The following is a 72,089-nucleotide window of genomic DNA, read 5'->3' as shown; positions in this document are numbered from 1 at the left end:
TGAGAGGATAACCCAAGATTCCATGTGACGCCAAACGGGGAAATCCCTTAGGCTCCCTCCCAAGAACGCACTGGTAGATATTCAAAGCCTCGCCCTTTGCACTCGAATGAAGTGTCTACATTCTCCAGCAACAGCCGACCACTCTCAAAGGTCCGCCTTTGAACGACTCGGTCACAAAGCAAAAAAGATGGTCGATAGCACAGGATTCCATTGGCCTTTCACAAGATAAGCGATCCCGTCGACCACATTCACAAGTGCTAGGCCTTCAGTCTCACCCTCATAGGAGCAAAACATGAATGGTTCAAAGGTTAAAGATGAGAACGATACTATCGTTCAAGAAACTGTAGAAACAGTTCATGACCCTATTTCTCACATCTTGATAAAAAAGAAAACAAAGTCTACCTCATCTCAATCCGACAAGAGAGCAAAGAATCTCTAAGGAGACGCCTTGCCCAACTCAAACAAAGTTTTCAAAGCCAAATCGACCATCACAGAAAGTCTCTTCACCGGTCTCTCCCTGAAATCAATCATGACGGTTCCCCCAAAAACTTTGTGGGTAGGACACATAGCTAAACGGCTCGGGGGGTAGGACACATGGACATTGATGACGTCTACATCAACGACAAAAAAGAACAGTATCAGGTTTCTCAAATGAGAACCAGGTGCGAGCCAAAGGGCCAAAACCCACAGAAGAAGAAGTCATAGAAAGGAAACACATAAAAAGATCAGTGTTGACTTCTTCCACACTCGCCTAGTCTTTTGCGCAACAAAATCCGAAAAGGACTGGGGGATGCACAACATACGCAAGAAATGCTTGAAAGGCGCACACAACCAAACAAAAATGGAAGCATGGATTCAAGAAGTCCATAGCATAAATTTCGGACGCATCACACATAATTTTCTGAAACCTGAAAAATAAGGGACCATCAAAACAAACAGCTAATGCCATGAACGATGCCTCTAGCACAAATCCCTTTCACCATTTGGCATTCAAGTGCCTAAATGAGAGAAGGTCGAGACAGACTAAATTGACTCAAAGAGAGAGAGAGAGAGAGAGAGAGAGAGAGAGAGAGAGAGAGAGAGAGAGAGAGAAAGAGAGATGGCAAAAGGTTAAATAAAAAAATGTCTCGTCAAGATGGATATTGACATCACTCTAATTCCAATATAATCGCAATAAGAGGTAGCTTTAAGGAAATCCACACTTTATGCTCCAATCAAGACAAATCCAACAGCCAAAAATCTATGAAATCACAGTTACGGCACAATCAAGTGAAGGTTTCCTAACGAACCAACAAGTCAAAAACAAACCTGTCGAAAAAGACAAAGTCAAAGACTATATATGAAAGTAGCCTAACTCGTAAACATGACCAAAAGACTAAATCTCGGCGCTCAATAAGACCAAAAGGTCATAGGGTGACAAAATCCTACAGGTAGGGGCGAAAAATTCCACCGTCCAAGAGATGCATCAAAGCCGTCCATGAGGCGCACTTAAAAGCCGCCCATGAGGCACACCAAAGACACCCTAGGAGACGCATTAAAAGCCGTCCACGAGGTGCACCAAAGACGTCCCTTGAGACTCATTAAAAAGCCGTCAACCAGGCGCAACAACGTCGTCCAAGAGACGCATAAAATTCGTCCCATGAGATGCACCAAAGTCGTCCAAGAGATGTGTTACAGACGTCCCACGAGACGTATCCAAAAGTCGTCCAAGAGACGCATTAAAGACGTCCCTCAAGGCACTCAAAAGATGTCATGCAAGACGCACCTAAAGAGCCCCATAAAATGCTCCAAAGTTATCCTCGAGATGCACGTAAAGACTTCTCTCTTGAAACACCCTAAAACATCTTGCAAAGCACAACAAGGCCGTCCATAAGACGCAGCTAAGCTACCCCGAAGCACAAAAGAGCCATTTTGCAGAGTGCAACAAAACCATATGCGAGGCATAACAATGTCATACATGCGAGACATGCGAAGACTATTGCCAAAGATGAACCTAAATCGATAAATGCCAAGGCTCAAAAGGTAGAGTCTTTGAGAGAATAAACCCTAAAGGCATCAACCTCAATAAATGAAGGACTCCATAGCCGAGATGTACGTTACCTATGAAATGCTCAACCATGACCACAAAGAAGTCATGATCACTCGACTCAAATAGGGCATGGTCAACACACAAATACCACGCACTACTGACTCCCACCAAAAGATGTTTACGGCTCAACATAATAGCCAGAAGAAGCATCATTGACTCCCACAAGTCACCAACGCACGACAAGAACCTTGCTCTCATAATGGCATCTACAAATCCAAATTACTCGGGGGGTAGATTTCCGAAGAAGGACAATAATCAAAGGTACTTGCCATATGATCTCAAAACCTTCATGCGAGAATCATGTATCCGTAGAAAGGCACCAAGTTCTGACACTTGAGGATAAAAGTCCAAAGAAGCTTTGAGACTAAGTCAAAGCAAAGACATACAAGACGAGTCTATCAATCGATCGATGGTTAGTCTGCGGTCTCGAAAAGTGATATTACTCTACCAAGAAGACAACCAGGCAAAGTATTTCTAACCAACATGTGTCTAGTTCAATGGCGACTATTTCATAATTCTTAGTTTCTTGCACGATAAGTCACATAAAAAATGGGGGGTTAATGTTATAGGTGAAAATCCGCCCCTCAAAATAGAACGATGGAAACGGTCAAATCGAGAAAATAACAATACTAATGTTGAGCGTCGGAGTGCGTGTCGGGGGAAAACCCGCCGCGTCCCTTCTAGTTCACCTGTTTTTTCTTTCACATGATTTAAGCAGGAGCAACTCCCGACTACCTTCAAAGACCGGTGATGCAAGGAAGAATGATAATAGCCTACATGCGACCCTGAGTTGAACCGCGAACTGTTTTTTTATGTTAGTCTAAAACCGAACATATACAAGTACCCACAAAAAAAATAATTGTTGATGTAAATTTTTGGATCGATCAACAATCACAAATAATAATATGCTAATATTTTGTGTTTATTTTGTAAAGGTCTCAGAAGACGTCATATTAGAAACAATATATGAAAGAAAAACTATAATAAGAGGAAAATAATGATAAACTTTATTAATCGTGAAATTGAATTACAAGAGGGCAAAGTGACGAGCTCAAGAAGGCGAACTCAACATTGAAAGCGATGTAAGTAGTGTTAAAAATAATTATTGAGAGATCAAATTGTAATATTTCGTGTGTGAAAATCAGCATCTGATCTTCTACTTATAGACGCGGCGGAGCTTCTTCGTCGAAGACACGTGCTCCTTGATCCGTTTTCCTCGTCGGGGTTGAAGTAGTCTCAGATCCGGTCTTCGCGGTGTGGTTTCCTCTTTGACTGACTGATTCTTGTGGCCGGATGGACGTGGTCGAACTGGAAAGTGTGATTGGGCTTGGGCCGATCTGCCGAGATCAAAATAGGCACAGAATCAATCCTGCGAATCAATCTACATAACGGATATTGGGCTTCGGTCGGGCTAAAGCCCAACCGAGATTAATGTTTTAAATGATTGATTTTTTACCCCTACAACTAGTCCCCAAATATTTTAAAAATATTTCAAATATTTTGAAAATATTTACCGCGAGGAATTCGAACCACCTCGAATTTAAGGGGAAAATCAAATATTTTATGACACGTGGCATCGTGCGAAAGCGCGTTCTCTCTGCACGTGGCATGATATGATTGCACTTTGTAAGTCAAAATCGAAGAGTCGGGGCGTCTGTTGATATCTTTGCAGATATCAAGAAATTCTTTTCGATTTGATTTGATTTATTTTCCGAAATCATTAGATTTTTTCGGGATTTTGGTTAATAATAAAATTTATAAATAAGCGTGCCGAAGAGTAACTTCTTCTCATTTATATTCTTGTCACTTGTGGTAAAAGGTAATTCTTTCTTCTGAACTTCTCTCTTTGTTTCGAACTTGAGTTCTCTCTAGGCTTTTTTGAATTTGTTTAGACTTCGTCTATTTCTTGCTCTTAGTTCGACTAGCAAACTCAAACGAATTCATACATTTAAACATTTCGTCCTCAAAAACTTAGCTTTTAGATGTCGACCTCAGGACTTCGTCTGTCAGGGTCTCAGCACTTAAGAAATGAGGATATCCTGTTACCCTCTGCCGTGACCTCGACCGACCTTAGGAGAATCCGGGAAAAATACCAAATTCCCCCATAAATTAAAATCCTTCTTCCCCCTCGTGGAGCCACTGCCGACACCGTCGTGGAAGGCTTCTGTTGTATATACAAAATTTGGCTGGAGAAATGCGGTCGAAGATTTCCTATTCACCCTCTCCTGTTCGTCTTCGTCCAGACTCTAGGGTTAACCCTACCCCAGATGTGTCCGAATTTCGTCAGGATGGTGATGGGTCTAATAGTTGTGGCCCATGAGGAAAGAGTCGAACTCACACTGATGGATTTAGTCAGTCTTTGTGTTGTCAAGGCAAACTAGAAACACGATCCAAAGTGTTTTTATCTTTCGAGGGCTGCAGGCAAGGGAGTGATCTCGGGCTTGCCTTTGAAAGACAAATTTTGGGGGAGGCGATATTTTTACTTTGCCGTAAACGAGCATTCCCTCGGGGATCGAGATCGTTCTTTTTCATCAAAGTGGGCGAGCTCGCCGAGTATGCATGAAAATCTATTTTATTATGTTATTTATTTTTTATGGGTAAGCGAAGTGGACTAATGTTTACCTATTCTATTTTTCAGAAAAGATCAGGGCGCCCTGTCAAGGAGTAGAGTTCCCCGAGAAGCTTTCGATATTGTAGGAGGGTGAAGTGGAGTGGACGAACTTCACACCTTATAGGTTCATTTCGGCCAGACTTTAACCACATCCGCCGACTACACTAGGAGGAGATTTTGAAGAAGGTTAGTTCGACAAATGTCGACTTCGTCATCTCTTTCTCCTTTTTTTTGTACTCTTACTTGTATAAGGTTTTAACTGGTATATAAAAAACATATATTTATATATATATATATATATATATATATATATATATATATATATTAGACATAGGGGATAACATGAATACCCCTATCAGTGCTCGCGAGGCGAGAAAGAACAAAAAAGGGATCGCCGCCTCGACTTCGACCCCAGCCCCATCGATACCCGCCACCGATCCCGTGGTAAAAGTGACCCTGGTTTGTTTGACATTTGAAATCCCGGTCGTTCCGGTGTCCTCTGATGAGGTACCTGAAATGACCGAGGTTGCTCAGACGGGTGTCAACAAAACCGAAGCCCCCGAGGCCGAAGAAGGCAATGCTCAGGAAGGTCCCGAGGTCGTGGCGACGCCAAAGAAAAGGAAGACGCCGGCGAATCGAAATGCCAAGGAAGGGGAGAAGAGGAAGAAGAAAAAGAAGAGGGACCAGGTCCCCGATCTCACGAGGGAAAACGAGGAGGAGCCCGCGACTGAGGCGCCCGTGGCTGCAGTATCCCGGGTCGACAAAGGCAAGGATGTTGCCGAAGGCAGCAAGTCCCAGTCGAAGTCGAAGAGTAACGGGCGAGCTGAAGTCACCCCGGCTTCTTCCCGCAAGAATAAGCATGTCGTCAAGTTCCATTACGCACAAGATCATATGTTGTGCAATGACATCTACTCCTCAGCGAGGTTTCTGCGCCAACTTACCTGGTCCGAGATGGCGCTTCAAAAGGTTCCCGAGCTCGCCGAATCGGACTGGTACCGAATGATGGTTTTGACCATCACAGGCGTAACTGCTATCCGTATTCGCTTTTTTTTTTACATAGTCGATCTATTGTACTTGTAAGAATTTAGGGTCTTGTGATTGAGTTTGAGCTAACGATTATATTATTTTATTTTATTTTCTCTTTCTTTTTAGCTGTCGGCCCAACTGAACAGAGGCGTTTTTTGCTATGAGAAGCGCCTTCGTGAGGTTAAGGTCGAACAGGAGAAGCTGGCCGAGGTCCAAAAAGGGACGGAGTCTCTTCAGACCGAGCTCTAGGGCATGAATGAGAAGATCACCACCCTTCAAGATGATCTCTTGGCCAAGGACGCCTTGTTGGAAAAGGCGAAGCAGAGGGGCGACGATCTTTTTACCAAGGCCCATTGCCTCTCGGTGGATCTCGATGACAAGAAGGCTAAGATCCAAAAATGGGGTGCTTATGCGGACGGGCTAAGGAGGGAAAAGGAGAAGTTGGCAGTCGATCTGAAAGACGCTCTGGAAGAGCTTGCTCAGACGAATAGGGTGGCGAAGGCAGACCGAGATCGGGCAGTGCACGCGGCGATGAATGCGCCTTCGCTTAAGTATCGGGAACAGATACTTAAGTATCGTACGTAGAAAGAGAATATGGACGAGGCTATCCTCATTCTGAAAAAGCTCGAACAATGTCGGGGGAACAAAGAACTGATATCGGAGGCCTTGAAAGGCGAGATCTCAGACTGGGCGGGCGAGATGAAGGATATTGAGGATGACATCGCCCAGTATGAGGCCGATTATGCGGCCCTCCCGTTCCTGAGGTCGAGGACATCCCTTTCACCCCGTACGCGGACCGATCTCCTACTGACACCTCTGCGACCGAAGTTAAGACCGCAGCCATCAACGAGCATGGTTCGATGCTTGATCAAACTGACGAGGTTCTCAACTCCATCCCGGAGGGAAACGAAGAGATGGCGGTGTTTACGCCTACTCCAGAGCAGCGATGTACCGAGGTCGAACGCCGAGATCAAGCCTGTGCCCTTCTCCAGTCGACGTCAAGAGATCCATTTTTTGTTTTCTTTTAATTTTCAGTATAAGTTTATTTTTGGGGCCCGTGTGTTTTGGGCGAAGTTTTTATTCCTTTTGAGACAATGATAGGGGGTTTTGGTACCCCTATTCTATTTGGATTATTTTTTATTATTTTATGCAAATGCAATTTTAATTCTTAAAAATTTGCCAAGTCTTTTAGCTCGCCAAATTCTCTTATGAATGCATGAATGTTTTATATTATGTCATTCAGTTCATCCGTCCGATCTGAGAGTGGTCACCGTGCTATTTAGGTCGCTCTCGAGATAACTGGGACTTGCAAAATCAGTCAAGTCTTTTAGATCGCCCGTACTCGATCCAAAATGTTTCCCTTAAAGATTTTAAAGAATTCGCTAAGTCTTTTAGATCGTCGGAAATCTAAAACTTTTCCCTTAGGTTGTAATGGCTTTATGTTCAAATATGTCTAGTCATTCGGATCGTCACTGAAACATTTCCCTTTAGATTTTAAGCCGAAGTAAACAAATGAATTTAATCAAGATTCTATTAAGTCGTTTAGATCGTCAGAGATCTAAAAAGTTTCCCTTGAGACTCTTGGACGAGGTCGGCCTCTCAGAGTGCGACCTCTTATTTAGATGACATTGTGTGAGATTTCGGATCTCGACAGAGACGTCGTGTGGTATTTGCATTGCCAGCCTCATCGGGGGTCGGGATTATTGGCCGAGATGCGAGCTCCGTAGCTCAAAGGCATTTTTTTATTTCCTCTTCTTTCCCCCTTTCTTTTTTGGCAAAAAGGAGGGTTAGGGGTTCTAAGAGGTTGGGGGACTACGCCTTCCTAAAGGGGAGATTGCCTACGTACCCTTATGCAGGGATCAAGTCTGTCACTTCAATCCTTACCGTGTTAGTAGTAGTATTTTTTAAGATTCGAGATGTTCCATGATCTCAAAACGGGGACTCCACTGAGCGTTTCAAGTTCATACACCCCGGGTGTCCTACCTTGGTGACCTTGTAGGGGCCTTCCCACTTCGCACCAAGTTTTCCCACGTTTGCCTCGACAGTATTTAGGAAGACTTTTCGGAGGACCAAGTCTCCCACGTCAAATCTTCTCGTGTTAACGTCTTTATTGTAGAATCTAGCAATGGATTGCCTATAGTGGGACAGCCGTACCAGGGCTGAATCTCGCTTCTCTTCTACAAGATCCAAGGCTTCGTATAGTGATTCATCATTTTTTTTATTCAACCTCTGACGCATACTTCATCCTAAGGGTTTGCACTTGGTGTTCCATTAGGATGACTGATTCGACTCCATGGACCAGGGAAAATGGAGTTTCCCCTGTCGGCCTTCGCGGACTAGTTCGGTAGGCCACGAACATCCCAGGTAGCTCTTCTGCCCACCGTCCTTTTTTAGCGTCGAGAATTTTTCTTATGGAATCTACTATGGTCTTATTTGTAGCTTCCGCGTGTCCATTTCCTTGAGGGTATCGTGGTGTTGACATCCTCACCTCAATGTTGTTGCGGAAGCAAAAATTCGTGAATTTTTTTTATATGAACTGTGACCCGTTGTCCGTTATGATCTCGTGGGGAGTGCCATGCCGACAGATTATGTTTTTCCAAATGAATGATGTGACGTCGACATCTTTAATCAAGACAAAGGCGCCTGCTTCGACCCATTTCGAAAAATAATATGTTAAGATCAATAAAAATCTTAGTCCGCCAGGGGCGGCCGGCATTGGTCTCACGATGTCCATAGACCATTTCATGAAAAGGTATGGAGCCGAGATAGAGGACAACTCTTCTGCGAGTCTTTTTATGCTAGGTGCGTGGCGTTGGCATTGGTTGCAGCGGCGCGAATGCACCTCACAATCTGCCAACATGGTCGGCCAAAAATAGCCTTGCCTCTTTATTTTGATGGCGAGTGCTCGTCCGCCTACGAGATTTCCGCATTCCCCTTCGTGTACGTCTTCTAGGATTTGCTTAGATTCCTCCATTCCGACGCACTTGAGGTATGGTCATGCGAAGCTTCTCTTAAACAAGCTTCCGTCTATGATATAAAATCTCGCGCTTCTCAGCATGAGTTTATGTTTTGCCATTTTTCGGACGGGACCGTTCCGGTCGTGATGTAATGTAGTATTTCATCTCTCCAATCCCCACCTTCTATTGCTATGACTGCGGCAACGGTCATGGTTATAGAAGGTTGTTTGATTATTTCGACTGGTATAATCTTTTTGAGGTCCGGATCCAAGGTAGTTGCCAAGGCAGCCAACGCATCTGCCGAAGTATTCTCGCCTCGAGGGACTCATGTTAGGGAGAATTCCTTAAAATGTTTTGCAAGATCTTTTATGATTGTTCTATGGTCTTGCCGTGAGGGGACGTCAGGTGTATTCCTACCCATGCCCTTTGCTTTGACGATGCCCCGTCCACTTTGAGTGTCCAGGTGTCCTCGACTTCGTTCGCGGCGGGATCTTCTCTCGGGAGTTCGACGATGAAGTCTGCCAAAACTTGCGATTTTACGGATGTCTTCATTCGATACTCAATATCGTATTCGCTTAGTTCTACGACCTACTTAGTCAACCTTCCCGATTGGTTGGGGCTGTGTAGAAAACTTCTCAGCGGATACGTCGTCATTACTATTATGGCGTGAGATTGGAAATATGGCCGAAGTTTCCGCACGGCGGAAATGACGGCCAGAGCCAACTTTTCCATAACAGGGTATCGGGTTTCAGCGTCGACTCGTGACTTGCTCGTATAAAATATTGGTCGTTGGTCCCCTTGTTCTTCTCTGATTAGTACTCCGCTAACGGCCGCCTGGGATATGGCGACGTATAGGTAGAGTGGCTCTCCCGCAGCGTGTTTTGCCAAGATCGGGGGTGTCTATAGATACTTTTTTAATTTTTTGAATGTCTCCTCACACTTGTCATCCCATTCGAGCTTCTTGTTTCCTTAAAGAAGCCGGTAGAAAGGGAGACATTTGTCCGTGGATCGAGATATGAAGCGGTTAAAGGCAGCAATGCGTCCCGTCATCCTTTGAACTTCACGCCTATTACGGGGTTAAGGCATTTCGCGCAAGGCATGTAGCTGATCCGGATTAGCCTCAATTTCTCGTTGGGTAACTAAATATCCAAGGAATTTACCAAATGAAACTCTGAATGAACATTTGGTGGGGTTGAGTTTCATTTGGTACTTGTTCGATACTTCGAAACACTCCTCCAAATATCCTATATGATCGTTTTCCCTTAGGGACTTTGCGAGCATGTCTTCGATATATACTTTCATCGTTTTTCCTATCTTTTCTTTGAACATTTCGTTGACTAACATTTGGTAGGTGGCGCCAGCGTTTTTTAGTCCAAAGGGCATGACCTTGTAGCAGTACATGCCTCGGTCGGTGATGAAAGTTGTCTTTTCTTGATTATCTGGATGCATCAAGATTTGATTATATCTTGAGAATGCATCCATGAATGAAAGGATCTTATGTCTTGCGGATGCTTCGACCTGTTGGTCGATATGAGGCAACGAGAAGCTGTCCTTGGGGCATGCTTTATTTAGATCAGTGAAATCAACGTATACTCTCTATTTTCCATTCTTTTTCTTCATGAAGACGGTGTTTGCCAGCCAATCCGGATATTTTACTTCACATATTGAATCTACACTGAGCAGTCTTTCGACTTCGTCGTTGACAACCTGTGCCCTGTCGGGACCTAGATTGCGTCTTTTTTGTTTTACGGGTTTAAAAGTAGGATAGACGTTAAGTTGGTGAGACGTAATGTCGATGCTTATACCTGGCATATCTTCGGTTATCCAGGTGAAGGTGGACTTGTTTCATTTTAAGAAACAAATTAGCTCTCGCCTGATACTACCTTTAAGCTCGGCCCCGATTCCGACGTGCTTGGAAGGATCGGAGCCATCGAGGTGCACTTGGACTATCATTTCAGTACTTGGTGCGTCGAGGGAGTCAGGTTCTTCCAGTTCAGCGACCTTCTCAGCCGACTCCAAGTTCATTAATTGCTATTGCTCTTCTTTAGTCTTTTTAACGCAATGTCTGTGACTAGTGAGATAGCAGCTGCGGGAGGTCGCCTGATTGCCTCGGATCTCTTTTACCCCTTCAAACGTAGGGAAAAAAATACATTGATGAAAGGTTGAGGGCACAGCCCTCATCCTATGTATCCATGGTCTCCCCAAAATGATATTGTAGGGGAGAGACAATCTAGTACTTGGAACTCTACTATCTTATTGATTCCATTTATTTTTAAGGGCAACTTAATCGTTCCCAGGGACGGAGTAGTTGACCCATTGAAACCTGTCAATTGGGTTTGTTCTCTTTCGATCTCGTCCTCGCTGATTCCCATCCTTATCAGGGTATCTTTGAAGATGAGATCTACGGAGCTTCCTCCATCGATTAGGACTCTTGCGACCTCGCAGTTCGACACGTCGATCGTGATCACGAGTGCGTCGTCGTGTAGATATATTGCCCCCATGGTTTCTTTTTTGGAGAACGAGATTAGGATGTCTTGTTCTGGTCTGATTCTGGCGGTCTGATTACTCAACTGACGTTGGTAAGCTTTTATTGAGTTGACCGAGCCGTTACAAAATTTTGAACCGTCCATTATGAAGTCAACTCTATGTTTTGTGATGGTCGGCGGGGAATCTGGTTCCTCTTCCTCGGTAGGTCTTGATCTCTTAGGGGAAGGGTTGCCTCTTCCTCTGTTGTTGTTGTTAAAGACCTTCTTTTTTGGCGGGGGTCCTAGATCTACGTCCTTTAGTTCCCCTTTTGCATACTTTTATGCTAAGGCCATGCGCATGGTCTCGCAATTAACCGTGTCATGGCCGTTAGCCGTATGGAAACTACAATACGCGTTGGGATCTCGTGTCCATTTCTTTGCCTGGGGACCTCCCTCTTTACTGTCTTCACCGATGTTGAAGGTGTAATTAGGAAGGGCGTGTTGCTTTCGGGCATGAGGCACAGCGTCGTGGGGATTGGCCCTGCGGGGGTTGCCCCCAGCATTGACAGGTCGCACACAAGTATTGGAGGGCGGTTTATTCTCAACCGCACGTTGCCTTTCATAGGAAGCGAATTCCTCTTCAGCTTTTGCGTAATTCGTGGCTTTGTGAATCGCGTCTTCCAACGTAGGGGGATGATTAACAGTCATCTCTAGTTTCAGCTTTGAGTCATGCCTTAACCCGTTCCTTAGAAAGGTTATGGCAGATTCGTGTTGTCATCACAAATGAAGAAAAATCTAGAAGCCCCTTCTAGAAGCATGTTGGCCGTCCAAATAAGAGAAAAAAGGGAGATTATTTAGTGCATTGATGTATGAAGATACTTGCCAAAAGAAAAAGAGGAAACAAATTTCCTCTACAAGGAAGAGGAGAATTCGGCCAAGGCTAAGGGAACAAAAGAGGAAACAAATCCAAGGCCTTCTAGAAGCTAGTTGGCCATGTGGAATAAAGGGAAAGAGGGCAAATTTTGCTCATGAATATGTGATATTCTATAGAAGAGGAAACTACCTTGTTGAATGTAATTCCTCTCCTATAAATAGAGCCCTCATTCCTCTCATTTTATTCATTCCAAAGTTTTAGAGATTGAGAGCTTCTCTCTCTAGCTTGGCCGCCCCTCTCCCTCTCTCTCTCTAAGTTCCTTTCGTTTTTGTTTTGGCATCTAGGTCCACATTTGACCTAGTGTTTTAGCTCTTCGACTCTTAGACTTGTTCTTGAGTCGTCGTGTTTAAAAGTGCCCACACACTAATTCCTTTCTTTCTCGAGTGATTCATGTGATAGAAACTTTCGTGGTCACTCGAGTCCCCGAAGAATGAAGAAAGACGAGATACGTGGGGAGACGAACGTTTCAACCTTCCAAAGGCTTCTTAAAGTTCAAGTTTCACAAAGGTTAGTAAACGAGTAATGCTCTTTAATAGTTTTAATTTAAATATAAACATGTGCTTGCTCTTTGTCTAGGTTAGTAAAATCGTTTTACTTGTTTGAAAGAAAATTTTTAAATTCCGCCGCTTGCTCGAATCGTTAAATCTTTTCTTAACCCTAGATCAATTCCAGCACTAATGTTGTCAATCGTTTTCAGAAATCATTAAATTCCACGCGACTTACATGGAATTCCGAATCTCAAGGCCCAACGGGCCGGGCCCAACAAAAAGCCCATCCTATAAAGGTCCAGGCCCGCCTGAGACGGCCCACAAAGACCAAGCCCACACCCATCTTTAAAAATGAATAAAAGAAAACTCCTCGACGAGAGGAGGGCGTGCGTGCGTACCCCCAAGAGCGCGCGCACCCCCAAGAGCGCGCGCACCCCCAAGAGCGCGTGTGCACGTATAAAAAGAGAAGGTGCGCACACCAGGTGAAGCACGCGCTGTGTTCCCAGGCAGGCGTGGTGCGCCAGGCGCGCGACCACGTGTGCGCCCCCTGTTTTGGGCTCCTAGAGCGCGCACCCTAAAAAACGACCCAAGGCTCTCTTGGCCTCCTAATCAGCTATAAATACCACCCCCCCCCCCCCCAATTCACAAGGTGAAGAAAAGCTTTCTCCTTCGTCAATTACTCGCCTTAGAGTCTTGAAACCCTGCCACGACTCTGGAATTGGCTCTTCCTCTAAGCCTGCGTGTAATCCCTTCGTGACCATGCCTCCCCCAAGGATGAACTTTCTAGAGAACTTTCTCTCTCTCTCTCTCTCTGTCTCTCTCTCTCTCTTTCCAGGTTACTCACTTTTAGAGTCTAGAAACGTTGTCAGGACTCCGGAATAACGTTTCCTCTAATCAAGTGTTAAATCCCTCAAGCATCTGTTGCTCTCCAACGTTTTCGACTGAGAATCTCATCTTCAAGGAAGACACATACTCTCTGTCTTGCACACAGCTGCTCCTAAGATTCTCCACTTAGAATCTCCCTTTCCTCTTAGAGAATACACACATTCTCTAAAGTGGGTCACACTCTGTCCTAGAGTTTGAGACGTCGCTGAGTCGAGTCCGCTCCTCTGCATTCTGTCTCCTCTACCAACCATACTCCTCAAGGCTCCGCACCTCAAGTAGCGATCAAACTCGAATTGAACTACGTCATGACTTGATTGTTGTCAATGGTGCCCACAAGAAGAGTTGTAATCTTTATTTTGTACATTTGATGTAATAAAGTCTCATGAAGACTCTTGCTTGTAATTGCCTATTCATTCATTAATAAAGTTGAAACGTTCATTCATTCTTTCTTTGTTTGAAGCTTTATGATAAAACCTTAGTCTTTTAGTCCATAAACAAACTTAACAACTTACGAAGAGACAAATGTAGATTTGCATGAACAAACTCTTCGTAGTTTGCTTAAAACGATATATTCGCAATCTTAGGGTCAAAGGACTATTGACCTCAGTACGATTGTTAGAAGAATCTATGATGTCTGGTTATGAGGCATTGAGAGTTGGAGACTCTATAGTTCTTCTAGGTATCTTCCGAAAGTACTGAATTGACCAGTGCACTTCTAGAGACAAGATAAGAACAAACCATTTAACCTCTTATGTCTCGAAGTCACTATGTATGAATTGCATCATGCTTACCTTAATCCTGAAATGAGACATGCCATTTCACACCTTAGTATTCTCATTTGAGAAAGTCAGAGTTCGGACTCACTATGTGATTCCGAACAGGGCCTATTGGTGAAGTACTAAGTTGTGAGTATGTCATGAGTAACTTTGTGAAGTTCTCATAGATATGGAATTCATGTACAAGATTGCTGAAATGCAATGTATGTCACCTCATGCTTTGTTCCTTGGAGTGTGAATAAATGAACTGGTCAGTGTCCAAATTGAGTCCTGACTCTTTTGGATGAAACAATGTGACTTGTTAGCTCCTCGTCAATACATTGTTTCTAACTTATTCACAAGCGACAAAGGAGTTGAGGAAATAACAACTAGAAGGGTAAAATGGTAATTTAGTAAATCCCGACTAGCTGATGACATTCATGAAGGGTAAACATAGATAATATTCAGTGGATCCGCTCATCATAATTAGGTCGAATTCTTGAGTAGAAAATAAATTCATTTGAACCGAGAGATTTTCAGTGTCAGCTCTTTAGTGGAGTCAGTTGGCATTAAGCTAAACTTGGAAAAGGTTTGTGAACTTTTGAGTCCAAGTGTTTAGCTCAAGCTTTGTTCATTTGGGTCCATGAGGTCACTGTCACGAATCACATCGATAGGAATAGTTAAACTGGAAGCTAAGTCAAAACAAGAACGAAAATAGTTAAAAGGGGTATTTTTGTCTTTTGAGACAAAGGATGAAATGAATGTCAATAAATTTTTTGACAAGTTCATTTGATGACTTAATATCACTCGGCCATGACTTGATCATTGGGCCTTGTGGATTAATTTCATTTCATAAGAATTTTATTGAAAATTCTTAATGGGTCTTTCTCATGTTGTTATGAACAAATGAAGAAGCTTCTAGAAGCTCCTTCTAGAGAAAATATGGGCGCCCAAATACCTAAGAGAAAGAGAGTTTATTTTGTGCATAAATGTATTTAGATACTTGCCAAAAGAAAAAGAGGAAACAAATTTCCTCTAAGAGGAAAGGATATGGGCGGCAAGGACAAGCAAAGAAGAGGAAACAAATTAGGAAACAAATCCCTTAAGGGAATGAATGTGATGGGCGCATATGGAGAGAATGGGCAATAAGAGATTGCTCATGAATGCTTGGAAAAAGAGGAAACTCCTATTTTTTAAGGCTAACCCCTCTCCTATAAATAGGGCCCTCATTCTCATTGTTTTCTCATTCCACACAAGTTAGAGATTGAGAGACTCTCTCTCTAGACTTGGCCGCCCCTTCCTCTCTCTCTCTCTCTAGTTTATATTTTCGATTTTTCTTGTCTTGGCACCTAGGTCCTCACTCGACCTAGTCTTTAGCTCTGCGACTTTGAGACTCGTTCTTAAGTCGTAGCATTTAAAAGTGCCCACTCACTAATTCCTTCTTTTCGAGTGATTTAGTGATATAAACTTTCGTGGTTGCTCGAGGTGCCGAGGAAAGAAAGAGAGACGTGCTGCGAGGGGAGACGAGCGTTGCAAACTTTCCACAAGCTTCTTCAAAGTTCAAGCTTCAAGAAAGGTTAGTAAACTTCTAGCTCATATTGGTTTTTAATTACATGTACTTGCACTTGTCTAGGTTAGTAAAAACTGTTTTACTTGTAAAAGAAAATTTTTAAAATTCCGCCGCTTACCGAAGCGTTAATTATTTTCTTAAACCCTAGATCGATTCCAACAAATGGTATCAGAGCTATGGTCAAAGATTAGCATGTACATGTTTTTAAAATTATGAGCTTGAAAATCGTTTTCGAAAGTTTACTAATTTTGTGACAAGTTAGAATTGTAATCTTAGATTTTTTTTTAATTTAATGCTCTTGTCTTTAAATTAAAAAGCATGTTGATTTTCTATGAGTTTGAGATGTTTTTAAAACACATTAGAATCAGTTCTAAAAGTTTTTAATTTTTTATATTGAAAAACGTGTTTTAAAGGTTTGAGAAATTTCGAGTAAAATTTTGTGACTAGTTTTGATATCTTGCTAGTTTCTTATTTTTACTTGAATCGTTTTATGCATGTTGTTATTTCTTTTATTCTATGTTATTACCCTGCTAATAAAACACAAATAAAAGCTTTAAACAACATCTTAAAACGTTCTGTTACACTTGATTCTTTTTCGCACCTAAATAGGACCAAGCTTTAATTTATTTCTTTTTCTTCGAGCTGCAGTAAACCCGCATTAAAAGTGTCATAACTCTCGGCTCAGAAATCGAAATTTAATGATTCTTGAATGAAATTAAATCTCTGTCTGTCCTCTGTCCAATGCCACCGGTTTCGGCTCAAAAGGACATCGGAGCAGCCAGATATGGCGATTTTACTCCGAGGTGCGCGGCTGTCTGAAACTCCAGTTTTTTAGAAATCCGGATTTTCAAACCCCACTACCATGAGTTATAGAACTCTAATGAGAAAACTTTCTTGAGCAAAAATGTTTTTCATATGATTATAAACATGATGTGTAAGATTAAAAGTTTTGATTTTTGAAAGATTAATTGAAATTGAATTTTTACAAAACTAGTTATAATTTTGAAAAACCGTTTTCACTTTCAAACTTGAAAATATTTTGTCATCCAAATCAAATAAATTTTCAAAATGTTTTCAAAACTATATCTATATCACATATGTTCAAAATCTATATGCTCTTGAAAATTTGAGTGGGAGGTCTCCTTGTAGACAAGCCGAAAAATAAAAAGATGTGTAATCTCAAACTTTCAAGTGTTCGAGTGAGTTGAAGTTCACACTTCCCTCACGCACTTTCCCGAAATAGAAAATAGGAAAAGATCGAGTATGTACCTTGTGCCTTTATGCACTAATACTGCTCTGAACATGTCGATCTAGGATTCTCTTCTAGTTGTCCGCTCTGTCGCTCTCTAACTAGGAAATTTGTTTCCGAACTTATAAGAGTCGATGAACCATCTCCAAAAACTAAGTGGGAGGGTTATATTCGTTGTTTGTAACCAGCGATCCCCAACACTAGTGAAAGATGCAATAATGTGGGACTAAGAGCCGCTCTTGCGACCCTCACTTAAATGTGAGTACTCCAAGGCGTTATTGCTTCGATCATTGCTCAATGAGCTACGTCCGAGAGTGATGCAATGATGACAAGGCCTCCCCTTGGGGGATTGTTTTTCAAAGCTGATCTTTTGGACTAAGTGGTTGGTTACACACTTAGGCTCAATCCCTAGTAATCCTCCCTTGAGGCTCTGCGAAAGGATGTGAGTGATCAAACCAATTTACAAGGTGGCTAGTCTAAATAGATGTATTGACATCTTGGCTTAGCATTAATGATGTGTCATTTACTTATAAAAGGAGATTTTTTGCGGCCTTCTCTTGAGGGAGTAAATTATCGTTTGGTTTATAACACCTTTGGATTTTATAAAAGTCTTAATAAAACTTAAATCCTAAACCAAAGACTAATCATAAACTTGTTTCAACTTATATAGGCAATATGTCTCTCAACCATCTCTCTTTCTTTCTTTCCTCGATCAAAATCGAAAACGAAAACTACGTAGATTCGAAACGTAACCTCGACATAATACCTACCGTTAACAAGCACAAATGGGTACTCACCACCCCGTGTCCTCCTCTGACGAATGATGATTCAACTCAAGAGGACAATGACGCCTTAGCGGCCTGGCTTCGATCCGATGAGATTGTGAGGTGCTATATCTTGGCATCTATGAACAATATGCTGAAAGAGCAACATCATGACTTCGAGACTGCCGCTGACATGCTCTACAATCTCCTTGAGATGTTTGGAGGGCAAAGGCGTCAAACAAGGCTACAAGCAGTCCGACAGTTTATGAACTGTCATATGCAGGCTAGGACTCCTATTGGAGACTTTATGATATTGATCATTAGTCATCTGAGTAAAATGGAAATCCTAGGATCTGAGATTGATGGGAAGAATGTCATAGATGTGATCTTAGAAACTCTCCCCGCATCTCTTGATACCTTCAAGATAAACTACTCCATTAACAAGCTAGAGTACACTGTTACCAAGCTTATGGAGGAACTTCACACTGCTGTAGGTTTCACTAAGAGAAAGAGGAATCAAGGAGAGGCACATGCTACTGAAACTGTGAAGAGACCTTACAAGGCCGATAAAAAGAACTGTCCTGCCAATCTCAAAGCAAAGGAACATAGTATTGTACTAGTTACCGAAGCATGCTTAGTAGCTGATAATGTATCAACGTGGATTCTTGACTCCGCTGCTACTAACCATATTTGTTGTTCCTTGAATGGTTTCAAGAAAACCAAAAGCTTAGAGGAAGGCGAGTTCTGTTTCAAATGGGGTGATGGGAGCCTGGTGTCTACAAAGGCTGTGGGATCCGTGACGCTGTCTTTTGAAGACCGCACTTTAAACTTGAATAATGTTTATTTTGTTCCTACCTTTGGGAAGAACTTAATATCCGTTGCTCGTCTTCGTGAGCAAGATTATTGTTTAAAGTTCATTAAGAATGGAATTCGTATTTCGTTTCCTGATAATTCTTTTGTCACTGATGCATGTATGAAGAATGCTCTTTTCTACATCTATCCCGCTCAACCTTCTCTTTTAGACACCGAAATAGATAATGATCTAATTAGGGAGCCAAAGAGGATCAAACTTTCTGAATCCTCCGATCTAACAAAATCAACACACCTATGGCACTTAAGACTTGGTCATATCAGTCTAGAAAGGATTAAGAGACTTGTGAGGGATGGTCCACTCCAAGCCTCTGCAATAGGTTCACTACCTACTTGTGAATCCTGCATAGAAGGAAAAATGACTAAGCGACCTTTCTCTGATAAAGGTCGAAGAGCCACTGAGTTGCTGGAACTAATACATTCTGATGTATGTGGTCCGCTCAGCCAACAGGCACGTGGAGGATACGAATACTTCGTTACCTTCACTGATGATTACTCACGATATGGGTTTGTCTATTTGCTCAAACACAAATCCGAGACCTTTAACGTATTTAAGGTCTTTAGGGCTTTAGTGGAAAAACAACCTGGCAAAGTGATCAAAACCCTTCGATCTGATCGAGGTGGTGAGTATATGTCTGGAGAGTTCGATGACTTTCTTAAAGAAGAAGGTATCGCTTCTCAGCTTACCGCACCTGGCACACCTCAACAAAACGGAGTGTCAGAGAGAAGAAACCGAACTCTTATGGAGATGGTTAGATCGATGATGAGTTACTCATCACTCCCGCTTTCCTTTTGGGGATATGCCCTCGAAACAGCCGCTTACATTCTGAACCAAGTTCCGTCTAAAACGGTTCCTGGTACTCCTTATGAAAGATGGACTGGCCGTAAAGTAAGTTTGGGCCACATCCGAATTTGGGGTTGCCCTGCACATGTGCTAAGGCAAAAGACTAGCAAGTTGGCTAGTAGGTCAGAATTGTGCCTGTTTGTGGGATATCCAAAGGAAACTAAAGGTTTCATTTTCTATAGTCCCGAGGACGATAAGACTTTCGTTAGCACGAATGCTCGTTTCCTCGAGGAGGACTTTATGAAGGATGCGAAACCTAGAAGCAAAATTGTGCTTGAAGAAAAGTTGGATGAGGAAGCTTCTACCTCATCTGTAAGAACTGTTCTTACCCCAACTGAAACACAACCTAACTCATCAGAATCTCGTCAAGTAGTACTTCGACGTAGTGGGAGGGCTACTCAAAAGCCTGACAGGTACATGTCTTATGGAGACTCTCTTGTAGCCGTCTCCGACATGGATGACCCTGTTTCCTATAGCCAAGCGATGGCTTGTTCTGAATCAAACCTTTGGCTTGACGCCATGAAAGTTGAAATGCACTCGATGTATGTCAACAAAGTCTGGAAACTTGTAGACCTTCCTGAAGGGATTAAACCCGTAGGGTGTAAGTGGATATACAAGAAGAAAAGGGGTCCTGATGGGAACGTCGAGACGTTCAAAGCACGACTTGTGGCGAAGGGTTATACCCAACAAGAAGGGATTGACTATGAAGAAACCTTCTCGCCAGTCGCGATGCTTAAATCCATCCGCATACTCCTATCCATAGCTGCAGCTCTCGACTATGAGATCTGGCAAATGGATGTCAAGACAGCCTTTCTGAATGGCAATCTTGACGAGCGCATTTACATGGCTCAACCAGATGGTTTCGTGGATAAAGGTCAAGAGACCAAGGTTTGTGAGTTGCTTAAATCCATTTATGGACTAAAGCAAGCATCTAGGTCATGGAATATTAGATTCGATGAAACTGTAAAGAGCTTTGGCTTTGAATAGTCGATAGATGAGCCTTGTGTTTACAAGTTAATACACGAAGGTAAAGTTGTGTTTCTGGTACTATATGTCGATGATATACTTCTCATTGGTAATGACGTGGGTAAGTTATCTGAGGTTAAGGTCTGGCTAGCAAAGAAATTCGATATGAAGGATCTAGGAGAAGCCGCGTACATTCTGGGAATCCAAATCTTTCGAGATAGGAAAAACCGGACCCTGTCGCTCTCTCAAGCATCTTATATTGATAAGGTGATGGATCGCTTCTCGATGCAAGACTGCAAGAGGGGTCAAACACCCTTTAGGCATGGAGTTTCACTCTCTAAGGACCAGTCTCCCAAGACTGCACAAGAGATTGAAGACATGAGGAAGATTCCTTACGCCTCTGCCGTAGGAAGCCTCATGTATGCTATGCTTTGCACTAGACCTGATATATGTTTCGCCGTTGGCGTAGTTAGCCGTTTCCAATCCAACCCTGGACCCGAGCACTGGATTGCTGTTAAGCATGTTCTTAAGTATCTTCGAAGAACTAGGAACTTGATGCTTACATACTCAGGTACTGACCTGACTATGACGGGATATACCGACTCCGATTTTCAAGCGGATAAGGATTCCAGGAAATCCACTTCGGGATCTGTGTTCATCCTTAATGGTGGAGCTGTTGTGTGGAGAAGTATTAAGCAATCTTGCATTGCTGACTCCACAATGGAAGCAGAATATGTGGCTGCTTGTGAAGCATCCAAAGAGGCTGTATGGCTTAGAAAGTTCCTTAAGTATTTGGAAGTTGTTCCAAACGTCGACGAGCCCATGACCCTTTATTGTGATAATAGTGGGGCTGTCGCTAACTCAAAGGAACCTAGAAGCCATAAGCGCTCTAAGCATATTGAGAGAAAATACCATTTGATTCGAGAGATCGTGCAGCGCGGAGACGTGGAAGTGAAGAAGATCTCAACGGTGGACAACCTCGCAGATCCATTCACCAAGGCCCTAGCGAACAAGGTCTTCGACCAACATCGTGAGGGATTAGGAATGAAAGACTACACACATCTTCTTTGAGTCAAGTGGGAGTTTGTTGTCAATGGTGCCCACAAGAAGAGTTGTAATCTTTATTTTGTACATTTGATGTAATAAAGTCTCATGAAGACTCTTGCTTGTAATTGCCTATTCATTCATTAATAAAGTTGAAACGTTCATTCATTCTTTCTTTGTTTGAAGCTTTATGATAAAACCTTAGTCTTTTAGTCCATAAACAAACTTAACAACTTACGAAGAGACAAATGTAGATTTGCATGAACAAACTCTTCGTAGTTTGCTTAAAACGATATATTCGCAATCTTAGGGTCAAAGGACTATTGACCTCAGTATGATTGTTAGAAGAATCTATGATGTCTGGTTATGAGGCATTGAGAGTTGGAGACTCTATAGTTCTTCTAGGTATCTTCCGAAGGTACTGAATTGACCAGTGCACTTCTAGAGACAAGATAAGAACAAACCATTTACCCTCTTATGTCTCGAAGTCACTATGTATGAATTGCATCATGCTTACCTTAATCCTAAAATGAGACATGCCATTTCACACCTTAGTATTCTCATTTGAGAAAGTCAGAGTTCGGACTCACTATGTGATTCCGAACAGGGCCTATTGGTGAAGTACTAAGTTGTGAGTATGTCATGAGTAACTTTGTGAAGTTCTCATAGATATGGAATTCATGTACAAGATTGCTGAAATGCAATGTATGTCACCTCATGCTTTGTTCCTTGGAGTGTGAATAAATGAACTGGCCAGTGTCCAAATTGAGTCCTGACTCTTTTGGATGAAACAATGTGACTTGTTAGCTCCTCGTCAATACATTGTTTCTAACTTATTCACAAGCGACAAAGGAGTTGAGGAAATAACAACTAGAAGGGTAAAATGGTAATTTAGTAAATCCCGACTAGCTGATGACATTCATGAAGGGTAAACATAGATAATATTCAGTGGATCCGCTCATCATAATTAGGTCGAATTCTTGAGTAGAAAATAAATTCATTTGAACCGAGAGATTTTCAGTGTCAGCTCTTTAGTGGAGTCAGTTGGCATTAAGCTAAACTTGGAAAAGGTTTGTGAACTTTTGAGTCCAAGTGTTTAGCTCAAGCTTTGTTCATTTGGGTCCATGAGGTCACTGTCACGAATCACATCGATAGGAATAGTTAAACTGGAAGCTAAGTCAAAACAAGAACGAAAATAGTTAAAAGGGGTATTTTTGTCTTTTGAGACAAAGGATGAAATGAATGTCAATAAATTTTTTGACAAGTTCATTTGATGACTTAATATCACTCGGCCATGACTTGATCATTGGGCCTTGTGGATTAATTTCATTTCATAAGAATTTTATTGAAAATTCTTAATGGGTCTTTCTCATGTTGTTATGAACAAATGAAGAAGCTTCTAGAAGCTCCTTCTAGAGAAAATATGGGCGCCCAAATACCTAAGAGAAAGAGAGTTTATTTTGTGCATAAATGTATTTAGATACTTGCCAAAAGAAAAAGAGGAAACAAATTTCCTCTAAGAGGAAAGGATATGGGCGGCAAGGACAAGCAAAGAAGAGGAAACAAATTAGGAAACAAATCCCTTAAGGGAATGAATGTGATGGGCGCATATGGAGAGAATGGGCAATAAGAGATTGCTCATGAATGCTTGGAAAAAGAGGAAACTCCTATTTTTTAAGGCTAACCCCTCTCCTATAAATAGGGCCCTCATTCTCATTGTTTTCTCATTCCACACAAGTTAGAGATTGAGAGACTCTCTCTCTAGACTTGGCCGCCCCTTCCTCTCTCTCTCTCTAGTTTATATTTTCGATTTTTCTTGTCTTGGCACCTAGGTCCTCACTCGACCTAGTCTTTAGCTCTGCGACTTTGAGACTCGTTCTTAAGTCGTAGCATTTAAAAGTGCCCACTCACTAATTCCTTCTTTTCGAGTGATTTAGTGATAGAAACTTTCGTGGTTGCTCGAGGTGCCGAGGAAAGAAAGAGAGACGTGCTGCGAGGGGAGACGAGCGTTGCAAACTTTCCACAAGCTTCTTCAAAGTTCAAGCTTCAAGAAAGGTTAGTAAACTTCTAGCTCATATTGGTTTTTAATTACATGTACTTGCACTTGTCTAGGTTAGTAAAAACTGTTTTACTTGTAAAAGAAAATTTTTAAAATTCCGCCGCTTACCGAAGCGTTAATTATTTTCTTAAACCCTAGATCGATTCCAACAAATGGTATCAGAGCTATGGTCAAAGATTAGCATGTACATGTTTTTAAAATTATGAGCTTGAAAATCGTTTTCGAAAGTTTACTAATTTTGTGACAAGTTAGAATTGTAATCTTAGATTTTTTTTTAATTTAATGCTCTTGTCTTTAAATTAAAAAGCATGTTGATTTTCTATGAGTTTGAGATGTTTTTAAAACACATTAGAATCAGTTCTAAAAGTTTTTAATTTTTTATATTGAAAAACGTGTTTTAAAGGTTTGAGAAATTTCGAGTAAAATTTTGTGACTAGTTTTGATATCTTGCTAGTTTCTTATTTTTACTTGAATCGTTTTATGCATGTTGTTATTTCTTTTATTCTATGTTATTACCCTGCTAATAAAACACAAATAAAAGCTTTAAACAACATCTTAAAACGTTCTGTTACACTTGATTCTTTTTCGCACCTAAATAGGACCAAGCTTTAATTTATTTCTTTTTCTTCGAGCTGCAGTAAACCCGCATTAAAAGTGTCATAACTCTCTGCTCAGAAATCGAAATTTAATGATTCTTGAATCAAATTAAAGCTCTGTCTGTCCTCTGTCCAATGCCACCGGTTTCGGCTCAAAAGGACATCGGAGCCGCCAGATATGGCGATTTTACTCCGAGGTGCGCGGCTGTCTGAAACTCCAGTTTTTTAGAAATCCGGATTTTCAAACCCCACTACCATGAGTTATAGAACTCTAATGAGAAAACTTTCTTGAGCAAAAATGTTTTTCATATGATTATAAACATGATGTGTAAGATTAAAAGTTTTGATTTTTGAAAGATTAATTGAAATTGAATTTTTACAAAACTAGTTATAATTTTGAAAAACCGTTTTCACTTTCAAACTTGAAAATATTTTGTCATCCAAATCAAATAAATTTTCAAAATGTTTTCAAAACTATATCTATATCACATATGTTCAAAATCTATATGCTCTTGAAAATTTGAGTGGGAGGTCTCCTTGTAGACAAGCCGAAAAATAAAAAGATGTGTAATCTCAAACTTTCAAGTGTTCGAGTGAGTTGAAGTTCACACTTCCCTCACGCACTTTCCCGAAATAGAAAATAGGAAAAGATCGAGTATGTACCTTGTGCCTTTATGCACTAATACTGCTCTGAACATGTCGATCTAGGATTCTCTTCTAGTTGTCCGCTCTGTCGCTCTCTAACTAGGAAATTTGTTTCCGAACTTATAAGAGTCGATGAACCATCTCCAAAAACTAAGTGGGAGGGTTATATTCGTTGTTTGTAACCAGCGATCCCCAACACTAGTGAAAGATGCAATAATGTGGGACTAAGAGCCGCTCTTGCGACCCTCACTTAAATGTGAGTACTCCAAGGCGTTATTGCTTCGATCATTGCTCAATGAGCTACGTCCGAGAGTGATGCAATGATGACAAGGCCTCCCCTTGGGGGATTGTTTTTCAAAGCTGATCTTTTGGACTAAGTGGTTGGTTACACACTTAGGCTCAATCCCTAGTAATCCTCCCTTGAGGCTCTGCGAAAGGATGTGAGTGATCAAACCAATTTACAAGGTGGCTAGTCTAAATAGATGTATTGACATCTTGGCTTAGCATTAATGATGTGTCATTTACTTATAAAAGGAGATTTTTTGCGGCCTTCTCTTGAGGGAGTAAATTATCGTTTGGTTTATAACACCTTTGGATTTTATAAAAGTCTTAATAAAACTTAAATCCTAAACCAAAGACTAATCATAAACTTGTTTCAACTTATATAGGCAATATGTCTCTCAACCATCTCTCTTTCTTTCTTTCCTCGATCAAAATCGAAAACGAAAACTACGTAGATTCGAAACGTAACCTCGACATAATACCTACCGTTAACAAGCACAAATGGATACTCACCACCCCGTGTCCTCCTCTGACGAATGATGATTCAACTCAAGAGGACAATGACGCCTTAGCGGCCTGGCTTCGATCCGATGAGATTGTGAGGTGCTATATCTTGGCATCTATGAACAATATGCTGAAAGAGCAACATCATGACTTCGAGACTGCCGCTGACATGCTCTACAATCTCCTTGAGATGTTTGGAGGGCAAAGGCGTCAAACAAGGCTACAAGCAGTCCGACAGTTTATGAACTGTCATATGCAGGCTAGGACTCCTATTGGAGACTTTATGATATTGATCATTAGTCATCTGAGTAAAATGGAAATCCTAGGATCTGAGATTGATGGGAAGAATGTCATAGATGTGATCTTAGAAACTCTCCCCGCATCTCTTGATACCTTCAAGATAAACTACTCCATTAACAAGCTAGAGTACACTGTTACCAAGCTTATGGAGGAACTTCACACTGCTGTAGGTTTCACTAAGAGAAAGAGGAATCAAGGAGAGGCACATGCTACTGAAACTGTGAAGAGACCTTACAAGGCCGATAAAAAGAACTGTCCTGCCAATCTCAAAGCAAGGAACATAGTATTGTACTAGTTACCGAAGCATGCTTAGTAGCTGATAATGTATCAACGTGGATTCTTGACTCCGCTGCTACTAACCATATTTGTTGTTCCTTGAATGGTTTCAAGAAAACCAAAAGCTTAGAGGAATGCGAGTTCTGTTTCAAATGGGGTGATGGGAGCCTGGTGTCTACAAAGGCTGTGGGATCCGTGACGCTGTCTTTTGAAGACCGCACTTTAAACTTGAATAATGTTTATTTTGTTCCTACCTTTGGGAAGAACTTAATATCCGTTGCTCGTCTTCGTGAGCAAGATTATTGTTTAAAGTTCATTAAGAATGGAATTCGTATTTCGTTTCCTGATAATTCTTTTGTCACTGATGCATGTATGAAGAATGCTCTTTTCTACATCTATCCCGCTCAACCTTCTCTTTTAGACACCGAAATAGATAATGATCTAATTAGGGAGCCAAAGAGGATCAAACTTTCTGAATCCTCCGATCTAACAAAATCAACACACATATGGCACTTAAGACTTGGTCATATCAGTCTAGAAAGGATTAAGAGACTTGTGAGGGATGGTCCACTCCAAGCCTCTGCAATAGGTTCACTACCTACTTGTGAATCCTGCATAGAAGGAAAAATGACTAAGCGACCTTTCTCTGATAAAGGTCGAAGAGCCACTGAGTTGCTGGAACTAATACATTCTGATGTATGTGGTCCGCTCAGCCAACAGGCACGTGGAGGATACGAATACTTCGTTACCTTCACTGATGATTACTCACGATATGGGTTTGTCTATTTGCTCAAACACAAATCCGAGACCTTTAACGTATTTAAGGTCTTTAGGGCTTTAGTGGAAAAGCAACCTGGCAAAGTGATCAAAACCCTTCGATCTGATCGAGGTGGTGAGTATATGTCTGGAGAGTTCGATGACTTTCTTAAAGAAGAAGGTATCGCTTCTCAGCTTACCGCACCTGGCACACCTCAACAAAACGGAGTGTCAGAGAGAAGAAACCGAACTCTTATGGAGATGGTTAGATCGATGATGAGTTACTCATCACTCCCGCTTTCCTTTTGGGGATATGCCCTCGAAACAGCCGCTTACATTCTGAACCAAGTTCCGTCTAAAACGGTTCCTGGTACTCCTTATGAAAGATGGACTGGCCGTAAAGTAAGTTTGGGCCACATCCGAATTTGGGGTTGCCCTGCACATGTGCTAAGGCAAAAGACTAGCAAGTTGGCTAGTAGGTCAGAATTGTGCCTGTTTGTGGGATATCCAAAGGAAACTAAAGGTTTCATTTTCTATAGTCCCGAGGACGATAAGACTTTCGTTAGCACGAATGCTCGTTTCCTCGAGGAGGACTTTATGAAGGATGCGAAACCTAGAAGCAAAATTGTGCTTGAAGAAAAGTTGGATGAGGAAGCTTCTACCTCATCTGTAAGAACTGTTCTTACCCCAACTGAAACACAACCTAACTCATCAGAATCTCGTCAAGTAGTACTTCGATGTAGTGGGAGGGCTACTCAAAAGCCTGACAGGTACATGTCTTATGGAGACTCTCTTGTAGCCGTCTCCGACATGGATGACCCTGTTTCCTATAGCCAAGCGATGGCTTGTTCTGAATCAAACCTTTGGCTTGACGCCATGAAAGTTGAAATGCACTCGATGTATGTCAACAAAGTCTGGAAACTTGTAGACCTTCCTGAAGGGATTAAACCCGTAGGGTGTAAGTGGATATACAAGAAGAAAAGGGGTCCTGATGGGAACGTCGAGACGTTCAAAGCACGACTTGTGGCAAATGGTTATACCCAACAAGAAGGGATTGACTATGAAGAAACCTTCTCGCCAGTCGCGATGCTTAAATCCATCTGCATACTCCTATCCATAGCTGCAGCTCTCGACTATGAGATCTGGCAAATGGATGTCAAGACAGCCTTTCTGAATGGCAATCTTGACGAGCGCATTTACATGGCTCAACCAGATGGTTTCGTGGATAAAGGTCAAGAGACCAAGGTTTGTGAGTTGCTTAAATCCATTTATGGACTAAAGCAAGCATCTAGGTCATGGAATATTAGATTCGATGAAACTGTAAAGAGCTTTGGCTTTGAATAGTCGATAGATGAGCCTTGTGTTTACAAGTTAATACACGAAGGTAAAGTTGTGTTTCTGGTACTATATGTCGATGATATACTTCTCATTGGTAATGACGTGGGTAAGTTATCTGAGGTTAAGGTCTGGCTAGCAAAGAAATTCGATATGAAGGATCTAGGAGAAGCCGCGTACATTCTGGGAATCCAAATCTTTCGAGATAGGAAAAACCGGACCCTGTCGCTCTCTCAAGCATCTTATATTGATAAGGTGATGGATCGCTTCTCGATGCAAGACTGCAAGAGGGGTCAAACACCCTTTAGGCATGGAGTTTCACTCTCTAAGGACCAGTCTCCCAAGACTGCACAAGAGATTGAAGACATGAGGAAGATTCCTTACGCCTCTGCCGTAGGAAGCCTCATGTATGCTATGCTTTGCACTAGACCTGATATATGTTTCGCCGTTGGCGTAGTTAGCCGTTTCCAATCCAACCCTGGACCCGAGCACTGGATTGCTGTTAAGCATGTTCTTAAGTATCTTCGAAGAACTAGGAACTTGATGCTTACATACTCAGGTACTGACCTGACTATGACGGGATATACCGACTCCGATTTTCAAGCGGATAAGGATTCCAGGAAATCCACTTCGGGATCTGTGTTCATCCTTAATGGTGGAGCTGTTGTGTGGAGAAGTATTAAGCAATCTTGCATTGCTGACTCCACAATGGAAGCAGAATATGTGGCTGCTTGTGAAGCATCCAAAGAGGCTGTATGGCTTAGAAAGTTCCTTAAGTATTTGGAAGTTGTTCCAAACGTCGACGAGCCCATGACCCTTTATTGTGATAATAGTGGGGCTGTCGCTAACTCAAAGGAACCTAGAAGCCATAAGCGCTCTAAGCATATTGAGAGAAAATACCATTTGATTCGAGAGATCGTGCAGCGCGGAGACGTGGAAGTGAAGAAGATCTCAACGGTGGACAACCTCGCAGATCCATTCACCAAGGCCCTAGCGAACAAGGTCTTCGACCAACATCGTGAGGGATTAGGAATGAAAGACTACACACATCTTCTTTGAGTCAAGTGGGAGTTTGTTGTCAATGGTGCCCACAAGAAGAGTTGTAATCTTTATTTTGTACATTTGATGTAATAAAGTCTCATGAAGACTCTTGCTTGTAATTGCCTATTCATTCATTAATAAAGTTGAAACGTTCATTCATTCTTTCTTTGTTTGAAGCTTTATGATAAAACCTTAGTCTTTTAGTCCATAAACAAACTTAACAACTTACGAAGAGACAAATGTAGATTTGCATGAACAAACTCTTCGTAGTTTGCTTAAAACGATATATTCGCAATCTTAGGGTCAAAGGACTATTGACCTCAGTATGATTGTTAGAAGAATCTATGATGTCTGGTTATGAGGCATTGAGAGTTGGAGACTCTATAGTTCTTCTAGGTATCTTCCGAAGGTACTGAATTGACCAGTGCACTTCTAGAGACAAGATAAGAACAAACCATTTACCCTCTTATGTCTCGAAGTCACTATGTATGAATTGCATCATGCTTACCTTAATCCTAAAATGAGACATGCCATTTCACACCTTAGTATTCTCATTTGAGAAAGTCAGAGTTCGGACTCACTATGTGATTCCGAACAGGGCCTATTGGTGAAGTACTAAGTTGTGAGTATGTCATGAGTAACTTTGTGAAGTTCTCATAGATATGGAATTCATGTACAAGATTGCTGAAATGCAATGTATGTCACCTCATGCTTTGTTCCTTGGAGTGTGAATAAATGAACTGGCCAGTGTCCAAATTGAGTCCTGACTCTTTTGGATGAAACAATGTGACTTGTTAGCTCCTCGTCAATACATTGTTTCTAACTTATTCACAAGCGACAAAGGAGTTGAGGAAATAACAACTAGAAGGGTAAAATGGTAATTTAGTAAATCCCGACTAGCTGATGACATTCATGAAGGGTAAACATAGATAATATTCAGTGGATCCGCTCATCATAATTAGGTCGAATTCTTGAGTAGAAAATAAATTCATTTGAACCGAGAGATTTTCAGTGTCAGCTCTTTAGTGGAGTCAGTTGGCATTAAGCTAAACTTGGAAAAGGTTTGTGAACTTTTGAGTCCAAGTGTTTAGCTCAAGCTTTGTTCATTTGGGTCCATGAGGTCACTGTCACGAATCACATCGATAGGAATAGTTAAACTGGAAGCTAAGTCAAAACAAGAACGAAAATAGTTAAAAGGGGTATTTTTGTCTTTTGAGACAAAGGATGAAATGAATGTCAATAAATTTTTTGACAAGTTCATTTGATGACTTAATATCACTCGGCCATGACTTGATCATTGGGCCTTGTGGATTAATTTCATTTCATAAGAATTTTATTGAAAATTCTTAATGGGTCTTTCTCATGTTGTTATGAACAAATGAAGAAGCTTCTAGAAGCTCCTTCTAGAGAAAATATGGGCGCCCAAATACCTAAGAGAAAGAGAGTTTATTTTGTGCATAAATGTATTTAGATACTTGCCAAAAGAAAAAGAAGAAACAAATTTCCTCTAAGAGGAAAGGATATGGGCGGCAAGGACAAGCAAAGAAGAGGAAACAAATTAGGAAACAAATCCCTTAAGGGAATGAATGTGATGGGCGCATATGGAGAGAATGGGCAATAAGAGATTGCTCATGAATGCTTGGAAAAAGAGGAAACTCCTATTTTTTAAGGCTAACCCCTCTCCTATAAATAGGGCCCTCATTCTCATTGTTTTCTCATTCCACACAAGTTAGAGATTGAGAGACTCTCTCTCTAGACTTGGCCGCCCCTTCCTCTCTCTCTCTCTAGTTTATATTTTCGATTTTTCTTGTCTTGGCACCTAGGTCCTCACTCGACCTAGTCTTTAGCTCTGCGACTTTGAGACTCGTTCTTAAGTCGTAGCGTTTAAAAGTGCCCACTCACTAATTCCTTCTTTTCGAGTGATTTAGTGATAGAAACTTTCGTGGTTGCTCGAGGTGCCGAGGAAAGAAAGAGAGACGTGCTGCGAGGGGAGACGAGCGTTGCAAACTTTCCACAAGCTTCTTCAAAGTTCAAGCTTCAAGAAAGGTTAGTAAACTTCTAGCTCATATTGGTTTTTAATTACATGTACTTGCACTTGTCTAGGTTAGTAAAAACTGTTTTACTTGTAAAAGAAAATTTTTAAAATTCCGCCGCTTACCGAAGCGTTAATTATTTTCTTAAACCCTAGATCGATTCCAACAAATGGTATCAGAGCTATGGTCAAAGATTAGCATGTACATGTTTTTAAAATTATGAGCTTGAAAATCGTTTTCGAAAGTTTACTAATTTTGTGACAAGTTAGAATTGTAATCTTAGATTTTTTTTTAATTTAATGCTCTTGTCTTTAAATTAAAAAGCATGTTGATTTTCTATGAGTTTGGGATGTTTTTAAAACACATTAGAATCAGTTCTAAAAGTTTTTAATTTTTTATATTGAAAAACGTGTTTTAAAGGTTTGAGAAATTTCGAGTAAAATTTTGTGACTAGTTTTGATATCTTGCTAGTTTCTTATTTTTACTTGAATCGTTTTATGCATGTTGTTATTTCTTTTATTCTATGTTATTACCCTGCTAATAAAACACAAATAAAAGCTTTAAACAACATCTTAAAACGTTCTGTTACACTTGATTCTTTTTCGCACCTAAATAGGACCAAGCTTTAATTTATTTCTTTTTCTTCGAGCTGCAGTAAACCCGCATTAAAAGTGTCATAACTCTCTGCTCAGAAATCGAAATTTAATGATTCTTGAATCAAATTAAAGCTCTGTCTGTCCTCTGTCCAATGCCACCGGTTTCGGCTCAAAAGGACATCGGAGCCGCCAGATATGGCGATTTTACTCCGAGGTGCGCGGCTGTCTGAAACTCCAGTTTTTTAGAAATCCGGATTTTCAAACCCCACTACCATGAGTTATAGAACTCTAATGAGAAAACTTTCTTGAGCAAAAATGTTTTTCATATGATTATAAACATGATGTGTAAGATTAAAAGTTTTGATTTTTGAAAGATTAATTGAAATTGAATTTTTACAAAACTAGTTATAATTTTGAAAAACCGTTTTCACTTTCAAACTTGAAAATATTTTGTCATCCAAATCAAATAAATTTTCAAAATGTTTTCAAAACTATATCTATATCACATATGTTCAAAATCTATATGCTCTTGAAAATTTGAGTGGGAGGTCTCCTTGTAGACAAGCCGAAAAATAAAAAGATGTGTAATCTCAAACTTTCAAGTGTTCGAGTGAGTTGAAGTTCACACTTCCCTCACGCACTTTCCCGAAATAGAAAATAGGAAAAGATCGAGTATGTACCTTGTGCCTTTATGCACTAATACTGCTCTGAACATGTCGATCTAGGATTCTCTTCTAGTTGTCCGCTCTGTCGCTCTCTAACTAGGAAATTTGTTTCCGAACTTATAAGAGTCGATGAACCATCTCCAAAAACTAAGTGGGAGGGTTATATTCGTTGTTTGTAACCAGCGATCCCCAACACTAGTGAAAGATGCAATAATGTGGGACTAAGAGCCGCTCTTGCGACCCTCACTTAAATGTGAGTACTCCAAGGCGTTATTGCTTCGATCATTGCTCAATGAGCTACGTCCGAGAGTGATGCAATGATGACAAGGCCTCCCCTTGGGGGATTGTTTTTCAAAGCTGATCTTTTGGACTAAGTGGTTGGTTACACACTTAGGCTCAATCCCTAGTAATCCTCCCTTGAGGCTCTGCGAAAGGATGTGAGTGATCAAACCAATTTACAAGGTGGCTAGTCTAAATAGATGTATTGACATCTTGGCTTAGCATTAATGATGTGTCATTTACTTATAAAAGGAGATTTTTTGCGGCCTTCTCTTGAGGGAGTAAATTATCGTTTGGTTTATAACACCTTTGGATTTTATAAAAGTCTTAATAAAACTTAAATCCTAAACCAAAGACTAATCATAAACTTGTTTCAACTTATATAGGCAATATGTCTCTCAACCATCTCTCTTTCTTTCTTTCCTCGATCAAAATCGAAAACGAAAACTACGTAGATTCGAAACGTAACCTCGACATAATACCTACCGTTAACAAGCACAAATGGGTACTCACCACCCCGTGTCCTCCTCTGACGAATGATGATTCAACTCAAGAGGACAATGACGCCTTAGCGGCCTGGCTTCGATCCGATGAGATTGTGAGGTGCTATATCTTGGCATCTATGAACAATATGCTGAAAGAGCAACATCATGACTTCGAGACTGCCGCTGACATGCTCTACAATCTCCTTGAGATGTTTGGAGGGCAAAGGCGTCAAACAAGGCTACAAGCAGTCCGACAGTTTATGAACTGTCATATGCAGGCTAGGACTCCTATTGGAGACTTTATGATATTGATCATTAGTCATCTGAGTAAAATGGAAATCCTAGGATCTGAGATTGATGGGAAGAATGTCATAGATGTGATCTTAGAAACTCTCCCCGCATCTCTTGATACCTTCAAGATAAACTACTCCATTAACAAGCTAGAGTACACTGTTACCAAGCTTATGGAGGAACTTCACACTGCTGTAGGTTTCACTAAGAGAAAGAGGAATCAAGGAGAGGCACATGCTACTGAAACTGTGAAGAGACCTTACAAGGCCGATAAAAAGAACTGTCCTGCCAATCTCAAAGCAAGGAACATAGTATTGTACTAGTTACCGAAGCATGCTTAGTAGCTGATAATGTATCAACGTGGATTCTTGACTCCGCTGCTACTAACCATATTTGTTGTTCCTTGAATGGTTTCAAGAAAACCAAAAGCTTAGAGGAATGCGAGTTCTGTTTCAAATGGGGTGATGGGAGCCTGGTGTCTACAAAGGCTGTGGGATCCGTGACGCTGTCTTTTGAAGACCGCACTTTAAACTTGAATAATGTTTATTTTGTTCCTACCTTTGGGAAGAACTTAATATCCGTTGCTCGTCTTCGTGAGCAAGATTATTGTTTAAAGTTCATTAAGAATGGAATTCGTATTTCGTTTCCTGATAATTCTTTTGTCACTGATGCATGTATGAAGAATGCTCTTTTCTACATCTATCCCGCTCAACCTTCTCTTTTAGACACCGAAATAGATAATGATCTAATTAGGGAGCCAAAGAGGATCAAACTTTCTGAATCCTCCGATCTAACAAAATCAACACACATATGGCACTTAAGACTTGGTCATATCAGTCTAGAAAGGATTAAGAGACTTGTGAGGGATGGTCCACTCCAAGCCTCTGCAATAGGTTCACTACCTACTTGTGAATCCTGCATAGAAGGAAAAATGACTAAGCGACCTTTCTCTGATAAAGGTCGAAGAGCCACTGAGTTGCTGGAACTAATACATTCTGATGTATGTGGTCCGCTCAGCCAACAGGCACGTGGAGGATACGAATACTTCGTTACCTTCACTGATGATTACTCACGATATGGGTTTGTCTATTTGCTCAAACACAAATCCGAGACCTTTAACGTATTTAAGGTCTTTAGGGCTTTAGTGGAAAAGCAACCTGGCAAAGTGATCAAAACCCTTCGATCTGATCGAGGTGGTGAGTATATGTCTGGAGAGTTCGATGACTTTCTTAAAGAAGAAGGTATCGCTTCTCAGCTTACCGCACCTGGCACACCTCAACAAAACGGAGTGTCAGAGAGAAGAAACCGAACTCTTATGGAGATGGTTAGATCGATGATGAGTTACTCATCACTCCCGCTTTCCTTTTGGGGATATGCCCTCGAAACAGCCGCTTACATTCTGAACCAAGTTCCGTCTAAAACGGTTCCTGGTACTCCTTATGAAAGATGGACTGGCCGTAAAGTAAGTTTGGGCCACATCCGAATTTGGGGTTGCCCTGCACATGTGCTAAGGCAAAAGACTAGCAAGTTGGCTAGTAGGTCAGAATTGTGCCTGTTTGTGGGATATCCAAAGGAAACTAAAGGTTTCATTTTCTATAGTCCCGAGGACGATAAGACTTTCGTTAGCACGAATGCTCGTTTCCTCGAGGAGGACTTTATGAAGGATGCGAAACCTAGAAGCAAAATTGTGCTTGAAGAAAAGTTGGATGAGGAAGCTTCTACCTCATCTGTAAGAACTGTTCTTACCCCAACTGAAACACAACCTAACTCATCAGAATCTCGTCAAGTAGTACTTCGATGTAGTGGGAGGGCTACTCAAAAGCCTGACAGGTACATGTCTTATGGAGACTCTCTTGTAGCCGTCTCCGACATGGATGACCCTGTTTCCTATAGCCAAGCGATGGCTTGTTCTGAATCAAACCTTTGGCTTGACGCCATGAAAGTTGAAATGCACTCGATGTATGTCAACAAAGTCTGGAAACTTGTAGACCTTCCTGAAGGGATTAAACCCGTAGGGTGTAAGTGGATATACAAGAAGAAAAGGGGTCCTGATGGGAACGTCGAGACGTTCAAAGCACGACTTGTGGCAAAGGGTTATACCCAACAAGAAGGGATTGACTATGAAGAAACCTTCTCGCCAGTCGCGATGCTTAAATCCATCCGCATACTCCTATCCATAGCTGCAGCTCTCGACTATGAGATCTGGCAAATGGATGTCAAGACAGCCTTTCTGAATGGCAATCTTGACGAGCGCATTTACATGGCTCAACCAGATGGTTTCGTGGATAAAGGTCAAGAGACCAAGGTTTGTGAGTTGCTTAAATCCATTTATGGACTAAAGCAAGCATCTAGGTCATGGAATATTAGATTCGATGAAACTGTAAAGAGCTTTGGCTTTGAATAGTCGATAGATGAGCCTTGTGTTTACAAGTTAATACACGAAGGTAAAGTTGTGTTTCTGGTACTATATGTCGATGATATACTTCTCATTGATAATGACGTGGGTAAGTTATCTGAGGTTAAGGTCTGGCTAGCAAAGCAATTCGATATGAAGGATCTAGGAGAAGCCGCGTACATTCTGGGAATCCAAATCTTTCGAGATAGGAAAAACCGGACCCTGTCGCTCTCTCAAGCATCTTATATTGATAAGGTGATGGATCGCTTCTCGATGCAAGACTGCAAGAGGGGTCAAACACCCTTTAGGCATGGAGTTTCACTCTCTAAGGACCAGTCTCCCAAGACTGCACAAGAGATTGAAGACATGAGGAAGATTCCTTACGCCTCTGCCGTAGGAAGCCTCATGTATGCTATGCTTTGCACTAGACCTGATATATGTTTCGCCGTTGGCGTAGTTAGCCGTTTCCAATCCAACCCTGGACCCGAGCACTGGATTGCTGTTAAGCATGTTCTTAAGTATCTTCGAAGAACTAGGAACTTGATGCTTACATACTCAGGTACTGACCTGACTATGACGGGATATACCGACTCCGATTTTCAAGCGGATAAGGATTCCAGGAAATCCACTTCGGGATCTGTGTTCATCCTTAATGGTGGAGCTGTTGTGTGGAGAAGTATTAAGCAATCTTGCATTGCTGACTCCACAATGGAAGCAGAATATGTGGCTGCTTGTGAAGCATCCAAAGAGGCTGTATGGCTTAGAAAGTTCCTTAAGTATTTGGAAGTTGTTCCAAACGTCGACGAGCCCATGACCCTTTATTGTGATAATAGTGGGGCTGTCGCTAACTCAAAGGAACCTAGAAGCCATAAGCGCTCTAAGCATATTGAGAGAAAATACCATTTGATTCGAGAGATCGTGCAGCGCGGAGACGTGGAAGTGAAGAAGATCTCAACGGTGGACAACCTCGCAGATCCATTCACCAAGGCCCTAGCGAACAAGGTCTTCGACCAACATCGTGAGGGATTAGGAATGAAAGACTACACACATCTTCTTTGAGTCAAGTGGGAGTTTGTTGTCAATGGTGCCCACAAGAAGAGTTGTAATCTTTATTTTGTACATTTGATGTAATAAAGTCTCATGAAGACTCTTGCTTGTAATTGCCTATTCATTCATTAATAAAGTTGAAACGTTCATTCATTCTTTCTTTGTTTGAAGCTTTATGATAAAACCTTAGTCTTTTAGTCCATAAACAAACTTAACAACTTACGAAGAGACAAATGTAGATTTGCATGAACAAACTCTTCGTAGTTTGCTTAAAACGATATATTCGCAATCTTAGGGTCAAAGGACTATTGACCTCAGTATGATTGTTAGAAGAATCTATGATGTCTGGTTATGAGGCATTGAGAGTTGGAGACTCTATAGTTCTTCTAGGTATCTTCCGAAGGTACTGAATTGACCAGTGCACTTCTAGAGACAAGATAAGAACAAACCATTTACCCTCTTATGTCTCGAAGTCACTATGTATGAATTGCATCATGCTTACCTTAATCCTAAAATGAGACATGCCATTTCACACCTTAGTATTCTCATTTGAGAAAGTCAGAGTTCGGACTCACTATGTGATTCCGAACAGGGCCTATTGGTGAAGTACTAAGTTGTGAGTATGTCATGAGTAACTTTGTGAAGTTCTCATAGATATGGAATTCATGTACAAGATTGCTGAAATGCAATGTATGTCACCTCATGCTTTGTTCCTTGGAGTGTGAATAAATGAACTGGCCAGTGTCCAAATTGAGTCCTGACTCTTTTGGATGAAACAATGTGACTTGTTAGCTCCTCGTCAATACATTGTTTCTAACTTATTCACAAGCGACAAAGGAGTTGAGGAAATAACAACTAGAAGGGTAAAATGGTAATTTAGTAAATCCCGACTAGCTGATGACATTCATGAAGGGTAAACATAGATAATATTCAGTGGATCCGCTCATCATAATTAGGTCGAATTCTTGAGTAGAAAATAAATTCATTTGAACCGAGAGATTTTCAGTGTCAGCTCTTTAGTGGAGTCAGTTGGCATTAAGCTAAACTTGGAAAAGGTTTGTGAACTTTTGAGTCCAAGTGTTTAGCTCAAGCTTTGTTCATTTGGGTCCATGAGGTCACTGTCACGAATCACATCGATAGGAATAGTTAAACTAGAAGCTAAGTCAAAACAAGAACGAAAATAGTTAAAAGGGGTATTTTTGTCTTTTGAGACAAAGGATGAAATGAATGTCAATAAATTTTTTGACAAGTTCATTTGATGACTTAATATCACTCGGCCATGACTTGATCATTGGGCCTTGTGGATTAATTTCATTTCATAAGAATTTTATTGAAAATTCTTAATGGGTCTTTCTCATGTTGTTATGAACAAATGAAGAAGCTTCTAGAAGCTCCTTCTAGAGAAAATATGGGCGCCCAAATACCTAAGAGAAAGAGAGTTTATTTTGTGCATAAATGTATTTAGATACTTGCCAAAAGAAAAAGAGGAAACAAATTTCCTCTAAGAGGAAAGGATATGGGCGGCAAGGACAAGCAAAGAAGAGGAAACAAATTAGGAAACAAATCCCTTAAGGGAATGAATGTGATGGGCGCATATGGAGAGAATGGGCAATAAGAGATTGCTCATGAATGCTTGGAAAAAGAGGAAACTCCTATTTTTTAAGGCTAACCCCTCTCCTATAAATAGGGCCCTCATTCTCATTGTTTTCTCATTCCACACAAGTTAGAGATTGAGAGACTCTCTCTCTAGACTTGGCCGCCCCTTCCTCTCTCTCTCTCTAGTTTATATTTTCGATTTTTCTTGTCTTGGCACCTAGGTCCTCACTCGACCTAGTCTTTAGCTCTGCGACTTTGAGACTCGTTCTTAAGTCGTAGCGTTTAAAAGTGCCCACTCACTAATTCCTTCTTTTCGAGTGATTTAGTGATAGAAACTTTCGTGGTTGCTCGAGGTGCCGAGGAAAGAAAGAGAGACGTGCTGCGAGGGGAGACGAGCGTTGCAAACTTTCCACAAGCTTCTTCAAAGTTCAAGCTTCAAGAAAGGTTAGTAAACTTCTAGCTCATATTGGTTTTTAATTACATGTACTTGCACTTGTCTAGGTTAGTAAAAACTGTTTTACTTGTAAAAGAAAATTTTTAAAATTCCGCCGCTTACCGAAGCGTTAATTATTTTCTTAAACCCTAGATCGATTCCAACATTGATCCCATGACTACGGGTATGTAGGCAGCTCAAAAGAAGCATGTTCAGGCCCCCTTAATCACCCTCATCTCTTCTCAGAAAGTGCCTCCGACTGGAGGATTCACATGTCGAGACTTTCAAGTTCACACACTTTGCTCGGGCGCGACCACTTGGTCTGACCTTGGGTTGAACTGCCCGAAGCTTTCCGGGTTGCCGATTTTTATCGACAACAATGTCGATGTAGAAGAGGATATTATATGCAGTGATGACAATGAATGAGTAATATTTTTGTAACCACATTTTTTCTACGTCCACGTTTCTTTAGGGTGTTGTTTACTAATGTTGTTAAGGTCTTATAGGATGTCGATTTACTAACGATTTCTTGCATATTATAGGATGTCAACCGCCACTGGAGGAGGTGGAGATCCACCAGAGAAATGGGGTACCCACGATCCACCAGAGACACCAGGTTCCCAAGGTCCTAGAAAGCAAGGGGACCAATGACCAGCTCGACTTCATCCAAAGCAACACATGGGGTACCTGGTGCGAAGAAAGTCACCTAGGACCCTATAAACATAACCTTCTACCAGGACACTAGGAAAATAAATAAAGAGATCGGACTAATAAACAACCGGCTTGACGCTTTGGTGAAATTCCATATATCGGTCACACTTCGTGATTGGTCTGAAGTGACACCCCAGATGTTGGACGCTATTCTGACCGCCATTCATTCCGAGTATATTTTCGTGTACACGGATCTGGAGACCGGCGAGGAGTTGCCAGTAGATTTCTATGCGTATCAGATTGACATGACCCTCATTCAGAGTGAAAAGAGAAGGCGACGCAACCAGACGTCCATATTATCAGTGAAGTTCAGGCTGGACTTTTACGGGAAAACAGATTTTTCCATGAACAAAACGCCAATGGGATATAAGAAACAGGATTGGGAGGCGACAGTAGACGAGTTCGCAACAGACGAATGGAAGGTAATTTATGATTGTAATCGAAATACTGTCTTTTATCATATCGAATAATGACACAATTAAATATTTTCAAAAAAAGTCTGATCGCAACAAGGAGAATTCGTCGAAGAAGAAGATGAAGTCCACACAAGGATCACTTTATTTCTTGGCTCATCGTCATATGAACGTACATTTATTCTAATTTTGTATTACTTTTGCAAAAAATACATTACTCATATTTTGATAAAAATTGCAGAGTAACGAAGATGGGACATTGGGCTCCGCGTTAGACACGTGGGAGAGAAAGCACCATAATAGAAAGAATGAGTGGACGACGGACTGGGCGAAACAAGCTTATGTAAGTTACTTGTGTTAATTATTTTTATTAAGTGCTTAATAATCTATATTTGATAATCTTAATTTTTTTAACATATGTGTAAAGGCTCGAATCAACACACAAGTTGCAGAACTACAACGACAAGCAGAGGAGCAAGGCGCAGTATTGACCTAAACGACGCGGAGGAGTGGGCGATGAATGAAGTTCTCGGTAGCCGTCGAGATTAGTATGGTCATTTCTCAGGCTCAGGACGAAAGCACGTCGTCAAGTTTGTCGTCGAGGCGCGTACTAGATCCAGCGGTTAGCGAGCTACAAACTCAGTTGGTGGCACAACAAGCCTCTATGGACGAGATGAGGCGATCCTCGCAAGCCCAGATGGAGGAGATGCAGCGACAGCTCTTCGCGTTCACACAACATTTTTCGTCCATGCCTCCTATGTCGTCCAGCCCCGCGATGCCTCGGATGATGTCGATGCATCAGACGATGCCGATGCCTCAGACGACGCTGCCATCAGTTTCAATGGCAGATGCTCAGACGACGCGGATAGGTTCAGCAGAGTTTCAGCGAGAGCGTCCGAGCGACAGCAACGCAAGAGGAGGCGGTTCCCGAGGAAGAAGTGGCGGAAGTGGAGGGGCTACAATCAAGGAGTGGCTAACACGGCAAGGAAAGGGGAAAGGGAAGCAAAATAATAGCATTGTACGTTTCATTTATTTATCGAAATCAGACTACCAAATTTTTTTTTATTATATTAAGAATTTCTATTATAATTATTGAATTATATATGTAATTAATATTGTTTATTGACTATTTTAATTAATATTATTTACATAATTCTGAAGAAAAAAAATAAATATTTTAATTAATATTATTTACATATCAGCATATAAATATTTTGAAAAAAAAAATTTCAAACTACCGGGTGCGACTAGTCTCACCCGATAGTTTGAAATATAGCCCTTTGGGTGCGAGTTTGTCTCACCCAACTAGTCGCACTCAAATGTGTTGCGTCCAGACTTTCGGATGCGGTAAGTCGCACCCAAGAGCAACAAGTGTGGACTTTTAGGTGCGACTTTGTTGCACCTAAAGTCGCACCCGAAATTATTATTGGGTGCGACTTTTGCACTTTCAGGTGTGAAAATTATCGCACACGATGCTATTTTCTGTACTAGTGTGATGGCCAAAAGGAAATACGTCCCTGACATTTTTCTCGAACAACTTTGTCACCGGGGGTCTCACTCGCAATTATCTAAGAGTTTTACTAATGTTTTTAGATCTATGGATATTGCCTCCAAGGACATTTCATCCCATCACAACTCTAACACAAACAAGGTCTTATGATTATGTGAGATCTTATTCTAGGCCGAAGGTGGGATCACGATATTTTAGAGACAATCCTTCCTTATCGATGTCTAAGATTTTTTTCGTACACCTTTCAATGAGATGAAATCCCTCGTTAATTAGTATGTAACTTTGAAGACACACATGTGTACACGGTCCGCTCTGGGCATCGCTTTTCTTGAGAGTGCAAACGGAAAGTTCAGGATCACTTCTTGGTGTCAAGGCAAGGTGGTGGAAATTACCATGGAGCTCAAAGAAACTTCATGTGGCGACCTTTAATTATATTCTGAGAGCTTGCATCTTTGATGGGATAGGTAAGCTTGCATTTGAGACTTTTTCCTCTTACAATTAGAGCTCTTCCTTTCTCTCTCATGGGCGTTATGGGGGTCTGAAATTGAGGCATACAAGAGGGACATGAAAGAATGTGAAAAGAATATTGGAGGATACATGAATTTTCCTTATATTTCCTTCTGGAATTTCACGCCTTGAGAGGCAATGAGGCACAGCGGAGAAAATGGGATTTCCTGAGTTCGCGCGCGAATCAATATACGAATGAAGATTCTTTGATCGAGTATTGGTGTACAAATCAATGATCAAGTTCGACTATCCAGTTACATTATTTATTTATTTATTTTGGTTTTTAAATCAACCTATTATCTTTGTTGGAATAGATCTAGGATTAAGAAAAGATTATCGCCTCTAGCAAGCGGCGGAATATAAAAAATTCTTTAAAAACTCGTAAAACATTTTTACTACCTAGACAAAGTGCATGAGCGTATAATTTAAAATTTTAAAACTATGAGTTTTCACTCGGTACCAACCTTGAATGGAGCTTGAGCACTAAGAAGCCTTAGGAAGGTTGAATCGCTCGTCTCCCCACTTAGCTCGTCTCCCTCGAGTCTTCTTGAACCTGTGAGTAACCACGAATGTTTCTACCACTATAGTCTTTCGAGTTTAGGTTGGATTTAGTGTGTGGGCACTTTTAAACACTATGACTCAAGAACTAGTCCATGAGCCAAAGAGCTAAAACAAAACACTAGGTCTAATGAAGACCTAGGTGCCAAAACAAAAAGGCAAGAAGAGAGAGAGAGAGAGAGAGAGAGAGAGAGAGAGAGAGAGAGAGAGAGAGAGAGAGAGAGAGAGAGATGGGCGGCTACAATTCTAGAGAGAGAAGCTCTCAATCTCTAAAACTTGTGTGATGTGAATTGTTAATGAGGTGGGGTATTTATAGGAGGAGGGTTTGCCTTGAAAAGGTAGTTTCGTCTTTTCTATTGAATATCACATATTCATGAGCAAATCCTTGTTTCCTCTTCTCCCCCCTTGGACATGCAACATGTGCATTCAATGTCCTTGGATTTGTTTCCTCATTTGTTTTTCTCTCTCTTGGCCGCCCACTTTCATTCCTCATGGAGCAAATTTGTTTCCTCTTTTTCTTTTGGCAAGTATCTTTATACATCAACGCACAAAATAAACTCTATTTCTCTCTTGGTTGGACGGTTTTAAGAGCTTCTAGATCATGCTTCTAGATATTTCTTTATGTTTTCATGACAACATAAGAAAAACCCATATAGAATTTTCACATAAAATTCCATGTAATGAAATTCAATCCTCAAGGCTCAATATACTAGTATGGCCATGTGACATGAATTCATTGTCATCATATGACAATGTCAAAAAACTTATTTATTGACATTCATACCATCCTATGTCCAAAAGGACAAAATTACCTTTAGACAATTTTCGTAAAACTTGTCTAGTTCAACATTTGAACTTGTTTTGACTTAGCTTTCTTGTTTAACTAATCCTACTCTAATGACTTGTGGTAGTGACCTCATGGATCCAAATGAACAAAGCTTGAGCTAGCATACTTGGACTCAAAAGTTCACAAACCTTTTCGAAGTTTTAGCTTAATGTCAACTGACTCCACTAAAGCGTTGACACTGAAATCTCTCGGTTCAAATGAATATATTTTCTACTCAAGAATTCTACTTAATTGTAATGAGTGGATCCATTGAATATTATCTATGTTTACCATTCATGAATATCATCAACTAGATGGGATTTACAAAATTACCATTTTACCCTTCTAGTTATTATTTCCTCAACTCCTTTGTCGCTTGTGAATAAGTTAGAAACAATGTATTGACGAGGAGCTAACAAGTCACGTTGATTCATCCAAAAGAGTCATAACTCAATTTGGACACTGGCCAGTTCATTTATTCACATTCCAAGGAACAAAGCATGAGGTGATATACATTGCATTTCAGGAATCTTGTACATGAATTCCATATCTATGAGGCATTCACAAAGTTGTTCATGACATCTTCATAACTTAGTACACCAATAAGTCTTGTCTATATCACATAGTGAATCTAGAGCTATAACTTTCTCAAATGAGAATACGGAAGCTATGAAATGACATGTCTCGTTTCAGGATTGCGGTAAGCATGATGCAATTCATATATAGTGACTCTGAGACATAAGAGGTTAACTGATTTGTTCTTACAATGTCTCTAGAAGTGCACTGGTCAATTCGGTACCTTCAGAAGATACTTTAGGAAGAACCATAGAGTCTTCAACTCTCTATGTCTCATAATCAGACATCATAGATTCTCCTAACAATCATACTAAGATCAATAGCCTTTTGATCCTTAGATTGTGAATATACTGTTTTAAGCAAACCATGAAGAGTTTGTTCATGCAAATCTATATTTGACTCTTCATTTGTTGTTAGCTTTGTTTAAGGACTAAAGACTATAGTTTATCATAAAGCTTCAAACATACAAGGAAGAATGAATAAACATTTCAACTTTTATTAATTATTCAACAGTTACAAGCAAGAGTTTTCGTGAGACTTTATTACATCAAATGTATATAAGTAATGACTACTACTCTTCTTGTGGGCACCATTGACAACAATCTTTGTATTTGTCGCTGCATCAAAAGATCACGAAGACGCGTACAAATAAGAGAAGAGAATCAAGGAATTGAGGGGATTGGTGAGGATCGAGCATTGGATAAGTGTTGGCTTAAGAGATCGGAGAAATATTCGATGTTGAAGGATAACTTTCGGTGGATTAGGAGCAGTAGAGGAAGGGGATTTTGATTCTTCTCATCTCTCTCTTATGAGAAAATCGATCATTAATTAATTTTAGATTCGTACACAGATTTGATAATGCTATTGGGGATTCGATTACGCATGACAAAGGTATTTTAGATACATTAAATTGTTGTTTTAATATAACTCAAACTTTAGCTATTATTTTTTAAAGTGGCTAGTTATTTACAAATCTCAGTTAATTTTTCACTATTAAGTGGTTATATTTCTAAGTTTTTAAATAAGAAGACAAAGGTTTTTTTTTCACTATTAAGTGGTTATATTTCTAAGTTTTTAAATAAGAAGACAAAGGTGTAAGGAAGGATGACTAAAAAAAATGCAAGTTGTGGTAGAGAGTGGGATAAGCATTCAAGTCAGGGACTTCAAGAATAAATACCCAAAGTCTTGAAAAGAACCATTGAGAATATAAAGGAAGAAGAAAAGTTTTTGAGAGTTGAGAGAAGGAACTCCGAGCGAAGGAAAAGAGAAGTAGAAGGCCGGAATCTTTCCGGAGAAAGAAGAACACCACCGGAAAACTCTATCTCAAGGTAGAAACACCTTTTCTTCACTCCGCCTCAATTAATTCCTTATATTTTCTTTCGAATCTCTCAGTTTTTATCATCTAGGGTTCCAAGAATTATTGGTTGTGTTTTCATTTCTAGATCTTTAGTGGAGAAGCTGAAACAGTATCTTAGAGAGAAGGACTTGACCGTTAGGAATGTCCCTAACAAAGGTCGCTGTTTGTTCACTCTAACAGACATCAATTCAGGTGATTTTAACTCTTTCAAGTTCTCTAATTATTGATAACTGTATATACTTATATATTACACAAAGCTTTCTGCACCAGATGAAGAATTCGTCTAGTTTGTTTGTATATTTGGGCTATAAGGAAAGTAGTTTCTGATTAGCTTAAATTGGGCGAACAAATCACACTTTAGAGTCAGATTCTTCAATACGTTTCATTGAAGATTAATGTTAATCTTAATCTTCAAATTTGGATGAAATAACATGGATTCGTGTGATTTTTCAGATGAAATTGTAATATATAAACACCCTTACGTCTCTGTGTCTTTGGATGGGAAGTGGTGTGATAATTGCTTCAAAACCACCTCGCTTGTAACCTGCTCGAAATGTACGTTAAGCAATTTTTGTGGAAAATGTCACGAGGCGCGTAATCATGCATGTTCTATTCTAGCAAAGCTGGATAGTGAGATGCAAAAGAAATTGACTCCTCAGATCCGACTCCTACTCCACTTCAGGCAGAAGTTTGAAATGGCAAAGGAATATCTTAAGTTGTTAATTTTTATATCCGATATATATTTTTTTCACTCATTTTAGTTTCTTTTTGATCGGTCATCACTGGAGCTGAATCAACAAACCACGAATTAGTCAAAGGCATGGTGTCACGTATCCTTGCATGTTTTTATTTAATAAGAAACTATTATGTATTAATATTAAATGAGATAAATATATCATTGTTGTTCCTTGATTATTAAAAAGACTCGTCTGATAATCAAATGGCCAACTTTGACCATTTGAGGGATCAGTTTCCAGATTTCATCTCATCTGATATGGCTGATTATTTTTTCAAGGTATTTGAATTCAAGTTCCTATATAATTATCAGAAGTATTGTGAACGTATGTTATTTTATTTGTGGGAACTGAGAGAGACTTTGGGAATAATGAATGTAGTTTTCACTCAATGTAAAGACAATTGCAGAGAGATCGATACCTATGGGAACTGGATTATATCCGATCATTTCTACTATAAATCACAGGTAAACTTTCAAATGGCTAGATTGCTTTTAATCAGCTATCAAATGGTCATTTTTTTCTTGTATTGTAGTTGCTCGCCAAATGCGGTGTTGGTATTTGAGAGAGGTTTGGCGGTTTTGCGTGCTTTGGAATATATAAAAGCAGTCACCGAAGTAAGTCATACATTAAATTCCTATACCATGATTTTAGTGAAGAGATTCATTTTTATTTCGTACATTTTTTAAAATATCTTTGCTAGGTGGTTATAAGCTATATTGGTCCACATTTTGGAACCACTACAGACCGAAAAGAGACTACTAAATTTACATAGTTTTGATTGTCAATGTTCCTATTGCCAGGTACTCTTTCTATTTATATTCTTTTTTTCTTTAATTATAATCTTATTGCCAGATTCAAAGGATTTCCATTTCTCTGTTTCGTTATTATGTAAGTTTTGTTTTAACTATCTCCCCACAGGAAAGGAGAGTGAAAAAGGCTGTAATTGAATATGAATATTGTGCGAGGAGCGGTGACGGTTTCTTGATCTCCAATCCATGTTTCAGAATTTCGACTGATAAACACTCGGCCGATGAAGTGAATATAACAATGTCTCACCCTAACCTATTAAAAGATTTGTAGAAATTTGACGTCAATGGGCTAGTGTATGAGAGGATCTTAGCTCTTGGATGGACGCAAACACTTCCCGAAAACCGTTTGTTCAAACACCTAACGGTTCCGAAGCTAAGGAGGCGACCTCGAGGCCTGCCGACTGATTGCAAAAGAACAGTTGAACATATTCCTGATGTGTACATCAGGATCGTAAGGGGAATGCTCTTTGCGACCGAGTATGTACACGGTCAAGGTTTTTACTTCGAATCCTTGAGTATGAGAAATTTCAGGGTTAAAGATGGTACTCTCAAAGCCTGGAGGCTGAAGTATGTTGCCAAGATAAAATTAGCGATGAAAGAAGATTTTAGACGAATCAGTAACATCTTTGACCACCTCTTTTCAACAGATGATGCGAAGAATTGGACGAAGGATATGTACGATTTCTATCTTGTTCTACGAGGTTCGAGAGTGCATAATGCGAAATTTTTATTACTACACATTGCTTTGATGTCGGTGAAAAGATAAGCTACATGCGGGATTTAAACAACAAAACTCAACGCTTATCGCGTAATTTGAGGAGTCGGTTTTATACTAACGTTGAGTTTTGTTGTTTAAATCCCGCATGTAGCTTATCTTTTCACCGACATCAAAGCAATGTGTAGTAATAAAAATTTCGCATTATGCACTCTCGAACCTCGTAGAACAAGATAGAAATCATACATATCCTTCGTCCAATTCTTCGCATCATCTGTTGAAAAGAGGTGGTCAAAGATGTTATTGATTCGTCTAAAATCTTCTTTCATCGCTAATTTTATCTTGGCAACATACTTCAGCCTCCAGGCTTTGAGAGTACCATCTTTAACCCTGAAATTTCTCATACTCAAGGATTCGAAGTAAAAACCTTGACCGTGTACATACTCGGTCGCAAAGAGCATTCCCCTTACGATCCTGATGTACACATCAGGAATATGTTCAACTGTTCTTTTGCAATCAGTCGGCAGGCCTCGAGGTCGCCTCCTTAGCTTCGGAACCGTTAGGTGTTTGAACAAACGGTTTTCGGGAAGTGTTCGCGTCCATCCAAGAGCTAAGATCCTCTCATACACTAGCCCATTGACGTCGAATTTCTACAAATCTTTTAATAGGTTAGGGTGAGACATTGTTATATTCACTTCATCGGCCGAGTGTTTATCAGTCGAAATTCTGAAACATTGATTGGAGATCAAGAAACTGTCACTGCTCCACGTACAGTATTCATATTCAATTGCAACTTTTTTCACTCTCCTTTCCTGTGGGAAGATAATTAAAACAAAACTTACACAATAAAGAAACAGAGAAATGGAAATGCTTTCAAGTCTAACAGAGCGAATTGTTTAAAAACAACACGTCAACTATATATATAAATATATATGTAATTTGAATCTGATTTAGCTATTAATTAACATTTACGTCTGTTTTGTTTTGCACGATTTAGCTATTAATTTGAATCTGAGCCACTGAAACATCTGTTACGGTGGATGTTAGATTACACTTTCGATTGTATAATAGAATCAAAAGCAATTGTATAACCCATAAGCTTGTGCTTGGGGGTTTCGTTTTCAACATTTTATTTTGGTACCCTGGTGTTATTGTATCGTTTTTCTATTATTTGTTTTTTATTAAAAATAAAAAAAATAGGCTGATAGATTTACCTTTCATGATCCAGATTTCTCTCTAATTTTTCTCGGAATCATAAATTTTATACGTAACTTCGGGTCCTTAATCGATTTTTTCTTAACCAACAACGAATGTATGTATGTCCTTATCTATGGGTATTTTGCGGTTGTTCCATGTAAATTGCGGTTGTTCTTGGCACTAAAACATTTAAATTGTTTAGCTAAACTCTCGGAACAACCATAAATATACATAGAATAACCAACGATTTTTCCATGCATATCGTATAAGATGTAGATAAATAAATAAATAACGTAGATATACCAAATAAAAATACATGGAACAATCAGTGGTTGTTCTATGTGTATTTTGCGGTTGTTCCACGTAAATTGCGGTTGTTATTTGTACTCAAACATTAAATTGTTTAGCTAAATTTAGATTCCTGAACAACCATAAATATACGTAGAACAACCAACGGTTTTTCCATGCATATCTTACCCATTTGAAAGGAAAGTACATTTATTTCCATTATATAAAATTTAATACCATTAAACAAAGATACAGAAAACATGAAATCTTCGTTGGGGTGAATCTCCGACGAGATACTCTTCGAGTAGTCAAAGAGACTCTTCATTTTAACGTAACGAAGTTGGGTTTATCGATGTTGCTGGAGAATGGCTTTGTTATGAGTTTTGTTGAATCCCAATATCCCTAAACCCTAAATATTTAATTCTCAAAGCTTTAGCTAGTTAATATAGAAACCTAGCTAATATATATATATATGTATATATATGTATGTATACATATATATACATATATATAATTATATATATAAAGAGGTAATTTATATTATTGAGACAAAGAAAGTAACACTAAACATATTTATATAGTCTAGAATGTTGATATCTTAGTATGAAAGAAAAAAAATGTTAAAAAAAATAAAATTAGAAAATAGGATTCATTATCATATAGATGCAAAGAATCAGACACAAATAAAAATGAGTGAAAAAACAACTTATATTGCTTAACTTTGTGTCATTGAAACATTCGCAAATCCAAAACCATGAAAGAAAAGAAAGGTCGAGACAGATGACCTACCTTCGACTACATCGAGAGTGGAATTAGAAACTGTGAGAATCAAGGACAGAGAGGTCACAAAGATTACAAAATTGCTTTAAACGAGAGAGAGAGAGAGAGAGAGAGAGAGAGAGAGAGAGAGAGAGAGAGAGAACTTATGTGTGGGTTTGTTAACTCAAAAGTTGAGAGCTTGAAATGAAGGTACATAATAGATGTCGAAAATGCTTTCAAAAAAAGTGTAATTCAGGACGTGGATATATAGAATGAACATCTACTACCCAAGGGCTGGTGACAAGATAAATTGAGTGTTCATATTACTGACACGAGGTGAAAAAAGATGAATATATTTATGTGGCAACTGTCAACCATACGAAGAGAACGATAGACTCGGATGATGAATAGAGTCGGCAAACAATATAAAACAAATAAATGCTTACTTATCTTACATAACAAAGGAGCGACAAGGAATCTTCAGCTGGGTCCTACAGCAGTGTCAACATGTTATGATTCATTGACTCATATAAGCCTATTCTAAAAATGGTATACATTCGTTCCATGTAAGTTGTTTTTTTTTTTTGGATATCAAGAAACAAAATCTAAATCTGGTTGGATTGAGTTATTATGAATAGTCATTGCTTGTTTGTTTATAATGCTCAAAATTTGCTAAGAAACAAATAATATGTAGTATAATGACATTATTATAAATAACTCACACCGACGTGGTGGTCAGAGCTCCCACCAAGGTAGTGGTCCGAGTCATTGCTTTTTTCTGTGGAAAATTAGAACGACTTGTTATTGATCAAAGAAAGGGAAAATAAACAAGATCAACAAAACCTGCTCTGGCATTCCCAGTGATGTGCGTCAACTATCTCGAGAAGATCGTCCCAACGCTCGCCTCCGGCAAGCCCTGCTACATCTCCATCGATCAGCACCTGGACTCTACACCGACCTCGCCATCGTCGACTACTTTGCCGTGGCTTTGGGCCTCGTCTTGCTACCTCCATTCGTGGTCCTCTCAGCCATGGCCATCCTGATGATCTAGCTGTGGCGCTGGATCCATATGTGTCAGCGAAAACAATCTTCTTTTTCTTCTTTGTTGTCCTCGTACATGGGCACTGACTATATAGTCTTTGTAATAATATACATTTTTGGTTCAGGTATGAAAGCTGTAAGAAAGAGAAGCAAGTGTGTGGCATGGCATGCAAATGTTTATGTCGCCCGCAACTCTTAACATTTGGCATTTTACAATGTCTTTGTTTTTAACTATATTTTTTTTCTTCAAGAAAGAACCACGTGTGAGAGAGAGTATTTGGATAATGATTAGCTTATAAAATTTTGCTGACGGTAATACTTCATGTACATGTGTATTTGTGCGCCTTTTGGATTTTATTTTGTCTATTTTTACATAAAGATTTTTTTTTCCTGACAAAAATAGATGCATTTTACCGTTTTGAGTAAGGGCATTTATTTTTTCATTGTTGATTGCAGTTTGTAAGGTGTGTGGTCCATGAGCTTGTTGCTTATCACCACATATATGTAGAGGTTAGATAAATTGTCCATTTTTTTGTCCCCGGGACAAAAGACAAAAAAATATCCATGAGCAGCTTGATTATTCATACATATATATATATATATATATATATATATATATATGTAGATGTTAAAACTACAACTTTATGATTTTGTTGCTTTTTTGTTGTTTACTTCTCTATGTTGTCAAAACTTTAGCTTTATGATTTTGTGGTTTTTTGTTGTTTTAATTTGATTAGTTCTAGGTAAGACTCTGTTGTTCATCAAGTAGGAGGTGGCTAGCATGCGAGACGCGTATTAAAAGTGTAATATACGAAGCAACCATGTCGACCGTCTCCAGCCTACTATCCGTGCATATATATATATATAGTAACTAGTAAGGATACTAGTTCTCGGGTAATGCCCCGCATGACCATGCATACATTTGAATATTTATTTTTATCAAAATAGTATTAGGAATAGATAATGAAATAAAATACAAAAATAAGAAAAGAAGACACAAGAATAAAAATTTTGATTTTACTTATATTTTTTTATAAATAAGTAATGACAAAATATTAAAAAAATTTAAATCTATTCCCTGAGTTGTTTTGTAGATATTTTCATGGAAGATATATATATATATATATATATATATATGTATGTAGTTAGTTAGTATAGAAATTAGATCAAAAATTTAAAATCTAATTAAGATTGATTAATAAGTTTACTACTGTTTACATCTTCACTACATGAGTATTTACTTCAAAACTTTAACATGTTACTTAGATGTTATTTTTATATGATGACATTTTACTGTCTTGAAAAAATGAAAATCATTATTATATATTATATATATATATACATATATGTAATTATGTATACAAAAATGAGGTGTCAGCCATATTATACAGCTATATTATAGCTTGATGAGTCGAACTTTGATTCAAGAGGAACGCAGCGTAAATTAGATGTGAGGGGTTAGTTTCGTTAGGCGCTACGATCGCGATGAAAAGAAAGAGAAATCTTATCCAAATGGGGTTTCTTAGAACCGGTTTTAAGCTCTTGGAGAATATCAAGAACATTTTCGAGTCTGTGTGTTTGGGTTGTGGCCAATTACATAATCTGTTTACCCTTTTTTTTTTTGCTTAAAAGTACTTTCATAAATCTCAAAAGCTACCTAACATCCCAGGGAGAAAATCCAGAAGCTATACTTCTCTTGGCGTAGAGGATTGAATAGAGCTCGGTTTAGCGGAGTGTTGAGACTCGGAATCCACTAGCAGTTCCAGATATCTGTATCGACCCTCCCTCCTTCTCACATGGAAACTTCATCTTCTCGCCTCTCCTGTATTTGCATCTCAACAAGCTAAACCATAGGGAGTCATCTCCAGCTAAAAACTTCTAGCCCAATTTCGCTAAAAGGGCCTCATCTATGTTTTATGTTTTTTTTAAAAAAAATTCAAAAATATGACCATCTCGATGGAGAATTATTTTTTCCTGATTCCGAACTCCGTTTCCAAAAAAAAATTTATCAACACAAAACCTTCGGAAAATAGTTTCATTTAAAATCGGTCTTGATCATATTTTTATTTTAAGATTAAATTTCATGACAATAATAGAGTCACTTGATTCTTTAACAAATATTGTTTTCCAACATGGTGTCATGTAGGGTTGAAATTTTTTTTAGTGTTTCGTTTTTGTGTTTTTAGGTATCCACAAGTTGATACCAGATTGAAAACCACTTATTTAAAATGAACCATGTGATTATGGACTAATTTCTCAAGAAATTCAAAATACGTGACAATGTCTTCAAGAAAATATTTTGTTTTATGTCTTGGTTGTCACAAAATTGTGGGATTTCATAACAACAAGGTCACATTTATGGATTTTATTACAACATGAACATGAAACTTGATATTTCGTGACCTTGTAGTCACAAAACAAAGACCATCTACACAAAACATTTTGTGACAACATGGTCACAAAAAAATGGCAAATTCGCTCAGAATCACTTGATTATTTGACAAATAGTAGTTTTCGTTTCATGACCTCAAGGTCATTAAATTTTGGTGTTTGTAACCAAGTTGTCATGAAAATTATAGATTTTGTGACTACTATAGTCACAAAATCCCCATATTTCGTGACTACATCGTCACGAAACTGAGAAAAGATGGTCGCGAAGCTTGCTAATTTCGTGACATCCTGGTCACGAAATTGATTTTTTTTTTCTTTCGAAATTTGACCAGTACAACTTGATTCAAAGAAAAGTAGTGGTTTCCAACCTGGTGATGAGTGGGGTTGAAATTGAAAAAAAAAAAACAAATTACGATATGGACCATGTAATCCAACATTATATGACATCATGAGATTGTGACTTGTGTTATATTGTAGAAACATCATTCCTCAAAAATGTTATCATGATAAAAAAAAAAATTAGTAAATTCATATATTTTAAGGTATGATAACCAATTTATGTTATTTTTCAAATTTACGTAAATCACGTGTTATCTTGTGATCCAAATGTGTGCACGCCTTATGTGTTTTTTAAGCTATTTACCATTTGACATTATCCTGAAAACCATTGCTCTTTCGCAGACCAAGTTATTATGGGGCATTTTTTCTTGAAATCGTGACCACAGTCGTCATGAAACTGTTTCGCTTTGTGACCATAAAGTCACAAAATTTCGGCGTTTTATGACGATAAGGTCACAAAATTTCAGTGTTTCGCGACCACGTTCTACAGAAATTATGGATTTCGTGAACACTATCGTCACAATTTCACATATTTCGTGATTTTCGTCACGAAACAGAGATAACACGGTCATCAAACTTGTCGATTTCGTGATATTTTGGTCACGAAATCAATTTTTTTTCAAAATTCGACCAGAACGACTTGATTCAAAGAAAAGTGATGATTTCCGGCTTTTTGACGAGTGTAGGTTGAAATTTAAAAAGAAAATTACCATATGAACCATGAAATCAAACATTGTATGAGATCATGAGATAGTGACATGTATAATCTTATAGAAATATAATTCCTCAATAATGTTATCATATAAAAATTGGTAAAATTATATATTACAAGGTAATGGTAACCAACCGTGTTATTACGTGATCCAAATGTCTCCATGTCTTATATGTATAAGGATTTTTTGTTTAATCTATCTACCAGTTGACATCATCCTGAAAATCATTGTTCTTAAGCGGAACACCTTATTATGGTGCATTTTCTTTAGAAGATACAACATTTCGTAACCAAAGTCGTCACAAAATTTCAGCGTTTCGTGACCACAAAGTCAAAAAATTTCAATGTTTTGTGACCAAATTGTCACGACAGTTCTGGATTTCGTGACCACCGTCGTCACAAATTTCGTATATTTTGTGACCACATCGTTACGAAGCTTGCAAATTTCTTGATGGTCACGAAATTTTTTTTTTTTTCAAAATATCGACTAGTATGACTTGATTGAAAGTAAAGTAGTGGTTTCCAGTCTGGTGACGAGTTGGGGTTGAAATTAAAAAAAAAAAAAAAAAAAAAAAAAATTACCTTATGAATCATGTAATCTAACATTATATGAGATCATGAGATAGTGACTTGTATTATATTCTAAAAATATAATTCCTCACAAATGCATTCATATAAAAACAAATTGGTAAAATGATATATTTCAAGGTAATAGTAACTAATCTATGTTATTTTTCAAAGTTATGTAACATAACATGTTATCTCGTGATTCAAATGTGTTCACGTCTTATGTGTAGTCATGAAACAGAGACCATGTCTTCATAAAACATAACGAAACATGTATGTCATCATCTCACGATCGAAATGTGTCCACGACTTATGTGGTCTTAAGTTTTTTTTTTCTTAGTGTTTCGTTTTTGTGTTTTTAGGTATCCACAATTTGACACCAGGTTGAAAACTACTATTTTTCAATGAACCAATTGATTGTGAAAAAATTCTAGAGTGATTCAAAATTTTGTGAAAATGTCTTCGAGAAAATATTTTGTTTCGTGACCTTTGTTGTGACAAAATTTTGAGATTTCGTGATAATAAGGTCATGAAATTTCTTGATGTCGTGACCACCCTACACAATATTGTCACAAAATTTAGCAGTTTTCTGACAACATGATCGCGAAATTGAAGCTTAAATAAAATTGGTCAAGATCGGTCTTAAAAGAATGTAGTCTCCGAGAACTTTTCGTGTTGATACCAAAATTTTCAATAACGGAGATCGGAATCAAGAGTTGTGGACCTTTAAATATTTGAGTTTTTTATTTCATTCTTTATCTCTCTTCTTTTTATTTTTTTTTACTAAAATATATTATATTAAAATAAATATGGATAAAATGAAGTTAAAATGGTCATTATACAATTCAAAGTATGGGTAAAATGTGAAAGAGATTATTTCTCCTTATTAAAATATATTATATAAAAATAAATGCGGGAAAAATGAAGGGTAAAATTGCCTTTACGTGTTGGAAAAGTGAGGGTAAAAGGGAGAAAAAAAAATTCTCTCTCCTGATGAGATCCTATTTTTTTTTTTTTTTAAAAACATAGTTGGAAAAATGGCATTTTTTGGTCATAGAATAGAAAAATCCCAAAAATGTTATGTCTCATGGCTTCCAGCCAAACAAAACCGCATTAAAGCTCCGTCAATATCATCACAAACTGACTCAGGACTACGAAATGTCGACATGGAATAAAGCGGCATTCCCTGCAGAACTGAAGCCACTAGCGTCATTCTTGTGAAAGGAGCTTGCACCTCCATCCTTCAAGGCTTTTCCGGATTTTATCTTTCAAAAATTGGAAACCCCTCGTTCTACATCTTGTGAAGAACAAAGGGTTGCCTAGATATCTCTCATCCCACCCAAGAGCCTTCATTCTCATGACCCGCAGAATCTGACTCTTTTTTTCCCTCTCCCAAGTTCGCTAAGAAGACCAACCCCGATTTGTTGTAATTTATACAGGCGTGGTCCATGGAAGCACGAGCGAAAGGGAAGGTGTCATCCGCAAACATTAAGTGCGAAATGAACAGGCATTCCGGCGTTACCTTGATACTGAAGATTTCATTCCTTTCCTCTTCGCCGTGTACCCTTGACAACATTTTTCCACAGAAGAGAAACAAGGTGGGGTAGAGGATCCCCTTGTCTCAAGCCACGACCGGGACGAAAACTTGGAAGGGCTCAAGTTCGTGACCTTATTGGCAGCATGTGAAATCTTCATAATATAACTAGAGTTTCTTTTATGTAACTTAGCTCTTTATAGTATTATAATTTTTTATAGTTCTGTTTATCCAAAAATCAGTATACAGTGAATTAAATTACTATTGAATTTAATGAATAAAATCACATGAAACATTACTTCAAAATGAAAAAAATTAAAATGCTACATAATTTAGTTTTAACATCTTTATTCACAATAAAGTTAAATTTTAACATCTCTTTACCAAAAGCAAATTATCAAATGCCTATCTACTGCTTTTGAAAACAACAATTGTTTTCATAGCAAACTTAAAAACAAACAAATTAAGACTCTGCCAATAATAAATAGAAAAATGGTATGAAATAGTCAATTCAAACTATGACTTTTGCAAAATAGTCATAGTTTCATTAGCTATAGCAAAATAGTCAATTGAGAGTACTACGACTTTTAATCCTGCCTTGATTAATTTTAATCCAACCTTCATAAAACTTACATTCTGTCTTTATAATTCGTTGGGATTAAATTTAATCAAGTCTAGATTAATCTTACTGTGGCTAGTTTGCATATAGCTGACAAACTATGACTATTTTGCAAAAACTTAAGTTCTATTTGGCTATATAGCCGCTTGACCCATAATCAATAAACAAATAAAATAAAATACAATAAAAGTAAACACAGATAATAAATACAATAGATTACTGTACATCCTTGCAGTTCCTAACCAGGGCTCGTATCAGATTATTCTGATTTTTAATTTTTGTCTAACTCCTGAACATCCAAATTTGGACAGGGGTTCTCACTACTCGACGGACGAACGTAATAACGTATGTTCCTCAAATGTACGATTGCACTTGGGAAATTTGGTTAGAAACACAAATGATAGACAATGTAACTGAGAGAACCAAGATTTCTGAGGATTCCTCTATTATGCTTTTAGGAAGTATTTAGGTCATAAAATCGTATATTCTCCTGTGGATTCACAAAAAGAAAAAACTAGAACTAAAAATAGAAATAGAAAATGGACGGTCTGCTCTACTATGGTTTTTCTATAAAAAATAAAATAAATAATAATAATAATAATAATAAAACAAAAAAAAAAATTAGCCAAATAAACTATCAAAAATCTAAGAATTGCTAAATAACCAATCTTTTGTAAATTTTTTATAACTAACCACCTCAACTTATTTACGACACTCAAAAAGACAAAATACTCATAAACATTCCCGTCTATTTTGAGTTTTTTTAGACTTTTTTAGTTCTATAAATAAATTGAGATGGCTATTTACAAAAAATTTACAAAATATTGGCTTCTATACAAAATTAAATCAAATGACTAAATAGCTGAAGTATATTACATACAATTTTCACTTTCTTTTTAAAGGACTAATCATGCACCAGGCTAGTGGGGGTTTTTTTTTTTATTTACTAGTTGCATAGCGGATATCTTACACTGGGAAATTGCTAGTATGTACAAGACGTCAAAGTGCAGTCCGGAATTGTGTATCAGATCACATGCTTAAAGTTTCTTAATTATTATTTACATAGTTTTTAATACAAACACAGCAAGAGAGTTCATAACCAATTCAGGCATCAACTGAGACACTCACTGCGTTCAACTCAATGTGCTGTTTCCCATCGTTCTGAGGGTGAACAACAATGGTGGCACAAGCCTCCTCATGCTGGGACTGATTATCCCCATCACGAGACAGAGTTATGGAGCTCACCATCGGACTCTTACCCGCCAAATCATCGGGATTTTCGGAGATGATTTCCCATTCCTCTTTCAAGGATGTCACTTCTAATCCCTTTTCTTTGTGGCTCTCAATTTCAAACAATGTCGGAAGAATCACGTAGTCGTTGATCGGGTTGTAGAAAGGATCGTGATCTGCCTTCAGCCAGTGCTTGATGATCCGAAACAGGTGAGGATCGCAAAGGATTCCCCGATGCTCACCGGGAATTCCAACCCTCGCCTCTGCATTTAGCCCGTCAGCCTAAAAGGAAAAAGAAAGTTTTAATGCCTCGACACATCATGCTTTCACATCTAAAGCCAACATAAGAAGAAAAAAAAAATATACAAAAGTCTTGATAAATACGCAAATTTCATCACCAATCCACATATCAACATTTATTGCCCCAATAACATTAATATAATTCCTTTTTGCACTTCAAATCTGAAATTTAATGACACGTATATTTCTCATGTTCACCCAATCAATGAAAACTAAAAAGGGCAAAGAATGGTATAATGCTAAAGAGTAATTCTATTCGGAGACTTCCTGTGTAGATTTTAATCTAAACCTACACAAATATATTGATCAGCAAAGACACTTCGGCCTATAACATCTTTAGTATCAAAACTGAAATAGATAATTAACTTTAGTATCAAAACTGGAATAAATAATTAACTACATCTTGAAAAACTATAAAAGAATTCATAGAATAACTAACCTTGGCCGACTCCGCTGGAACTGTTCCGTCACCATTCACGCAAACATATTCCGGCTGGTTTGTAAAAGTAGCCATATAAAACAATCTCCACAAATTAAATACACTGACCGCCATATAAAGGTGATAAAACTAGGCACATATTGTTATATACATCTATATAGATAATAAGTCAGAAGACAGTATGTTTTGTTAAATAACAATGCACAACAGCTCGAAATTACCAGGAAAAATCTTAGTTCTTGAAGGTCTTTGACCGGAGCTTCATGGCTCCCATAGCTGAAAGATAGAAGACATTGAAAAATGACAAAACTTCAAGTTACATTATCTAGAATACATAGTATCATGTCATGAAGTTTCATATTAAAACTGTTAAAATAAATAACTCTAGCAGTTTGACGTGGAAGAAGAAATGATGCAGGATTTCATCAAAATAGTAGAGCTATTACCACACACTATGAGGAGTGTCGAGATTTGTCCCGTATACATTGAAGAATTTGATTCCGGCTGGAACTTTGGCACGAGAAAGAATTTTGCGAGTTTCATTAGCCCATTTCAAAATGTCCAAATTAAACGGCATGGGAATGATTTCGCCATCAAAATTTACCTGGAAATATTGTTTTTACTCTGTTAGGACACTAAACCATTCGACCCAAGCCTGGTGGGTAATATAAAGATTCCTAAAATAAAAATAAAAATAAAAAAACAACCAGACATGTTTGGCAAAAAAAAAAAAAAAAAAAAAAAAAAAAAAAAAAAAAAAACCTATGAGAGAGCTATGCACGAAGGCTAGGAAAACGGGTTTGCTTTGAGATACCAATCATCTTACAAGTTCAAGAGAAACGCTTGTGCCAAAATTCATAGCTCACCCTGTTACCAGAAAGTGCTTCCTTGAATATCTGTACACTCTCCAACGGAGGATAAGATTCTAAAACCACTTGCGTGGTCTCATTTCCAAGCCTCTCTCGCCAGATATCTAACATAGGAATGTTTTCCCAGTCATATTCCAGACAAGCCATCAATTCGTAGATGGAGGGGCATTCAATAAGCTGAAACATTGCAACACAAAAATTCTATGACTGAACTAGCCATTGATAAAAAAAATAAAAAAAATAAATAAAAATGATACTCAAAACAAAATAGAGGGACATAAGAATTGTTAAAATGAAACGGGAACTTCTTATGGAGAAAAATAAAATTGATGAAACCAAAGAATAAATTACTGAAGGGAAATAGTATTAGTCCACATCTATATACATCTCTCTTGTTCAAGCAAACATACATTGACTCATTCAATTCCTCCGTAATTGTTTAGGTTGGCTTTCGCTTTTTAAATGAGATAAAGTATCTGAAAATGAAAAACTACTCCCACTATGAAAGGAAACTCTAATAAAATTCTTGGTAGATTCATCATGAGACACTAAACCACTCGACCCAAGCCTGGTGGGTAATATTATGAGCTTTTTATGCTCTAAAATAATTTAAAATTAAACTAAAAAAGTGCTTCTCTATATCTGACAGGAAGCTTTGATAGATGGCCAAAGCATTGCCATCCGCTGATACACACCAATTATATAATTTCCATCAATACTCTATTCAATCCAGTGTTTTCCTAATTTTGTCACTAATACTTTATACAATTAATTGAGTAACTAAGCCACCAAAATTTGGAGATTTGCTAAATAGCCTACTTTTTGTAAATGTTAAGTAAATAGCCATTATGTTGATGTGGCATTGTTTGGACATTTTTAGCATTCCATTTATGTCATTGGAGTCTAATGGTTATTTAAAATTATTAAAGAATATTTACAACTGTTAATGTCATTTTGGCTTTGTTAATAAAATTTCGTGGCTATTTACTTAAAATTTACCAAAGGTTGGCTACATGGAAAAACTTGAGTTTTCATAAGGCTATATATCTAGAGAGCCCTACTTTATATTCTGTCATGTTTTTAGCACCCTCTATTTTTTTCCAACTAAACAAAAAATACAAATAATAGTTCTATTATGTGGCCCATGCATTATGTATCACAAGCACATGTTGATGTTCATACACCTATGTATCCAATGAAAACAAGCAAATAACAAACAAAAATATGCATAGCTATAGCTCTACGGCTCATGCATGATGCATTAACCTTTAAATACAAGTGAAGGTGGAAGTTCTACACATTTAAAATGAAACAGAACAGATAAAAATTGATAATCCAAACAAGAGCTGCAAAAGTGAAACTCACAAGTACTGATGATGCAAACATAGTCATTTTGATAAGACAGGATCTATGAACATAAAATATCTTAAAAATTGATTATCTCTTCAATTTAACAAATTATATTCTAACAAATATGTAAGGAACATAATTATTGTTCCAATAACGCATGGTATAACAAATCCATACCAGTTGGTGCATACTCCATTTTGATATGAAAAAGTTCTGCTCCCATCCTTCAACAAATGACACCCCGTTCAAAAAGGTAGATGCTATATACCCAGGAGCACCTGTATTCCACCAAACAGTGCACCATATAATTTAGTGAAATGTGTAATAATTTATCTGGTCAGTCATTTAATTAGTGTTCATCAAATTCTCGTGTTCATCATATTTGTCAAAACTTTTTTTCTTTTTCTTTTTTTTTTTTTTTGGGGCTATAGACAGTAAAATCTATCTTGGGTGAAGATGAATCACTCGAGGAGGGAAGAAACAATTCAAGTAATTACATCTCGTTGGAAACTAGTTAGTCCAACTAGGTCAGCATTTTTTTCAGCTTCATTTTCCATGATAACTTGCTGGCTCAGCAGTCACCATTTGATATTCAAAGTTTCAAGGCTAGTTTTCTAGCATTACTTGGTCTTCTAAGAAAAAAAAATATTTCTGTTTTTTTTTCGTAAATTAAACATTAATGACTTCTAAGAATTTTAAATCTCACATAAACAAATTAGAAACAGATTCTGAATATCTTTAGAACTTTCGTTCTTCCACAATCCACAACGAAAACATATAGATTATTAACAAAATCAGTAATATCTTCCACGTAGAAATAAACCACAAGAATTTACACATAACCTATCAGATAAACTTCAACAACACAAAAAAAAAAAAAAAAAAAAAAAAAAAAAAAAAAAAAAAAAAAAACCAAAAACAACTTTACACCTGGCAGTTTAGGTCTTCTGCTACACTTGAATTGTACAAAGCAACTTACCTTGGAATGGTGCAGCAACTGCAATCCAATTCTTCACATACTTCTCAAATATCTGTAAAACAAAATATTGTTCGCTGAGAACAGTAATACGAAACCATAACCGATACGCATTGGAAGAGTGAATAAGTTGAGAATGAGTGAAGATTTACATCAGAATGCAAGCACATGAAACATTTAACAAGGAGTCCCCCCATGGAATGACTGATGACATTTATCTTTTTCCCTCCGGAAGCATTATAAACGGACTCCAGTTTTGCACTAAAGCTATCCAATGTCTCCTGCAATCTGAAAATATAAAAAGCGAATCATAAAACAATTGCAAGATAAATTCTAAATAATTTAAATTAAAAACTAAAATACAATCTAATATACGTAATAATAGATTCGATAATACAATATTGAGATTAAGTAGTAGTAGTAGTAGTAGTAGTAGTTAATAATAATCGTAATAATAAAAGCGATTTTTTTGTATCAAGAATCGAATGTTGTTCGAGAGAATAAAAAAACAAAAATCCTCTATTTAAGAGGACTTCTTCCAATATCCATGAATTTGATTGGACCCAGAATGATATGTTGGATGGAAGGATATTTAGGGTACAGTTCTGAAGACAACATACAGCAAATATGCTTATAAATAGAACATCAATAAAGAATACACTTCATGCAGTTGTTCGTTTACTGTCATTAATATAAAAAAAATAATAATAATAATAATAATAATAATAAAATCGTATCTGATGTCTATGGTGTATCATTCGGTTTAGATCGCCAAAAAAGATAGTCTAAGTTCGAAAGCATGTGACAAAGTATAATAGAAGTAGTAAATAACAAGAAACAAAACAAATCTTTATGACGAACTAGCAATTTGACAGACAGATTCATTAAAATTGAATAAATTTCTACTTACATAAGATAGGACACTCCAATATTATGGTTTTAAAAAACCATCTTGTGCACTGCATTCTATTACTATTCACCTAATAAATGACCATTTTAATATGTTTTACCCCACAAACTAACAATATTCATTTACCTCCAAAGAGAACACACCTGCTATTTGTACATTAGCTGTTACCGGATTTTTAAGTTATTAATCACAAGTCCCTGTTTCTTGATTTTTTTCTTCTTTTTTAAGAGAGAAGAACACTTGCTTACAAGTTAAAAATCACTGCATAAACTCAATTATCTTATTTTTTTTGCCTACCTATTGCTTTGGCGAAAATCATAGCCAAAGCCAAACAGTGTTTTTCCCTCTTGGAAACCCCAGCTAAGCATTTCAACGATCATATCATGGAAGTAATACACACACTCACGCCCAATAACCTGCACAATGAAGGTAACTAAAAAGTAAAAAGATGTTGCGAGTTTAATTAGCCTGCAACTAGAGAGACTGCATTGAAATATATAACTTAGTGAAAATGCCAAATGACTCGGTCAGACATTATGATCGGTTAAGCTACTCTTGAGCTAGTTGGTGCTCGTCTAGTCTAGCCTGGTCTTTCTTTACCCAATAAATTGTATGCTAAAATGTGACATATAGATTGACGAAGTAAATGGATAGTTTACCATGTCAGGGTCCAAGACGTCAATTGCATAGAGACCAAACCTGTCGTCCGGAACCACCACACTTGTTTTCTGATCTAATGACACAGTCCTTCCTGTTCCATTTTCAAAAATTACCAAACAAATAAATGAACTTCCAAGCCATGCCCAACGCAAAAATCACTAATAACTTCGACATTGCAAATACTTATCAGCACTATTTCTTATTACATCAACACAAAGTTTCAACAAAAAAACAACTATCCAAAATCTGACACAACCAATATATTTCTTGGCTTCTCCTTTTCAACATTCAGAATACATACAAGCTATCAACATCGATTTGATCGCTAACTGTATATTATTGGGGGAAAATCCTTGATTAAGTTAATCTCGTAGACTAAATCTTCTGAAGCCCTATCTTGAAAGTCAGAATAAAAGACAAAAGTCAATGCATCAAAAACCAAACGAATTACCAGTAGAAGGATCGAAGCGAGACCAAAGCTTGGTCCTGCACTTGTAATCAGCCGAGAGAATCCTAACCCAAACCCTCTCTTCTTTCCCGTTCTCATCGTCAACGGCCTTCAACACCGAGCCGGCGATTCCAGGGACTAAAAGCACAGGGTCGAGACTCGGGTCCACGTATGGCTGTGGCTTCTTTATCAACTTCAGCCACATCTCCACCGACTGCAAAATCTCCTCCAGAAGCGCAGCCATTTCTACCAGTCCAAAACTCAAACCCTAGACTTGAAATTCCAGACACTGAAGCGAATTTCGAACTCGGAGCTTCGATTGGGAACAGTCACTGGATCCGATTCGAAGGTTTTATTTACCTCTCCGTGGAAGACAGGGCGTAAAGGTAAGGGTTGGGCAATCGCCAAGTAAAAGCAATTGGCAATTGAATGTTTATTGTGTTTTTATTTTTTCTTTGTTCTTTTCTTATCCATTTCACATAAATTCTAGAAGAAGACAACGCGATTGTCAATTAAGACACGACACGACAAACATCGCAAGTGAAGTTTATTGGGTATGTACGGGAATAGATTTGCAATTTTGGAATTCGACCCACATATTAGTGAAATTAAAGATTTTGACCAAAATCAGTCAAAAATATAATTACAATGTTTATTAGTAAATTATGGAGAGAGAAATTTGTTGTATAATCCATTTTTATCAAATTACCTCTTTTTTATTTAATAGCCGTTTTTTAGACTTAACGTTCGTGGACACGCGGCGTGCTTGGATTGGTCGCGCGCGTAGTCTCGGGTCGGCCCAAATTACTATTCAAGAGTCCAAAGAGCTCGAGGAAGTTCGGGACAAGGCCCAAAGCGTCCAAGAGCTTCAGAGGATCTTAGAATCGTAAAGAGTGAAATAATGTTTCGCCTGGTTCCTCGTCGGGAATGCGTTCTTCGTCCTTGTTTCCTAAAAAAATAATAAAAATAAAAAAAGCGTGAACTAGAAGGACGCGGAGGGTTTTCCCTCGACGCGTGCTCCGACACTCAACATTAGTCTTGGTGACGTTTGTATGAGTGGAGATAATCTTGATTCTAGTCTCAAATGAATACAAGTGATAGAATTTTCTTGAGTATATTTTTTGCCATAATTTTTGCTAGAGAGAGAGAGAGACTTCCCCTTGTATCTTGTATCATGAAGGCACGAGGTATTTATAGAGGTTTGTCATTGTGTTTGGTGTTTTTGGGTTTGTTGATGGGTCCCAATTGAAAATAAATAATGTAAACATATTGGTGTATATTCGGACAGTTTATTTTTGTGTTAGGCATGGCTCAAAAAAGGAGTAATGTTATTTGAGCGGAAAGGAATATGTGGTATACATGTATGTGGACTCTTTGAGGAGGCATGGATGTCGGTCAAAATCTTTGGTAAAAAAGAATGGGCTTACATCATTTTTCTTCGTTGTGGTTTCCATGATGCCACGTTAACAATATCTATATCTCTTGCATTTCTCTTAGCTCATGCGCCATCTCACTCAGCTCATCTTCTCTAATGTTTCTCTTTCATCAAACCTAGCTCCATCTCGCTCTCATGAAGCTCAGCCTCACTCTTGGTCTCCGAACTCTAGGTTTTTCTCTCGCATCGCTCGAGCTCACGTTGCTATCGGCCTATCACTCTTTCCCGATGGTTTTCTTCCAGAGGGGATCTACAGTGTGGCGTCTCCATCGACCAGGATTTTATGGTGTGATCGCTTCATCAAGTGGAGCCTCGGTGCTAAGATTAGTGTTTTAGATTCGAACCTTGTATTCTTGAAAAACTAGAAGAAAAAAAAAAAAAAAAAAGAGTTTTTTTAATATTGTACTCATACCTAGTTGAGTAATTATCTAATATTGGGTTATGAAATTTTTTTGAACTTTTTGAACTAATTTTGAAGTTGTATATTGTTAAAGTATGACTTCGTCCTCATTCAGTAAGTAGTAAGGTTGGGCTTGAAGTGAAGAGGCATGCCCAATTTCAATAAGGAAATGTTGACTTACGAACGAAATTAATTGGGCCATGCCCAACTCACTAGAAAAGAATCGCGCGAATTTCAAGTTTCAATCACGAGATGGAAGTAACAGTTATAAGTAATGAAGACGTTACGAAATCAAATTATCAACACAAGATGAACATTGGCCTTAAGATCTGCAATTGTGTAATTAGGTGTGCACACTCAACCTCTTAAACTATTTTACTAACCTCAGTGTCCATGTTATTATTTCTTTTTCCTATTTATTTTTGTCAATTCTCTTCTTTTAATTCTTATTTTCGATATGTAATTACCTATTTATTTCTAAATTCAATTCAGAATTCGAGAAAAGAGTTTAGATCCGAAAACAATAAATTTAAATCATTTTGTTTTTAGATTCATAATTGTTGATCGAGAAAAATCTCACATTAATAATTTGGGGCAGTCAATAGGAATTGTAAATTCTCCGATTCAAGAATTATGGATTATTCAAACTATTGTCTCGATGACAAACTCCTCGCCAGAAAGAAGTCCTGGTAACAAGAACCCTACCAATATGCAAGCAATGGTAGAAATCATCCTTAACAAGATCACCTAGCAAGAGGAATATACATGAATTTGTTTCTCAACAACGAGAAAGAGTGATCGCGAGCCAAATCGATCTCGAGGTATGGGCTAGTGCACCCATCAGAATAGTAAACATACCTCTGATTAATCGGCTATATTTCACTGGAATACGCACTTCTTCCGTCTTGAAAAATTCAAGATACAAACCATCCTACCTTCAGGCTACAACAAATTTAGTTTTCCAGTATGGGGCTACCACCCCCGCCAACCGTCATTTGTGGGACGAGGGTCACAAACCACTCTAGCCGCCACCATGAAATGCTCGGGAATGAACACTAACATAAGTGGACCCCTAGGCATCGGCTTGACACAAACAACTCGCATGTTGAATGAGACTGTTCCCAATGTCAAACAAAAGCGAGTTGAAGAATTTGTTAAGCTCGAAAAAATTGTTGTTGCTCATCATAGTTTTAAAATGGTGAAAATCGAGAAATTGAAAAAATCTATGGTTGAGGCCATAATGGGCTTACGAGCTGTGAACTCGTGATTTCATAGTGCGACGTGCTCAACACCCGATATCAATCGCCTTATCTAAGAGACGATGCGATCTCCTTTCACAAAACGAATTAGCAACATGGAGGGAATCAATAATGTCAGGAAAGGACTCATGCCACCTTCTTACAAAGGGCATGGAGATCTTAAGACCCACATGACTGCTTTTAGAATTGTTAAGAATATAGCATATGGAAGGGTAATCTGGTAAATTATCCAAATTGATGTAAATGAATATAAAATAAGTTGACATTATTATAAATGAATAGAATAGTTATATCCAGATATGGTTTTAGACTTCAAGGTCTTGTCTGCAGAGTCTTTGATTCATTCTTTCATACTTGAAAATGATGGTTAAATACTAATGTTTTGGGATTCTGTAATAAGCTCGTTGGAGAAAGGAATTTATAGAAAGTGGAAACCAACTCCCTTGAAAGGGAGTAAATGTTCGCTCACCTAATAGTTGAGAAAAAGCAGTGAAATTTAATTGGGCTTTGGAAGCCAATTAATTTCTCCCACTAGGCCCAATTAACCTAGTGTGGACGTCCAAGGCCTATTAATGGACTTGAGAATAATTACTTTTATTTAAACCTTGGTGGTTGAGATATTTTAGGAATAGAGTATTCCAAAATACCAGAATATAACAATCATGATTCTGCTTGATTCTAAGAATCAAATAAAAAAAAGTAAAGTGGTTGAGATTTTTTCTCATCTCAATAAGGTTTTGAAAAAACTATAAATTAGGGTCTCACCATAATAGAAAAATCAATCCAACAGAGCCATAATTCACTCTAGAATTTTCGGCCAACTTCTCTCTCTATGAAATATTTCTTCGAAAATATATCCCCTTAGTAGAAACATGTTTTATTTTTTCATCAAACCTCTTGTTGATTCATTTGAATCAAACAAGTAGTTAGCCCACTCTATTCGTCCTTGCCTATTTTGAGAACGGCTTAGAAGATGACGATGACGGTTCGAAGAAGAAGAAGGAGGAGGAGTTGTGCGAGTAATCGAGGAGGATCGCAAGAAGTCTCAAGCATCTACATCGAGAGCTAGTCAAGTATCCCAACGAAATTGTTCATGACGGTGAAGCTGACAGAAGGACTTCCATGTAAGTATCACTATGGTACTTCTATAAAGGATTAAAGTCCACTCATGCATGTACGTTAGAATCATTGTGCGTTTTTGGAAGTAATAACCCCATGTTATTGATTCATGGCTATTAAATTGAAAATAATTGTTATGTTTTTATTCCGCATTTAACAACCGATTATATTTGATCTTAATATAAATTAATAATATATATAATTACACTTGGAGGATTTGATCCGATCCATCCACACAACATTAAGATCCGGGTATTATGTTCATCGCTAGTTAATTGTTAAGTTAGCATGAATCATTATCATCAACGAGAATCACTATTGGGTGAACTCACCTTGGCAATTGAAAGTTTATCAGACCATCGTTTGTATGGCTCTCGAAGCTAAAGGAGAATTTGATTGACAACATTGACCAGCTTTCAACCGCATTCCTAAAATATTATTCAATGTTTGTTCAAACGGGGGCCTCCGACGCTGTAAAGTAATGATTTTATTCAATTCCCTTCATAAATTTAAACCTTCAGAGAAAAGTTTAAAATGTTTACGTTTATGGATTAAATCCTCAAGTGTTGCAAATTATTATTCTCGTATGTGAGAATGGTCCAACAATGGAAATTTGAGAATATTTAAGGTCAAATGAAATTTTGGAATGATTTCGAGAAAGTCAAGAGTTGTCTCAAGTAAGTTAGGTTACCGAACAAAGGTTTTTAGGTTAATTCTCCATAATTTATGAGAAGTCGCGAAAGCAAAAATAAAATTCCAAAAGATCTTAAATATATTTTTAATGAATGAGAAAATTATTTATTTAATGTTTTAAATATTATTTCTACTCAATTGTGAGTGAAATAGTATGTTTTTATGAAGAAGAACTTATTTACAATAACTAAAAGAGAAAGAATGTTTGTTTGTGGTGGAAGTTAGGAGGGGCAAGGATTTGAGGATTTAGTGGCTATATATGGAATGCTTGCTCCGCCTATTCTGTATCAACCGCCTCTTCTTCATTACACGATAAGAAAAAAGAAGAGAAACCCAGAGCACAAGAAAAAAAACCGGGAGAGATAGTGACGAAGAGTGAAAACGTGGCTGAGACACACTGAGAGAGAGAGAGAGAGAGATTGCATGTGGAAGAAGAGAAAAGGAAAACGAGGACGAAGAAGGTAATCTCTTCAAATTTCTCTTCTCGTATTGCTTCAATTTCAGAGTTAGAATCCTAAGGTTTAGGTTGTTTGAATCCGAAATTAGGGATTCGAATTGAACATGGATTGAGAATTTTGGGCTTTTTCTGTTTGATAGGGCTCCGAGAATTCCTTGTTCACATTACTTGAGTTTGAAGTTGTTTGAATTGATTTTGTTGGTTGAAATTGTGCTCTCATGCTTTTCCTAGTTTGTCTGAACTGATGATGAAATTGAGTGGGGATTGATATGTGTTTATGAATCTGAGAATCTGTGGAATTGAATCTGAGATTTCATGTTGAATATCTGGATTTTGTCATCGAATCGTGGTGTTTATGAATCTGAGAATTGACGTTGATTTTGATATTTTATGCTATGGTTTAATGATATTGGTTCTATCTACGTGTTTGTGTTTTGTGTATTCGAGGGTCTAGGATTGACTTAGATGAGCTGCGCAGAGCCCACGACAGCCGTCGCCTTCGGGATGGCGGAGGCGCTATCCAAGAGATGGCGAAGCTGCCACTCGAGCGACGATGAGGCAGGGCTGGACAGTGAGTATGTGTGCTCAAGGCTTGCATTTTGGCTTGGAGAGTTGGTGGTCTTCGATTTAGTTTGAGTGAGCCGAGATTGCCCTGAGTCTTGCTCGAGTTAACAGTTCACTCGACGCTACACTTTGACGGGTCTTAGTTGATCAACCTTGTTAGGTTACCAGAGTCGCTTTGCGTTAAGAGTTGTTGTATTGTTTGGTTCCTTTTTTAACGTTTGTTTATGTATTTTTTTTGTTTTAAGAGTTCGAACCTTAGTTCGTATATTTTTAAAGCTAGGAATAAAATAATTGTCTCATTAATATGTATATAATCAAAAGGTTTGGTTAAGTATAATAAAAACTACGTTTATATTTCATATATACTATGTTACTCTAAACCCATTGAGCTATAAAAGACTGTGCTATTAGAGTTGAAATTCAGTTTATTCAGAGACAAGATGTCGCACACAATGTAGAGTCAATATGGGTGACAATTTGTTTCGATGCAATGAATGGATAATAGAAAGACAGTGCGTAAAAATAAAAAGACACAAAGAATAAAAACCCAATTCGGTGCAATGTCACCTACTCTGGAGAGCATTGTGCCCAGTGGAAAGGAAATTGACTGGTCAATAAGTAGTCAATAGTATAACAATGAACTTATATGAACGATCTCCGCTTCAAGACCATTTTCCTACTACTACCCATGGATTCCAAATCAGGCTCCCCTGAATATGAGATCCCCTCAATTCCACTCTCAAACACTCTCCAGTATTCGCTAATCTTCAATATCAACGCACGTGGAAACTTCAATCACGTAATCACACCACTCTCTAACACTCAATATATCTTTAATAGTGTATAGAGAATCAAACCACACACATTACACAATTCAGTTCGTCGATCTTGCATATCTAAGAACTCTAACGATGTTTTTATAGTAGCCTTTAAACTCTGGAAGTTGTCCTAGAGTTTCCTTGCTCATTATACACGGAAAGAATAATAGTATAAGGTCTTCTGCGAATCATTATGGCATTTCAGAAAACTTTCCAAAAATACAGCTATGCACATAGAGGCTAAGATGTCTCAACATATCCTGGAGCATGTTAATAGACATCTTGCCAGACAAACTTGCAGTAAAAAATAGAGAAATTGCCCCATTTGCCACCAGTTTCAAAACATTTTCCCAATTTCCACCAAAACACTAATTTGTCCCAAAATGCCACCATCCATGTCAACAATGTTGACATCTATTTTTTCCTTTCACTATGAGATGTCAACATTGTTGACATAGATGTCAACAATGTTGACATCTTGGTGGCATTTTGGGACAAATTAGTATTTTGGTGGAAAGTGGGAAAATGTTATGAAATTGGTGGCAAATGGGGCAATTTCTCTAAAAAATAAGCCAACAACACATGTAGCAACAAACTCCCCCTTGAGCTATTTTTTAGGCAAGCACTTCCAGAGCAGTTTTCATCAGATAAGTCTCAGCCAAAATTAAATTGACACTCCAAAGAGAGACGTAATTAACAAGTCAAAATAAATGACAAATTAACTACCTCTCCCCTGATGGCCTTAAGAATAGACCAAAGGCAAGGATTGACCAACATAAAGGGAGGCACCAATCTGATAAACACACAAGAGTACTAAAACACAGCAGCAGAAACAACCATTCATCCAAAAGAAAAGAGGTCTCCT

General features: G+C 38.4%; 2 protein-coding genes across 8 annotated transcripts; one reads left to right on the top strand and one right to left on the bottom strand.

The window, feature by feature from the left end:
• The first annotated feature begins 45,438 nt into the window (after nucleotides 1-45,438).
• Nucleotides 45,439-49,592, top strand: LOC149384912 (histone-lysine N-methyltransferase ASHR1-like). 7 transcript variants are annotated; one of them, XM_089624920.1, is made up of 8 exons: nucleotides 45,439-45,560; nucleotides 45,675-45,781; nucleotides 46,043-46,146; nucleotides 46,367-46,419; nucleotides 46,513-46,604; nucleotides 46,705-46,790; nucleotides 46,859-46,940; nucleotides 47,027-47,710. In XM_089624920.1, exons 4-8 carry the CDS (start codon nucleotides 46,410-46,412, stop codon nucleotides 47,096-47,098), a joined length of 342 nt encoding a protein of 113 aa, XP_089481046.1. In that variant the 5' UTR covers nucleotides 45,439-45,560; nucleotides 45,675-45,781; nucleotides 46,043-46,146; nucleotides 46,367-46,409; the 3' UTR covers nucleotides 47,099-47,710. The 7 variants fall into 7 exon arrangements, 5 of the variants coding, with proteins under 5 accessions (XP_089481046.1, XP_089481047.1, XP_089481045.1 ...); XM_089624919.1 differs by adding an exon at nucleotides 48,702-49,592 and having other exon boundaries at nucleotides 45,440-45,560; nucleotides 46,043-46,419; nucleotides 47,027-47,126; XM_089624918.1 differs by having other exon boundaries at nucleotides 45,440-45,560; nucleotides 46,043-46,419; nucleotides 47,027-47,126; nucleotides 47,245-47,709.
• An 8,710-nt stretch (nucleotides 49,593-58,302) lies between these two features.
• LOC149384911 (alpha/beta-Hydrolases superfamily protein) lies at nucleotides 58,303-64,921 on the bottom strand. The gene is made up of 11 exons (XM_089626083.1): nucleotides 64,483-64,921; nucleotides 64,031-64,122; nucleotides 63,669-63,787; nucleotides 62,614-62,749; nucleotides 62,465-62,516; nucleotides 61,663-61,763; nucleotides 60,133-60,312; nucleotides 59,713-59,870; nucleotides 59,488-59,542; nucleotides 59,267-59,320; nucleotides 58,303-58,809 (listed from the first exon to the last, which is right to left on the bottom strand). The coding sequence occupies exons 1-11, from the start codon at nucleotides 64,721-64,723 to the stop codon at nucleotides 58,402-58,404; spliced, it is 1,596 nt and encodes a 531-aa protein (XP_089482209.1). The 5' UTR covers nucleotides 64,724-64,921; the 3' UTR covers nucleotides 58,303-58,401.
• Nucleotides 64,922-72,089: the final 7,168 nt, after the last annotated feature.

The sequence above is a fragment of the Urtica dioica genome, chromosome 9, assembly GCF_054948205.1.
Source record: "Urtica dioica subsp. dioica isolate 48M chromosome 9, U.dioica_male_clone48M_v1_H2, whole genome shotgun sequence".
NCBI lineage: Eukaryota > Viridiplantae > Streptophyta > Magnoliopsida > Rosales > Urticaceae > Urtica > Urtica dioica.
Note: the sequence above shows the minus strand (reverse complement) of the source record. Positions and strands in the feature narration are given on the sequence as shown.

Bases quoted from the DNA above. Each gene is read 5' to 3' on its own strand.
- LOC149384912 (XM_089624919.1), top strand. The intron at 46,791-46,858 runs GTAAACTTTCAA...CTTGTATTGTAG, and splicing joins ATTTCTACTATAAATCACAG to TTGCTCGCCAAATGCGGTGT. The intron at 46,941-47,026 runs GTAAGTCATACA...TATCTTTGCTAG, and splicing joins ATATAAAAGCAGTCACCGAA to GTGGTTATAAGCTATATTGG.
- LOC149384911 (XM_089626083.1), bottom strand. From the start codon at position 64,723: ATGGCTGCGCTTCTGGAGGAGATTTTGCAGTCGGTGGAGATGTGGCTG. The intron at 63,788-64,030 runs GTAAACTATCCA...TTCATTGTGCAG, and splicing joins ACGTCTTGGACCCTGACATG to GTTATTGGGCGTGAGTGTGT. The intron at 62,750-63,668 runs GTAGGCAAAAAA...TTATATTTTCAG, and splicing joins GATTTTCGCCAAAGCAATAG to ATTGCAGGAGACATTGGATA.